Source organism: Triticum aestivum, chromosome 2A (assembly GCF_018294505.1).
Source record: "Triticum aestivum cultivar Chinese Spring chromosome 2A, IWGSC CS RefSeq v2.1, whole genome shotgun sequence".
In the NCBI taxonomy this organism is placed as follows: Eukaryota; Viridiplantae; Streptophyta; class Magnoliopsida; order Poales; family Poaceae; genus Triticum; species Triticum aestivum.
In genome coordinates this window covers 245,071,295-245,143,383 of record NC_057797.1, presented here as the reverse complement: position 1 = coordinate 245,143,383, position 72,089 = coordinate 245,071,295, and the positions used below count along the sequence as shown (strand labels likewise).

Sequence of the window (72,089 nt, the reverse complement as noted above, 5' to 3'; positions counted from 1 at the left end):
CTTTTAAGTTTTGTGTTGTGAAGTTTTCAAGTTTTGGGTAAGGATTTGATTGATTATGGAACAAGGAATGGCAAGATCCTAAGCTTGGGGATGCCCAAGGCACCCCAAGGTAAAATCCAAGGATAACCAAAATCCTAAGCTTGGGGATGCCCCAGAAGGCATCCCCTCTTTCGCCTTCGTCCATCGGTAACTTTACTTGGAGCTATATTTTTATTCGCCACATGATATGTGTTTTGCTTGGTGCGTTGTCGGTGTCAAAACCGGCGGATCTCGGGTAGGGGGTCCCGAACTGTGTGTCTAAGGTGGATGGTAACAGGAGGCAGGGGACACGATGTTTTACCCAGGTTTGGGCCCTCTTGATAGAGGTAAAACCCTACGTCCTGCTTGATTGTTCTTGATGATATGAGTATTACAAGAGTAGATCTACCACGAGATCAGAGAGGCTAAACCCTAGAAGCTAGCCTATGGTATGATTGTATCTTCCTCTACGGACTAAAACCCTCCGGTTTATATAGACACCGGAGGGGGCTAGGGTTACACAAGGTCGGTTACAAAGGAGGAGATATCCATATCCGTATTGCCTAGCTTGCCTTCCACGCCAAGTAGAGTCCCATCCGGACACGGGACGAAGTCTTCAATCTTGTATCTTCATAGTCCAATAGTCCGGCCGTCTGGAGACCCCCTAATCCAGGACTCCCTCAGTAGCCCCTGAACCAGGCTTCAATGACGATGAGTCCGGCGCGCAGTGTTGTCTTCGGCATTGCAAGGCGGGTTCCTCCTCCGAGTAGACCACAGAAGAGTGTGAATACAAGGATAGTGTCCGACCCTGCAAAATAAGTTTCACACACCACTATAGAGAGAATAATATTTCCACAAATCTAAGCTGCTGACATGTTCTGACAACATGACATCACGCCACGGCCCGGTCATTATTTGAACCGTTTTTCTTGACACATCTTGTCAAAGCAGAGATCGTGTTCCCCTTATCACGGGATTCTCATCAATACAAACGTGGGTAACCCAACCGTGCCTGTTGGTATGACTCCTAGATCTTAGGTAAGTCTCAAACGACAATGAGGGGGACGCCTGATATTCACCCTCTTTATAAAGGGACAGGGCTTTTTCTTTTTCCCCTCCCGCGCTCAATCGAATCCTTCCCCCGCGTCGAGTTCTAACACCCAAAGCTCAGGTTAGGCGCTTCAGACCTTCAATCATGTTCGGATCGAGCCTTCAAGGCTGGTGGATGCCTTCCTCCGTCACAAAGGAGGACATCAAGAAGTTGAGGGAGGCCAGATATCTGACAGCCGAAATTTCGCATAGGCTGCCTGCCCGAGGGCAGGTAGTCCCTACTCCCGAACCCAATGAGAGTGTCGTGTTCGTCTCCCACTTCCTACGAGGACTAGGCCTCACTCTGGATCCCTTTGTTAGGGGTCTTATGTTCTATTACGGGCTGGATTTTCACGATCTGGCCCCCGATTTCCTTCTTCACATCTCGTCTTTTATCGTTGTATGTGAGGCCTTCCTCCGCATTACCACTCACTTCGGCCTGTGGCTCAAGACCTTCGATGTGAAGCCGAAGATGGTCGAGGGGCAATACGCAGCGTGCGGAGGTGCTTTAATAAGCAAAATTGTTGACGCTCCATGGCCAAAGGGTTCCTTTCCAGAGGTGTCTGGATTGTGGCAGCGGGAGTGGTTCTACATCACAGCTCCCTGAAGTGCCAAATGGGTAGCTGCCCCCGCCTTTCGCTCGGGCCCCCCACCACAACTGATGTCATGGATCAACAGGGGACTGAGTTGGGGTCCAGCCAAGGACATGCCAATACTGCAGAGCCGTATCTGAGATCTCTTCGAGGGAGATTTCAGTCTGGTTATGGTTATGCAAGTTATGCTGGTTCGTCGAGTCCAGCCTTGCAAACGCCGACCCCTTCGTATGTGGGAATTCAACCCGGAAGGACCATGCGCTATTCAGCATTTCCTCAGCATGACGCACGAGGAGATGTACAAATCGTTCTTCGGACCCCAAATAGAGTGTCCAGACACCACCGAGGACGTGGGCCTAAGATGCAACCGCCCCGCTGCCCAAGTAAGTAATCCCATGACCGAACACACTGTCAATTTCCATCAGGAACAACTTATAGAATAGGTCTTACAATTTCCTCACGGAAGAATGACTAACCTTGCCAAAAGGAAACTATAACAATAGGTCCCCCGGCTAGGTGGGCTAGGCACGACATCCTGGATATAAAAGATGGTAATATTCCAAGGTAAAGAAGAACAAATGTTGGATAGCAAGGAACTCAAGGTATAACACAGAACACGAACAAGTTTGTGTTGGAGGGAAGGCAATAAAGTTGTCGATGATAACACAATTCATCGAGGGGCAAGGATGGTATTTCTCACCATGACTTTGATTGATATCCTAGAAGAGCTCAGAATGCTGATGATGATCACGACACAATTGTTGAGAGATTTCATGAAGATGTAATCCATCGGTGATGACATCAAGTCAAGAGAATGATGAAGCGAAAGGTTATTGGAACAACGGGTACGGCACAAACTTGAAACCAAGCTTGTGGTTTAAGGAGAAATGATATGATGAGGAAACTCGACGTAAGCTTAGCTCATCATCGAAAATTGTGCTCTGGGAAGAAGGACCAGGTAGCACAGTTAAAATCGGCATGACAAGGATATAGCCAAGCAGGCTAGGAATGACATGATCGAGTTCAAACTCGTAAGTCATGAAGGTTACCAAGATTTGTTTAATCGCGGTGCGGACTTCGGTCAGTTATCAGTGTCTTTGAGTGTTTAATAACTCAGAGCCCGTGAAAAATTGGAATCAGTGAGAAGGTAGCACCTGATGAAGAACTCATAAGATGCAACACAGTTCTTAGATATACTCGAGATACCAGAGGGTAATACTCGACTGTAGATAAAGGTAGAGGTTGGACTGGTGTATTGACTTGCAAAAAACAAGTGCTTTAACTTGTCTGAGAAATGGGATCAAAGAGAAAATGTGGTCGAAACCACGATTGCATAGGATCAGTTCACATATACCAGATGATATTATATCAACAAAATAGTTATTATTACAAGAAGCTTCTCTGGTAGGATCTACATCATGTCCATGGGCATGAACACAAAGTTCAAGGTCGACTCCCACTTCTTCAATGTATAACCTTCCATTCACCTCTCACTTTCGAAGAAGTTGTAGTGTTGAGATTTTATCTAGCAAAACACCAGAAGAGTATGACTCGTGAAAACTTTCGAGTTCACACATATTAAGGAAGGCATAGGTTTAACCCGTCAAGGTATCGTGGAAACATATACCACAAGCTTCAATAGTAAATACCACAAGCTCGAAAGCAGAGCATGGTTGGTCAATCAGAGGATAGGATTTACCAATGGAGAAAGAACTTCCAAAGGGATTGAATATGAAGGACGCTATCGGATAAAATCCAACAAAGGATCTGGTGGTCCTCAAAGGATCTGATGTGATCATCGGTACTCAACCAGAGGAAGAACAATGCAAGGAGATTAGACTATAGAAACAACTGACTAATTCAAAGCTTAAATGCAAAAGAATTATGATTTCCGACCAAGGGATTAGAAGCAAACACTCTAATTAAGGATGGATAAGTTGCGTAAGCTTAGGGGTACAATCAATGGCAATCCGATTGGTCGAGAACCAGCTCATGTTTAAAATGATGTCTGAGTCGGAAGGATAAATCCTGAGGATGGCAAGCATACGCAACATGTCGAATCAATATACGCTAAATGATAATGACAAAGGATGCCAATAAGATTACCAGACCTATTGGATTAATCATAATGCTAGCAAGCAAGAATTTCAAGAGCATTAGGTTGTTGAGGATTTTCAGAAGAACGAACGGTATTACGAAGACTTTTGTGAAATACCTGAATCAACTGGGGATGAGTGGATACTCGGTAAGTGCGAGAATTATCCGTAGGGGTATTCAGGTGACAAAGTACAGCAAGGCACTAAGCTCAAAGGATTCTCGGAACAACAGAGAGTATTTAGGGACATCTTGTAATAACAAGATCAATGGGGAATGATTGTATGAATGGCAAGTGTATGCATTTTTCATAGGGGTTGACGGTGGAAGGAAATCGCAAATGCGATGTCACAAAGACTCGAGAGGACATCGTAGAGTAACTTCGGATTCTTCTAGTGCATCAGGCGATCATCTGAAGTGAGGGGCTCTCCAGGAGAAATAGTTACGAGAACCTAGAGTCGGATTTAGTAAATCCGTTTAACCTGAGTAGAAGAGAGTTCAGAGTCCCAGAGTAGAGATCGAGGAGTAAAAGACCCTAATACCACCCAGATGGCGACGTGGGCTCGTAAGGCACACAACCATGTTACTAAAAGTTTTTGTAATGTCTAGACTCAACTTCGGCCAAGGAGTGTGGAAGGGGGATTCCTACAGGCAGTCGGCTCTGATACCAACTTGTGACGCCCCCGATTTAATCGTACACTAATCATACACGCAAACGTGTACGATCAAGATCAGGGACTCACGGGAAGATATCACAACACAACTCTACAAATAAAATAAGTCATACAAGCATCATATTACAAGCCAGGGGCCTCGAGGGCTCGAATACAAGAGCTCGATCATAGACGAGTCAGCGGAAGCAACAATATCTGAGTACAGACATAAGTTAAACAAGTTTGCCTTAAGAAGGCTAGCACAAACTGGGATACAGATCGAAAGAGGCGTAGGCCTCCTGCCTGGGATCCTCCTAAACTACTCCTGGTCGTCGTCAGCGGGCTGCACGTAGTAGTAGGCACCTCCCGAGTAGTAGGAGTCGTCGTCGACGGTGGTGTCTGGCTCCTGGGCTCCATCATCTGGTCGCAGCAATCGGGTACAGAAAGGGGGAAAAGAGGGAGCAAAGCAACCGTGAGTACTCATCCAAAGTACTCGCAAGCAAGGAGCTACACTACATATGTATGCAATGGTATCAAATGGAATAAGGGTATCATATGTGGACTGAACTGCAGAATGCCAGAATAAGAGGGGGATAGCTAGTCCAATCGAAGACTACGCTTCTAGTAACCTCCATCTTGCAGCAGGAGAAGAGAGTAGATGGTAAGTTCACCAAGTAGCATCGTGTAGCATAATCCTAATCGATGATCCTCCCCTCGTCGCCTGTTAGAGAGCGACCACCGGGTTGTATCTGGCACTTGGAAGGGTGTGTTTTATTAAGTATCCGGTTCTAGTTGTCATAAGGTCAAGGTACAACTCCAAGTTGTCCTATTACCGAAGATCACGGCTATTCGAATAGATTAACTTCCCTGCAGGGGTGCACCACATAACCCAACACGCTCGATCCCCTTTGTCCGGACACACTTTTCTGGGTCATGCCCGGCCTCGAAAGATCAACACGTCGCAGCCCTACCTAGGCACAACAGAGAGGTCAGCACACCGGTCTAAATCCTATGGCGCAGGGGTCTGGGCCCATCACCCATTGCACACTTGCATGTTGCGAGGGCGGCCGGAAGCAGACCTAGCCTAGCAGGCGTTCCAGTCCAATCCGGCGCGTGCTGCTCAGCCGCTGACGTCACTAAGGCTTCGGCTGATACCACGACGTCGAGTGCCCATAATTGTCCCCGCGTAGATGGTTAGTGCGTATAGGCCAGTAGCCAGACTCAGATCAAATACCAAGATCTCGTTAAACGTGTTATTTTGAAGTAACCGCAGATGCCGACCAGGGCCAGGCCCACCTCTCTCCTAGGTGGTCTCAACCTGCCCTGTCGCTCCACCACAAGGTAACAGTCGGGGGCCGTCAGGAACTCAGGCCCACCTCTACCGGGATGGAGCCACCTGTCCCTTCAACCCCCGTCTCCGAACAGTACCATAGGTAATGTAATAGTGTAAAGTATATAGTATATGCCCGTGATCACCTCCCGAAGTGATCACGGCCCAGTAGTATAGCATGGCAGACGGACAAGAGTGTAGGGCCACTGATGGAACACTAGCATCCTATACTAAGCAGTAGGATAGCAGGTAAAGGTATCAATAGTAGTAGCAAGGACAAGCTATGTAGCAGTATAGGATTAACTGAAAGCATTAACATGCTACACTAATCTAATGCAAGCAGTATAGAGAAGAATAGGCGATATCTGGTGATCAAGGGGGGGGCTTGCCTAGTTGCTCTGGCAAGAGAGAGGGGTCGTCAACATCGTAGTCGAACTGGGGGGCGCCGGCAGTCTCGATGTCTAGCGAGAAAAGAGGGGGAAGAAACAATAAACATTAAGCAAACAGATGCATGACAAGACAAATCGTGATGCTAGGTGTGCCCTAACGTGGTATGAGGTGGTACCGGTGAAAGGGGAAACATCCGGGAAAATATCCCCGGTGTTTCGCGTTTTCGGACAGATGAATCGGAGGGGGAAAGTTGCGTGTTCACTATGCTAGGGATGCGTGGCGGACGAACGGACTGCGTATCCAGATTCGTCTCGTCGTTCTGAGCAACTTTCATGTAGAAAACTTTTTCATCCGAGCTACGGTTTATTTTATATGATTTTTCAAAGTTTTATAACATTTTTGGAATTTATTTTAATTCAAAAATAATGTTAAAATGCTACGGGTACCCAGCTTTGTGTACACAGAATGTACACAGAGGCTGACATGTGGGCCAGGGGGACCCAGTTGACCAGTCAAAGTTTGACTGGTCAACAGGGGGTGGGGTCCCCTGTCATTGACTGATTAAACTAGTTAGTTTGTTAATTAGTTAACTAAGCAATATTAATTAAGTTAATTAATTTTTAATTATATTCAGTTACTTTGAGATTCCCTTTTTTTATTCTAACAGGGGACGGGCCCCACTAGTCATACTCATAGGGGGTTAGTGCTAAATTACTGGGGGTTATCCCCTCCAAGTCAACAGAGGGGCCAGCTGGGCTCGCACGGGCACAAGGCGCCGGTGGCCTCGCTCGATAGTGGTAGGAGGCGGCCCCGAACGGCGGCGGCCCTGGCGAGCGCGGCCAGGTGCCGCGGGACAGAGGCGGTGGTGGTCGGGCGCAGGCGACACGCGCGCGCGGACAGGGTGGGGCACCGACAACGACAAGCAGCGGTGGAGGCGCTAGGCGAGCATGGCGGGGCCACGAGCAGTAGGTGGTGGCGGCGGCGAACAGCAGCAAGGGGAGCTGCAGCCGGAGGCGGGCGCGGGGAACATCGACCGCGGGCGTGCGTGGCTAGCAGCGACGAGGGAGGAGGCGTGCGGCACAGACGCAAGCGGGAGGCACCAGGTGGTGCGGCAGCGGCGGACGCAGCTGCGGTGCAAGACAACAGCAGCCGCGGGAGCGAGGGGGGCTGGACGAGCAGGAGGCGGCCACAGGGGCTCGCATGCAAGCGGCAGGGGCGCGCGCGGCCATGGGTGTGGACGTGGACGGCGTGGTCGGGGCCGAGCGACTCGACGCCGGCAGCCGGAGCCGGGCGCGATGGTGAACGGCGATGCTGGGCACAGCAATGCAAGCGGTTTGCGGCGTTGGGTTGCTGTGGTTGCGTCGAGCATGATCGTGAGTTCGGACGCGAGCGGCGGCTGTTGTGGTTGCGGCTGCACCGTTACCGGCGGCAACGAGCTACTGGAGGTGGCAGGGGCTTGTTAGAGCTCAGGCTCGTGCTTAAGAAGATGTAGGGGAGGAAGTGGAGCTCACGTAGAAGTTCGTGGAGGGCTCGAGGATGCCGGAGCTGCTCGGAGACGGGCGAATCGAAGACGAGCTGTGGCGGTTGCCGACGGAGGGGATCGACGGATGCGGCGTCATCTTGGCGTTCCGGCTCGAGGCAGTCCATGTCGAGGTCGAGGATGATGGCCTACATCTTCTGGACAAGGTGGAGTGCTGAGGGGAGCACGGTGGCTATGCCAGCAGCAAATCCATGGCGACGGCTATGCTCGAATTCGCGTGGGAGAGAAGAGAAGCGGCGCGGGGAGGGAATGAATGGCGCTAGGGTTCGCCGGGGGGCTCGGGGTGCCTTGTAGATGACGGGGATGCGGCGGATTGCCGGCACGTGGCCGATCCGCGGCGTGGACGGGTGCACGTCGGCCACCCAGCCTCTAATGAACAGAGGTTGAAGAAAAAGGGGGAAGTTGGGCTGGGCCAATCGGGTGGCCGAGGCCCAGGTGTGGATTGGGGCCCTTTGTTTTCTTTTGTTTGTTTTGGTTTTTCTCTTTTTCTTATTTTTCTTATTACTTTTCTGTTTCTTTTAGCTGCTGCTTATTCTAGCGTTAACAATATACCAAAGTGGCACCTAAATTGATGTTACCAATTATTTCACTGCCACATTAACTTGTTACCCAAACTAAAATAGTTTTTGTAATTATTTGATATTTAAAAGTATTTAAATAATAGTTTTCGCTATTGTTTTATTCATCTTATAGTATTGAAATATTTTATAAAGGTGTGGTTTATCCTCCATAATTACCTGTGCAATATTTGGTTCACTCCGAACATTTTAGTTTTAATATTTGAAAACTTTTATTGTTTGCTTGATTTTGAATTTGAATTTGAATCGGTTTCGAACTAACTCGAGTTTATCAACAGTAACCGAGGTGACGTGGCACCATTAGCAGAGTTTTACTGTAGCTTGATTATCCGGGCGTCACAGTCTTGACTCTCCGGTAGAAACTTTGGGGCACTCTTTGAAGTTCTTTGTGTTGGTAGAATAGATGAATCTGAGATTGTGTGATGCATATCGTATAATCATACCCACGGATACTTGAGGTGACATTAGAGTATCTAGATGACATTAGGGTACAAACTCTAGGATAGATTGAACGGAAAGAATAACTTTGTGTTATTTTACTACGGACTCTTGAATAGATCGATTAGAAAGGATAACTTTGAGGTGGTTTCGTACCCTACAATAATCTCTCTGTTTGTTCTCCGCTATTAGTGACTTTGGAGTGACTCTTTGTTGCATGTTGAGGAATTGTTATATGATACAATTATGTTATTATTGTTGAGAGAACTTGCACTAGTGGAAGTATGAACCCTAGGCCTTGTTTCAACGCATTGCAATACCATTTGTGCTCACTTTTATCATTAGTTACCTTGCTGTTTTTATATTTTCAGATTACAAAAACCTATATCTACCATCCATATTGTACTTGTATCACCATCTCTTCGCCGAACTAGTGCACCTATACAATTTACCATTGTATTAGGTGTGTTGGGGACACAAGAGACTCTTTGTTATTTGGTTGCAGGGTTGTTTGAGAGAGACCATTTTCATCCTACGCCTCCCACGGATTGATAAACCTTAGGTCATCCACTTGAGGGAAATTTGCTACTGTCCTACAAACCTCTGCACTTGGAGGCCCAACAACGTCTACAAGAAGAAGGTTGTGTAGTAGACATCACCCGACACTCCTCTGCCTTCCCCTACGGTAATTTCATGAATAAGGCCTTCCACATCACTAGGACGTGGTTCCTCGATGCTACCTTCATAAAGTAATTTACAAACCTCACAAAAGTCATAAAGCGTCATTTCTTTGTACTCATCATATAAGTGAAAATCTACCGTGGGTGGTGATCCCCTAGCATGAAAATGAAAATTTTGCACGAAAGTATTAGTGAGTAGGAGACACTGATTACACTGGTCGCGTAGGAAGTCGGTGATGCCTGCATTCTCAGCCAAATATTAGAAACCATCATAAATCCCGGCCATTTGTAAGAATGCATCACGTGGCCATTCGCACAGCCAAATTTCCGCGGCGCGAGGAAGAATATATTTGTGCTTTTCCTTCTCCTCATTTTCTTTTTCCTTCGAACCCCGGCTCGAGGAGCCTCTCAACAATCTCCTCAACATTTTCTTCCTTTGTATTTTTTTGAAATTTTTAGTGACTCAAAATAAAGGTGAACCAAACTGAACAAAATTGATAGCAACTACTCCCTCAAGTGTCCAGAGGCTATATCACGCATCAAAACTACTTTGGACCATATAAATTTGGCATGCAAGCTCAAGAACAGGGTCACCACAACATCATTTTTTTCAATAAATAAAGCACTAGAGCAAAAACTAATTGGACTGAGGAGTCACATAACGAAGAACAACCCCCAAAGCAGTTTTGTGAATGGAGCTTTGAGCAAGGAGATCGAAAATTGTAGCAAGATGAGCAAGAACACGAGTTTGAGCAATGGAATGATTTTTTTCTGGAGGAAGAAGGAGTGGATGGGTGCTGGAATAAATGGAGGGGGCCACGTGGGGCCCATAAGGTCAGGGGGCGCGCACTGCACCCTTGTGGCCAGCTGGTGAGGCCCCCTGGTGTGTTATTTGCACCAGAAATTCTAAAGCATTCTATAAAAAATCATATCCAATTTTCAGGGCATTTGGAGAAATTTTATTTTTGGGACATTTTTTATTGCATGGTTAATTCAGAAAATAGACAGAAAATACTATTTTTGCTTTATTTAATCTAAATAATAGAAAGTAAAAGATGGGTACAGAGAGTTTGTGCTTCTAAATTCATCCATCTCATGCTCATCAAAAGGAATCCATTAACAAGGTTGATCAAGTCTTATTAACAAGCTTCTTCCGAATGACATGAAACTGGAGAACTTTCGAATAACACTAGGTTACCTCAACGGGGATATGCGTTTTCCCAACAATAAGAATATCATCTTTTTGACAGTAGGAAGAGGGAATTCAAAACCTCCGATAGTAATAGTTGATTTTTTTTCCAATAGAATTGATACTATGAACTTGAGGTTGTTTATTCGGAAAGTGTATCGTATGCTCATTACCATTAACATGAAAAGTGACATTGTCTTTGTTGCAATCAATAACAACCCATGCAGTATTTAAAAATGGTCTACCAAGAATAATCGACATACTATCGTCCTCGGGAATATCAATAATAACAATGTCCATTAAGATAGTAACATTTGCAACCACAACAGGCACATCCTCACAAATATTGATGGGTATAGCAGTTGATTTATCAGCCATTTGCAAAGAAATTTCAGTGGGTGTCAACTTATCCAATTCAAGTCTACGATATAAATAGAAAGGCATAACACTAACACCGGCTCCAAGATCACATAAAGCAGTTTTAACATAGTTTCTTTTAATGGAGCATGGTATGGTTGGTACCCCCGGATCTCCTAGTTTCTTTGGTATTCCACCCTTAAAAGTATAATTAGCAAGCATGGTGGAAATTTCAGCTTCCGACATCTTTCTTTTATTTGTAACAATATCTTTCATATACTTAGCATAAGGAGGCATTTTAAGCATATCAGTCAAATGCATACGCAAAAAGATAGGTCTAATCATTTCAGCAAAGCACTCAAAATCCTCATCATCTTTTTTCTTGGATGCCTTAGGAGGAAAGGGCATGGGCTTCTGAACCCATGGTTCTCTTTCTTTACCATGTTTTCTAGCAACAAAATCTCTCTTATCATAATGTTGATTCTTTGATTGTGGGTTATCAAGATGAACAGCAGGTTCAATCTCCACATCATTATCATTACTAGGTTGAGCATCAACATGAACATCTTTATTAACATTATCACTAGGTTCATGTTCATCACCAGATTGTGTCTCGGCATCAGAAATAGAAATATCATTGGGATTCTCATGTGTATTTGTAGCAGGTTCACTAACATGCAAAGTCCTATCAGTTTTCTTTTTCTTTTTATTAATAGGACTAGGTGCATCAGTATTAGTTCTCTAAGAATCTTGTTTAACTCTCTTAGGATGGCCCTCAGGATACAAAGGTTCCTGGGTCATTTTACCACCTCTAGTCATAACCCTAACAACATTATCATTATTTTTGCTATTCAACTCATTAAGCAAATCATCTTGAGCTTTAAGTACTTGTTCTACTTGAGTTGTAACCATGGAAGCATGTTTACTAATAAGCTTAAGATCACTAACAGTTCTACTCATATAATCACCCAAGTGGTCAAGCATGTAAGCATTACGTTTCAATTGTCTACTAACATAAGCATTGAAATTTTCTTGTTTAACAATAAAATTATGAAATTCATCCAAGCATTGACTAGCATACTTATTATGAGGAATATCACCTGCATCAAATCTATGGAGAGTTTACCTCTACTACTTGTGTCGGGTTATTAAGACCATATATTTCTTCAATAGGTGGTAGATTCTTAACATCTTCAGCTTTAATACCTTTTTCTTTCATAGATTTCTTTGCGTCTTGTATATCTTCAGGACTGAGAAATAGAATACCCCTTTTCTTCGGAGTTGGCTTCAGAGTTGGTTCAGGAAGTGTCCAATCATTTTCATTACTCAACATATTATTCAATAGCAATTCTGCTTGCTCAGCAGTTCTTTCCTTAAAAACGCAACCAACACAACTATCCAGGTGGTCTCTGGAAGCATCAGTTAGTCCATTATAAAAGATATCAAGTATTTTATTTTTCTTGAGAGGATGACTAGGCAAAGCATTAAGTAATCGGAGAAGCCTTCCCCAAGCTTGTGGGACTTCTTCAATTTGCACAAAATTAAATATTTCCTTTAAAGCAGCTTGTTTCTTATGAGTGGGGAAATATTTTGCAGAGAAGTGATAAATCATATCCTGGGAACTATGCACACAACTAGGAGCAAGAGAATTAAACCATATCTTAGTATCACCCTTTAATGAGAAAGGAAATAGTTTAAGAATATAGTAATAACGAATTTTTCCTCATGAGTAAATAGGTGGCTATATCATTCAATTTAGTAAGATGTGCCACAATAGTTTCAGATTCATAACCATAGAAATGATCAAATTCAACCAAAGTAATTAACTCAGGATCGACAGAGAATTCATAATCTTTATCAGTAACAAAGATAGGTGAAGTAGCAAAAGCGGGATCATATTTCATTCTAGCATTCAAGGATTTTTCTTTTGTCTTAGCTAAAAATTTCTTTAGACCTTCTCTGTCATTGCAAGCAAAGAAGTCTCTAACAGTTTCTTCATCCACAACATAACCCTTAGGAACAACAAGCAATTCATATCTAGGGGGAGAATCATAATCATCATTTTCAATAATATCATCACTTTTAGTAATTTCATTCTCTCTAACCCTAACAAGTTGTTCATCAAGAAATTCATCAAGTGGCACATTATTATCAAGCACAAAAGTAGTATCATCATAAGCATCATGCATAGCAGAAGTGGCATCATCAATAACATGCGACATATCAGAATCAATAGCAGGTGTAGGTGTCGCAAGTTACTCAAAATAAAAGAGAATCAAGAGCAGAGCTAGATGGCAGTTCCTTACCTCCCCTCGTAGTTGAGGGAAAAATCTTGATTCTTTGATCTTTCAAGTTCCTCATAGTGATCAACAGATATAAATCCCAAGTGACTCAAAGAATAGAGCTATGCTCCCCGGCAACAGCGCCAGAAAAAGGTCTTGATAACCCACAAGTATAGGGGATCGCAACAGTTTTCAGGGTAGAGTATTCAACCCAAATTTATTGATTTGACACAAGGGGAGTCAAAGAATATTCTCAAGCATTAGTAGTTGAGTTGTCAATTCAACCACATTTGAAAGACTTATTATCTGCAGCAAATTATTTAGTAGCAAAGTAGTATGGAAATAACGGTAACGGTGGCAAAAGTAACAGTAGTAGTTTCGTAGCAGTTGTGACAGTAGCAGCCGAAAAGTAATGCAACAAATATCAATATATGCAAAGCTCGTAGGCAATGGATTAATGATGGATAATTATGTAGAATGGCATTCATCATGCAACGGTTATAACATAGGGTGACACAGAACTAGCTTCAATTCATCAATACAATGTAGGCATGTATTCCAAATATAGTCATACATGCTTATGGAAAAATAACTTGCATGACATCTTTTGTCCTATCCTCCTGTGGCAGCGGGGTCCTATTGAAAACTAAGTGATATTAAGACCTTATTTTAATAGAGTACCAAACCAAAGCATTAGCACTTAGTGAATACACGAACTCCTCAAACTACAGTCATCACCTGGTCCCGACTATTGTCACTCCGGAGTTGCCGGATCATAACACGTAGTAGGTGACTATTGACTTGCAAGATAGGATTAAGAACACAAATATATTCATGAAAACATAATAGGTTCATATCTGAAATCATGACACTTGGGCCCTAGTGACAAGCATTAGGCATATCAAAGTCATAGCAACATCAATCCTAGAACATAGTGGATACTAGGGATCAAACCCTAACAAAACTAACTCGATTATATGGTAAATCTCATCCAACTCATCACCGTCCAGCAAGTGGCGGAGGAGGCGGCAGAGTTCTCGGAGTCAGCCTGCCGCCTGGGCGGAATGAAAATCAAGGCAGCTGGGCGGTTGGCATGCATCCGCCTGCTTTTACATCTCCTGAAGGTAAAGATGCAAATTTGCATCTCCAGTTGTTGTATTTTACATCTCTTGAAGAAGGTGGCGTAATTTTTTTTCATCTGCCTCATGTGCTCAAGATGGTTTTTTTTGAGAAATTATTCATTCAAATCATGAATAGGTTTGCCTTCACTTCAACCTTAACCATTGACGGAAGATTCATACCTATGAATATTCCCCTCCTCATTTGCTGAAAGCACTTCCTATAGCGAACCAGGCAAGGAACAGAGTAGATGATCCTTACAAGCACACTGAAATGCAAAAACAAAGGACCATGAACACTTAGAATACCCTAAGACAACCATAACACAAGAAGATCTCCGGAGCCCTGTGTCATCATCCCTGAATCTTGAGAGAAGACCCCTGCAGCAGAAGGATATGCAACCAGTCGCAAACAGGTCATCATCTTCGACCACGGTACAATTGTCGCCACGCTGCTTCCTCCTTTCTTGACACCAGCGCTGAGAGGGCATGGGCATCAATCCAACACACCTGCAACAAATGTCGCCATCTTTGGCTTTGAGTATCGCGAGAAGTGTCCCTTCCGGAAGAAAGAGAACCCGAGTCATCCGACCGGTCCAGCACCGCGGCCGGGCCATCCGCCCGGACAAAGCAGGATCTCCCACCAGCATCAGCACAGAGGAAGGAGAAGAACAGCAACAGCAAATCATACCAACAAGGAAGAAGAAGGGTCTTTGTCTCCCTGAATCCATCGCCCATCTGAGGACCCAAACGGCCAGTGCCGATGGACCTCCATCCACCAAAGCCCACGACCTCGACGAGACCCGGGGATCCCCAACTCCGCTGGCTCCTAGACGAAGGCAAAAGCCTCGCCTGACCGCGAACGAAGCCCGAAGAAACTTATTCCAACGCGACACCACCGCAACGGACTCGGCAGCGTCTTGTTGGGGAACGTAGCAATAATTCAAAATTTTCCTACGTGTCACCAAGATCAATCTATGGAGTCATCTAGCAACAAGGGAGGAGTGGATCTACATACCCTTGTAGATCGCGCGCGGAAGCGTTCAAGAGAACGGGGTTGATGGAGTCGTACTCGTCGTGATCCAAATCACCGATGATCCTAGCGCCGAACGGACGGCACCTCCGCGTTCAACACACGTACGGAGCAGCGACGTCTCCTCCTTCTTGATCCAGCAAGGGGGGAGGACAGGTTGATGGATATCCAGCAGCACGACGGCGTGGTGGTGGAAGTAGCGGGATTCCAACAGGGCTTCGCCAAGCGCTGCGGGAGGAGGGAGATGTGTCATGGGAGGGAGAGGGAGGCGCCAGGGCTTAGGTATGGTTGCCCTCCCTTCCCCCCACTATATATAGGGCCAAGGGAGGGGGGGGCGCAGCCTTGGCCCTTCCTCCAAGGAAGGGTGCGGCCAGGGAGGAGTCCCACCTCCTCAAGGCACCTAGGAGGTGCCTTCCCCCTTTAGGACTCTTCCTTCCCTCATCTCTTGGCGCATGGGCCTATTGGGGCTGGTGCCCTTGGCCCATACAGGCCAAGGTGCACCCCCTACAGCCCATGTGGCCCCCCGGGGCAGGTGGCCCCACCCGGTGGACCCCCGGGACCCTTCCGGTGGTCCCGGTACAATACCGGTGACCCCGAAACTTGTCCCGATGGCCGAAATAGCACTTCCTATATATAATTCTTTACCTCCGGACCATTCCGGAACTCCTCGTGACGTCCGGGATCTCATACGGGACTCCGAACAACTTCTGGGTTACCGCATACTTATATCTCTATAACCCTAGCGTCACCGAACCTTAAGTGTGTAGACCCTACGGGTTCGGGAGACATGCAGACATGACCGAGATGACTCTCCGGTCAATAACCAACAGCGGGATCTAGATACCCATGTTGGCTCCCACATGTTCCACGATGATCTCATCGGATGAACCACGATGTCAAGGACTTAATCAATCCCGTATACAATTCCCTTTGTCTAGCGGTACGATACTTGCCCGAGATTCGATCGTCGGTATCCCGCCTTGTTCAATCTTGTTACCGGCAAGTCTCTTTACTCGTTTCGTAACACATCATCCCGTGATCAACTCCTTGATCACATTGTGCACATTATGATGATGTCCTACCGAGTGGGCCCAGAGATACCTCTCCGTTTACACGGAGTGACAAATCCCAATCTCGATTCGTGCCAACCCAACAGACACTTTCGGAGATACCTGTAGTGTACCTTTATAGCCACCCAGTTACATTGTGACGTTTGGCACACCCAAAGCACTCCTACGGTATCCGGGAGTTGCACAATCTCATGGTCTAAGGAAATGATACTTGACATTAGAAAAGCTTTAGCATACGAACTACATGATCTTGTGCTAGGCTTAGGATTGGGTTTTTGTCCATCACATCATTCTCCTAATGATGTGATCCCGTTATCAATGACATCCAATGTCCATGGTCAGAAAACCGTAACCATCTATTGATCAACGAGCTAGTCAACTAGAGGCTTACTAGGGACATGGTGTTGTCTATGTATCCACACATGTATCTGAGTTTCCTATCAATAAATTCTAGCATGGATAATAAACGATTATCATGAACAAGGAAATATAATAATAACTAATTTATTATTGCCTCTAGGGCATATTTCCAACAGTCTCCCACTTGCACTAGAGTCAATAATCCAGTTCACATCGATATGTGATTAACACTCAAGGTCACATCCCCATGTGACTAACACCCAAAGAGTTTACTAGAGTCAATAATCTAGTTCACATTACCATGCGATTAACACTCAATGAGTTCTGGGTTTGAACATGTTATGCTTGTGAGAGATGTTATAGTCAACGGGTCTGAATCTTTCAGATCCGTATGTACTTCGCAAATCTCTATGTCATCTTGTAGATGCAGCTACTACGCTATATTTGGAGCCATTTCAAATAACTGTTCTACTCGGAGCTATACTAAATTGTTGCTCCATTATACGTATCCGGTATCTCTACACTCAGAGCTATCCAGATAGGTGTTAAGCTTGCATCGACGTAACTCTTTACGTCGAACTCTTTATCACCTCCATAACCGAGAAAATTCCTTAGTCCACTAGTTACTAAGGATAACTTTGACTGCTGTCCTGTGATCCATTCTTAGATCACTCTTGTACCCCTTGACGGACTCATGGCAAGGAACATTTCAGGTGCGATACACAGCATAGCATACTGTAGAGCCTATGTCTTAAGCATAGGGGACGACATTCGTCCTTTCTCTTTCTTCTGCCGTGGTCGAGCTTTAAGTCTTAACTTCATACCTTACAACTCAGGCAAGAACTCCTTCTTTGACTGATCCATCTTGAACACCTTCAAGATCATGTCAAGGTATGTGCTCATTTGAAAGTACCATTAAGCGTTTTGATCTATCCTTATAGATCTTGATGCTCAATGTTCAAGTAGCTTAATCCAGGCTTTCCATTGAAAAACACTTTCCAAATAACCCTATATGCTTTCTAGAAATTCTACATCATTTCTGATCCATAATATGTCAACAACATATACTCATCAGAAATTCTATAGTGCTCCCACTCACTTCTTTGGAAATACAAGTTTCTCATAAACTTTGTATACACCCAAAATCTTTGATCATCTCATCAAAGCATACATTCCAACTCCGAGATGCTTACTCCAGTCCTTAGAAGGATTGCTGGAGCTTTGCATACTTATTAGCATCTTTCAGGATTGACAAAACCTTCCGGTTGTATCACATACAACCTTTCCTCAAGAAAATTGTCGAGGAAACAATGTTTTGACATCCTATCTGCAAGATTTCATAAATAATGCAGTAATCGCTAATATAATTCCAACAGACTCTTAGCATCGCTACGAGTGAGAAAGTCTCATCGTAGTCAACTCCTTGAACTTGTCGGAAAACATCTTAACGACAAGTCGAGCTTTCTTAATGGTGATACTTACCATCATTGTCTGTCTTCCTTTTAAAATCCATATGTACCTAACAGCCTTACGACCATCAAGTAGTTCTTCCAAAGTCTACACTTTGTTTTCATACATGGATCCTATCTCGGATTTTATGGCCTCGAGCCATTTATCGGAATCCGGGCCCACCATCGCTTCTCCATGGCTCGTAGGTTCATTGTTGTCTAGTAACATGACTTCCAAGATAGGATTACGTACCAGTCTGAAGTAGTACGCATCCTTGTCATCCCACGAGGTTTGGTAGTGACTTGATCTGAAGTCTCATGATCACTATCATAAGCTTCCACTTCAATTGGTGTAGGTGCCACAGGAACAACTTCCTGTGCCCTGCCACACACTAGTTGAAGTGAAGGTTCAATAACCTCATCAAGTCTCCACCATCCTCCCACTCAATTCTTTCGAGAGAAACTTTTCCTAGAGAAAGGACCCGATTGTAGAAACAATCCCTTATTGCTTTTGGATCTGAGATAGGAGGTATACCCAACTGTTTTGGGTGTCCTATGAAGATGCATTTATCCGCTTTGGGTTCGAGCTTATCAGCCTGAAACTTTTTCACATAAGCGTCGCAGCCCCAAACTTTTAAGAAATGACAGCTTAGGTTTCTCTAAACCATAGTTCATACGGTGTCATCTCATCGGAATTACGTGGTGCCTTATTTAAAGTGAATGTGGTTGTCTTTAATGCCTAACCCATAAACTATCATGGTAATTCGATAAGAGACATCATGGCATGCATCATATCCAATAGGGTGCAGTTATGATGTTCGGACACACCATCACACTATGGTGTTCCAGGCTGTATTAGTTGTGAAACAATTTCCACAATGTCTTAATTCTGTGCTAAACTCATAATTCAGATATTCATCTCTATGATCATATCATAGATATTTTATCCTCTTGTCACGACGATCTTTCAACTTCACCCTGAAATTACTTGAACCTTTCAATAATTCAGACTCGTGATTCATCAAGTAAATATACTCAACATCTACTCAAATCATCTGTGAAGTAAGAACATAACGATATCCACTACATGCCTCAGCACTCATTGGACTGCACACATCAAAATGTATTACTTCCAACAAGTTGCTTTCTAGTTCCATTTTACTGAAAATGAGGCTTTCAGTCATCTTGCCCATGTGGTATGATTTGCATGTCCCAAATGATTCAAAATCAAGTGAGTCAAAACGGTCCATTTGCATGGAGTTTCTTCATGCATATACACCAACAGACATGGTTCGCATGTCTCAAACTTTTCAAAAACGAGTGAGCCCAAAGATCCATCAACATGGAGCTTCTTCATGCGTTTTATACCGATATGACTTACGTGGCAGTGCCACAAGTAGGTGGTACTATCATTACTATCTTTTGGCATGAACATGTGTATCACTACGATCTAGATTCAATAAACCATTCATTTTAGGTGTAAGACCATTGAAGGTATTATTCAAATAAACAGAGTAACCATTATTCTCCTTAAATGAATAACCGTATTGCGATAGACATAATCCAATCATGTCTATGCTCAATGCAAACACCAATCTCGATGGTAGAGGGAGCGTATGATATTTGATCATCCTTGGAAATACTTCCAACACATATCGTCATCTCACCTTTAGCTAGTCTCCGTTTATTCCGTAGCTTTTGTTTCGAGTTACTAACACTTAGTAACCGAACCGGTATCTAATACCCTGGTGCTATTAGGAGTACTAGTAAAGTACACATTAACATAATGTATATCCAATATACTTCTATTGACAGCCTTCTCATCTACCAAGTATCTAGGGTAATTCTGCTCCAGTGGCTGTTCCCCTTATTACAGAAGCACTTAGTCTCGGGTTTGGGTTCAACCTTGGGTTTCTTCACTAGAGCAGCAGCTGATTTGCCGTTTCATGAAGCATCCCTTTTTGCCCTTGCCCTTCACAAACCATCAACAATTGATGCTCCTTCTTGATCTCTACTTTTGTGGTGTCAATCATCGCGAATATCTCAAGGATCATCATATATGTCCCTGATATATTATAATTCATCACGAAGCTCAAGCAGCTTGGTGGTAATGACTTCGGAGAACCATCACTATTTCATTTGGAAGATCAACTCCCACTCGATTCAAGCGATTGTTGTACTCAGACAATCTGAGCACAAGCTCAACAATTGAGCTTTTCTCCCTTAGTTTGCAGGCTAAGAAAAATCGTCGGAGGTCTTATACCTCTTGACGTGGGCACGAGCCTGAAATCCCAATTTCAGTCCTTGGAACATCTCATATGTTCTGCGATGTTTCAAAAACGTCTTTGGTGCCTCAATTCTAAACCATTTAGCATTACGCACCGAACTATCATGTAGTCATCAAAACGTGTATGTCAGATGTTCGCAACATCCACAGACGACGTTCGAGGTTCAGCACACTGAGCGGTGCATTAAGGACATAAGCCTTCTATGAAGCAATGAGGACAACCTCAGTTTACGGACCTAGTCCGCATAATTGCTACTATCAACTTTCAACTAATTTTTCTCTAGGAACATATCTAAACAGTAGAACTGAAGCGCGAGCTACGACATAATTTACGAAGACCTTTTGACTATGTTTAGGATAATTAAGTTCATCTTATGAACTCCCACTCAGATAGACATCCCTCCAGTCATCTAAGTGATTACATGATCCGAGTCAACTAGGCCGTGTCCGATCATCACGTGAGACGGACTAGTCAACATCGGTGAACATCTTCATGTTGATCGTATCTACCATACGACTCATGCTCGACCTTTCGGTCTCTTGTGTTCCGAGGCCATGTCTGTACATGCTAGGCTCGTCAAGTTAACCTAAGTGTTTCGCATGTGTTCCGAGGCCATGTCTGTACATGCTAGGCTCGTCAACACCTGTTGTATTCGAACGTAAGAATCTATACACCCGATCATCATGTGGTGCTTCGAAACGACGAACTTTCACAGCGGTGCACAGTTAGGGGGAACACTTTCTTGAAATTTTAATGAGGGATCATCTTATTTACTACCGCCGTTCTAAGCAAATAAGATGTATAAACATGATAAACATCACATGCAACCAAATAGTGACATGATATGGCCAATATCATATTGCTCCTTTTGATCTCCATCTTCGGGGCTCCATGATCATCATCGTCACCGGCATGACACCATGATCTCCATCATCATGATCTCCATCATCGTGTCTTCATGAAGTTGTCTCGCCAACTATTACTTCTACTTCTACAGCTAACGGTTAGCAATAAAGTAAAGTAATTACATGGCGTTTATGTTGACACGCAGGTCATAAATAAATTAAGACAACTCATATGGCTCCTGCCGGTTGTCATACTCATCGACATGCAAGTCGTGATTCCTATTACAAGAACATGATCATCCATACATCACATATATCATTCATCACATCCTTTGGCCATATCACATCACATAGCATACCCTGCAAAAATAAGTTAGACGTCCTCTAATTGTTGTTTGCATGTTTTACGTGGCTGCTATGGGTTTCTAGCAAGAACGTTTCTTACCTACGCAAAGACCACAACGTGATATGCCAATTGTTATTTACCCTTCATAAGGACCTTTTTCATCGAATCCGATCCGACTAAAGTGGGAGAGACAGACACCCGCTAGCCACCTTATGCAACTAGTGCATGTCAGTCGGTGGAACCAGTCTCACGTAAGAGTACGTGTAAGGTCGGTCCGGGCCGCTTCATCCCACAATGCCACTGAATCAAGATTGGACTAGTAACGGTAAGCATATTGAACAAAATCAACGTCCACAACTACTTTGTGTTCTACTCGTGCATAGAAACTACGCATAAACCTGGCTCATGATGCCACTGTTGGGGAACGTAGCAATAATTCAAAATTTTCCTACGTGTCACCAAGATCAATCTATGGAGTCATCTAGCAACAAGGGAGGAGTGGATCTACATACCCTTGTAGATCGCGCGCGGAAGCGTTCAAGAGAACGGGGTTGATGGAGTCGTACTCGTCGTGATCCAAATCACCGATGATCCTAGCGCCGAACGGACGGCACCTCCGCGTTCAACACACGTACGGAGCAGCGACGTCTTCTCCTTCTTGATCCATCAAGGGGGGAGGAGAGGTTGATGAAGATCCAGCAGCACGACGGCGTGGTGGTGAAAGTAGCGGGATTCCAACAGGGCTTCGCCAAGCGCTGCGGGAGGAGGGAGATGTGTCATGGGAGGGAGAGGGAGGCGCCAGGGCTTAGGTATGGTTGCCCTCCCTTCCCCCCACTATATATAGGGCCAAGGGAGAGGGGGGGGGGGCGCAGCCTTGGCCCTTCCTCCAAGGAAGGGTGTGGCCAGGGAGGAGTCCCACCTCCCCAAGGCACCTAGGAGGTGCCTTCCCCCTTTAGGACTCTTCCTTCCCTCATCTCTTGGTGCATGGGCCTCTTGGGGCTGGTGCCCTTGGCCCATACAGGCCAAGGCGCACCCCCTACAGCCCATGTGGCCCCCCGGGGCAGGTGGCCCCACCCGGTGGACCCCCGGGACCCTTCCGGTGGTCCCGGTACAATACCGGTGACCCCGAAACTTGTCCCGATGGCCGAAATAGCACTTCCTATATATATATCTTTACCTCCGGACCATTCCGGAACTCCTCGTGACGTCCGGGATCTCATCCGGGACTCCGAACAACTTTCGGGTTACCGCATACTTATATCTCTATAACCCTAGCGTCACCGAACCTTAAGTGTGTAGACCCTACGGGTTCGGGAGACATGCAGACATGACCGAGATGACTCTCCGGTCAATAACCAATAGCGGGATCTGGATACCCATGTTGGCTCCCACATGTTCCACGATGATCTCATCGGATGAACCACGATGTCAAGGACTTAATCAATCCGTATACAATTCCCTTTGTCTAGCGGTACGATACTTGCCCGAGATTCGATCGTCGGTATCCCGATACCTTGTTCAATCTCGTTACCGGCAAGTCTCTTTACTCGTTCGTAACACATCATCCCGTGATCAACTCCTTGATCACATTGTGCACATTATGATGATGTCCTACCGAGTGGGCCCAGAGATACCTCTCCGTTTACACGGAGTGACAAATCCCAGTCTCGATTCGTGCCAACCCAACAGACACTTTCGGAGATACCTGTAGTGTACCTTTATAGCCACCCAGTTACGTTGTGACGTTTGGCACATCCAAAGCACTCCTACGGTATCCGAGAGTTGCACAATCTCATGGTCTAAGGAAATGATACTTGACATTAGAAAAGCTTTAGCATACGAACTACATGATCTTGTGCTAGGCTTAGGATTGGGTCTTTGTCCATCACATCATTCTCCTAATGATGTGATCCCGTTATCAATGACATCCAATGTCCATGGTCAGAAAACCGTAACCATCTATTGATCAACGAGCTAGTCAACTAGAGGCTTACTAGGGACATGGTGTTGTCTATGTATCCATACATGTATCTGAGTTTCCTATCAATACAATTCTAGCATGGATAATAAACAATTATCATGAACAAGGAAATATAATAATAACTAATTTATTATTGCCTCTATGTCATATTTCCAACACGTCTCCCTCAACCCTAACCCTACCACACACCCACCTAGCGAACAGACTCGAGGTTCCCCTCCCTCCCGCCGCCGGAGCGGCCGATGGAGAGAGGGGGAACCGGAGGTGTCACCGGCGGCGCGCAAGGGCCTCGTCACCTCCTGATCGCCTCGTGCGATCCGATCCTACTTTCCGGTAACTGAAACCGCAACCTCGCTGAAGATGGGTTTTTGGTCTAGAAGAGACGCAAATACAACACCTGAAATGTGCTCTAATACACTAGACTTGAAATGAGCTAAAACGCATACAGTTTCTGTCAAACAAAGCGCAAATTAATCTAATCCAAGCTAATCTATTCATTGCTTCCGACCTACCAATAATTTTGCTCCTCCCCCGCCCTCCTCCCCTTCTCATCGCCTTCCCGTCCCGGCCTCGCGTCGCTCTCGTCTGGTGGTCGTCTCCCCTCCCCTCCTCCGTCCCCGCGCGAATAAAGCCGGCGTCAGATTCTCCCCAGCCCCAAGCAAGCTCCGATTCCCCCGCGCCAAACCAAGTAGGCTCTCGCCCAGGTTAGGATTTGGCTCCACACGCCGATGCGCCAGCGCGACGCATGGCCGTGAACTGCCTATACGTCGCCGCCGCATCCACGGCGGCCAGTGCCGCCGCGCTGCAGTGGTGGGCGGCGTCCTTCCTCGACGCCCCACGGGACGGGGATGTCGGCGGCGGGGACTGGCTCGAGACCTCGTTGCGATCGCACGTGACCGTCGCGCTCTTAGCGAATCTGGCGGCGCACGTCCTCCTCGTCCTCCTCCTAGCTCTCAAGGTGATTGGTTAATCGGCTCAGCGTAGGATTGTTTATCAATTCGGGGATGGTTTTCCGGGCTCGATTAATGCCGCCACGGATACTGGGTTCCATCGCTGCGTTGTTGCAATCGACCGAGCTCATTATGGTAGGTTGCGTTTCTGGTGGCTAATTGCGTTAGCAACCTGCGTCATATTCCTGATGTTATGGTCCTCGAGCTGCAATTTTGTTGGGCGTACATTTTGTTTAGAAAGGCTTGTCACTCGTCCTCATTTCATTTACCAATGGATTGATGTTGATAGTTGGGACTGGGAAATGTGTGGTAAGTTTTTTCTCCAGTCCAAGTGCTGGTCTTGCAAGAGCTGGGTTGATGCTGTGATATGCTTAGTTGAGCCTGTCCTCAAGGTTCATTTGTTTGTGAGTTGTTTAGTCGTCATGTAAGCTGACGATACTAAATGCATTTCACTTTGTGCTATGCTCATAATACTAGTGAAATCGTTCTATTAAAATATACGGTCTTAGATGCCAAGCCCATATGTATTTTGCATTTGCTGAGTTTTAGTTATTTACATCGCTAGGTTTCTTGGCTAAACAAACAGTAGTGGCGGGCTTATGACGGTGGAATCCCAATGAAACTACTGAATAACCCAATCTTAATGATATTACTAATTATTTTTCTATGAAGTTATCCACTTGGAATTTATGTCTGCCTGACTGAGTTGTAACTGAGTTTCTTCATATTCACACTGTGCAATATGAGACATCTTAAAACAGGGTTATAATCTTGAATCTCAATCATAAAGATCAACCAAGGCATGTTCTATGCTGGGAAACTCTAGTGTACAATGTAAACAGCTTGGCTATTTCCCTTAAAGTTCAGTTTTAAAGGAGAAATCAAGTTTAGATCTATTACAGAACAAAATAAAATGATGGTACGTACTATGGCGATGGCCACCCAGTGCTCCAAGAAGTAGGAAAGATAAATGAACAGACCATCATCATTCTTTGAAAGTAGCAACTGTTGCTATCTGGCCATATCTACCTTCTCTTGGCGCCTTTAATTAATTAAGCTGAAAGCATATTAGATCTTTGTACTAAATCAGCGACAATTAATATGGATCGGAGGGAGTAGTAATCTCCAGTAATATAAAATATCCTCGGGTGCTGTAGCTCGGTTGTAAATTCAACATACTCATCTTTCTTATTTCTCTAATACAACAGTCTGAGACTTACATATATTTTCTCCTATGCAGACATTATTTTTTGTTCGGTTAACTTCTACAGAGACTAGAAAAGTGTTGGAACACATCATTAACTATGTAATCTACAAGGTAATACTCTCTCTCTCTCTCTCTCTCTCTCTCTCGTTATTACATGTCCTTCCATTGAACTATTCATGTGTTTTTACTGCTCCCAAATATTGCTGACAAATTTGGCCTGCTTAAACCTCTAGTCCTCTGAACAAGTCTATGGTTGATAAGATGAATCTTCAATCTAAGGCCCCAGTGAGCTTCAAGCATCTGGATAATGAGCTTACTTTTTTGAAATGAAATTAAATGCAATATCGCACATGTCTATGACTTGCAGCTGACATATAATACTCTTGTGCCCTCATGCATTTCCAATAATAATACACATACATCATAGGAAAGCCTGGCCCTTTCAGTTTGTTGAAGTGATTTTACTTATAAACTCGGCAGCAAGAGAATTGGCATAGATTAACAGCAATGCGAAAGGAGACCACATAAATCCTATAGAAAAACAACTAGGACCAGAAAGGCCACAAAGATTGTATAAAAAAGGACCAGAAAGGCTTTGTCGGGGAACTGCTAGACAAGGAGGACTCGAGCGAGAGGTTCCCACGGGGGCCTTAATCTGGACGTCGGCTGAGTGAGATGACATGCAGGCGGTTGGCGAGAGGTGGCAGCCCAAATGTGGCCGCATTTGAGATGTGGCCACAGGATGGATCTTGGCTACGAGATTGAAAGCGAGACCAAATGAATCAATCGGGAAGTGAGACCAGATCAATCTATCAAGGAGGAATGACGGGAAAAATCAATTAGAGTTTTCGATAGAAGTGGAGACTGATATTCGATAAGATGGAGACCGAGAGGGAGAGGACTCGATCAGGAGAGACATGGACCAGTTCCGGTGTCCAGCCCATAAACCTGGGTTCATGATACCATGCTAGAGGAGTAACTTATCTGTATTGCGTAGCCCGACGGGCGAATATATATTACAATGAACTTGGAGTACAGGTAAGGAAATCTAGACTAATACTAACATGTAAGGAGACCTAGACCAATACTTATACTCCTTAATAGTTGTGACCTCTAAGAACCTGCACTTGGGGCTGGATGGATACTAGTGGGTGTGTGGTTTGTCTTCTAGGTCTCCTGTCCCTTCTCTCATGCCCTGTCCTTTCAGATTGGCTCACTGCAGGTGGATACTCCCTTCTTAATGCCACCAAGTAGCTGTGACAGCCATGACTACTAGCAAAATACTACTCCCTCCTTCCCATAATGTAAGACGTTTTTTGACACTACACTAGTGTCAAAAAGCGTCTTACATTATGAGACGGAGGGAGTAATTCAGTGCCGCCTAGAAGCTAATACAGCCATGGCTACTTCTAGCGATACTAAGAGCATCTCCAACAGGCGCGGCAAAACGCGCGCCCGCGCGGTAAAAGCAGTTTTTCGCGCGCGCCGGTTGGTTCCGCGCGCTCCAGCGGTGGCGGGAAGTTACCGCGCGCGGGAAGCGTTTGCGCGCGCGGGAAGCGTTTGCGCGCGCGGGGGAGAAAGCGGCACGCGGTGCGGTAGATTTGGCGCGCCGCTTCACGCGCGCCTATAAAGTCCCGCGCTTCGCCACGCGCACAGAACAGCCACGCGCCCTCCTCCTCGCAACCTCGCCGCTTCGCCGCTTTCTGCGCCACCACCGCGCCACCATGCCGCCGCGCCGCCGGGGTGCTTCGGGCTTTCGCGGCGTCCGCGAGCGCCCCAACGGCTGGTACTCCGCCGAGATACGGTCCGGCGACGTCCGGCTCGGCCTCGGGACGTTCCGGAGCGCGCGCGAGGCGGCCCGCGTGTACGACGCGGCGGCGTGGCGCTTGGAGAGGCCCCGGTCGCAGATGAATTTCCGGGACGTCTTCACGCGCGAGGAGGCGCAGCGCCTCGCCCCTCCGCCGCGTCTCATCACGGACATGGACCGTGCCGACCACTCTCGGCGGCAGCGCCGTCTCCTCGTCGCCGAAGAGGACGAGCGAGCCATGGCGGAGTGGCGCCGTCGCCACCCAAAGGACGTCGACGCCGAGCGTGCCTACTGGGCGGAGAGGACGGCAAGGCGCCGCTTGGAGCGGGCGGACCGGTGTCAGCGGAAGGCAGTGGCGAACGAGCAGTGCGACATCGTCTCCGCAGGTGGGAGGTCATTCTTCACCTCGGACGATGAACGTTGGGACGACATATGGCTCTCAACGTCGGACGATGAACGTTGGGACGACATATGGCTCTCAACCTCGGACGACACCGACGAGAGTGATGATGGTGGTGATAGCGACTTGGAGTAGTTTTCTATCTATGTATGCCGTAGTAGTTTCTATCTATCTATCTATCTATGCCGTAGTAGTATCTATCTATCTATGTATGTCGAACTATCTATCTATCTATGCCGTAGTAGTTGCACCGATGTAAAATATCTTCGTATCTTTTTTATATCTATGTAATTTTAATTTAAAAAATATTGTAGAATGAGCGCGCGCTGCATTTTACCGCGCCTGCTGGAGCTGCGCGCGCGCGGCTTTTCAGCGCGGCTGCTGGAGCAAACGCTGCGCGCCGCGCCAAACCAGGCGATGGGCGCGCGCCAAATCCGTTTTTACCGCGCGGCGCCTGTTGGAGATGCTCTAATGCAGTTCTGATTCAAGATGTCAAAAAAGTACTCCCTCCGTCCCATAATATAAGAAACACTCTTATATTATGGGACAGAGGGAGTAAAAGTCAGAAAATTTACTTTCTACACATTTTTCAGTTTTACAATTGGAACGTCAATGAAGAGAAGGCCAGAGCCCTAGCTGCTGCTAAGTTGTGCGCACACACAAAGCCAAATTATGTATGTGCATGAACCAACACATGAGGTAGAAATAGAATTATCGGTCGGCTGTTTTTCTGGTAAGACAAAAGGAAATGTTTGCAAGGCCTGTACTTGAGTAATCACATGGTTGATTTAGATTGGAGGGAAGTGTATGGGATGGTGTCCAGTTTGCGTGCAACAAAAAAGTCTTTTCTGATTTGTCCCAGGAAGTCAAGAGCCACTTGAATTGTCAACTGAGTACAAGATGGATGCCACGTTGGAAGAGTTTAAAGTGAGCTTAACTCACTTGGATGGGGTAGTGAATGTACAACCCAGCCACCCAGGTTCAAGTCCTCACGGACAGGAGTTTGGGTTCTTATTGAAAAACCCGTTGTAGGGGACTCCCTTATGACTTCCCTTTCCAAAAAAAAAAGTTGGAAGAGTCTGATGAGTTCTGTTCAGTTACAATCAGAGGATAATCAATTGGCGAGTCCAAGGAGTTCTGTTCAGTTACAACCAGAGGATAATCAATACTATTGCTTCGGTAGTCCATGACCACAAGGATTTATGGAGGTTTTGCTCATGAGGATCACTAGGGCTTTGCAGCGCGCAAAGGCTTGCACGGGGATCACCAACTAGATGTAACAAAATATAACACAGCACAACAAGTAATTTCGTGCATCCGTTTACTATTTTTGGAAATAAAAGAAGTTCCAAGATGTGAAAGACTTGTCTATCAAAGAAAGGTTGTTTTCCAGATTGAGGGTATGTTTGGTTTGATCCCCAACCCCAACTACCCCCCTCAAAATTTTGGCAGTTGTTGTTGTTTGGATTGTGACCGTTATATCCTCCACAATTTTGGCAAATGAGACCGTTGTTTTGTTTGGTTTGTGACCAACCAACATGATTATTATACTAGTTCCAAAAATATTTAATTTATCTATTATCTAAAATTGAGAAGAAATACATATCAATACTTAGATGCAGTTTTTCTAAAAACTTAGATGCAGTCACTGTTGTTGTCTCAACATAGCCGGTCCCAAGCCCGGGTAAAGGAGGAGGGTTGTGATAGGCTTGGCGAGCCAACGTAAAAACTCAGCCACTCTTATGGAGATGAAACCCAAAAGATTTTCGTTGGGGCGTAACCCTCTCAGCGACGCGCCACATCGGAACCCGGGTGTGGTGGAAAATGGGCAAGGGCCGGGCCGTCACCCCCCAAGTGGCGCGCCGTATCTTGATCCGGATACGGTGGCAAGTGAGCGAGGATCGGGTCGTCGCATCCTTAGTGGCGCGCTACATCGGCGCCCGGATGTAGTGGAAAATGAGCAAGGGTCTTCGCATTTGACTGGACGAGTGCGAAGGGTAAGGAAGCTAGCCGAGCCTAGGAGGATTCGCTTAGGTAGCTGGAACGTAGGGTCTCTGACAGGGAAGCTTCGGGAGCTAGTTGATGCAGCAGTGAGGAGAGGTGTTGATATCCTTTGCGTCCAAGAAACCAAATGGAGAGGACAGAAGGCGAAGGAGGTGGAGGATACCGGCTTCAAGCTGTGGTACACGGGGACGGCTGCAAACAGAAATGGCGTAGGCATCTTGATCAACAAGAGCCTCAAGTATGGAGTGGTAGACGTCAGGAGACGTGGGGACCGGATTATCCTGGTCAAGCTGGTAGCTGAGGACTTGGTTCTCAATGTTATCAGCGCATATGCCCCGCAAGTAGGCCACAATGAGAACACCAAGAGGGAGTTCTGGGAAGGCTTGGAAGACATGGTTAGGAGTGTACCGATTGGTGAGAAGCTCTTCATAGGAGGAGACCTCAATGGCCACGTGGGTACATCTAACACAGGTTTTGAAGGGGCGCATGGGGGCTTTGGCTATGGCATCAGGAATCAAGAAGGAGAAGATGTCTTAAGCTTTGCTCTAGCCCACAACATGATTGTAGCTAACACCCTCTTTAGAAAGAGAGAATCACATCTGATGACTTTTAGTAGTGGCCAACACTCTAGCCAGATTGATTTCATCCTCTCGAGAAGAGAAGATAGGCGTGCGTGCCTAGACTGTAAGGTGATACCTGGGGAGAGTGTTGTACCCCAGCATAAGCTGGTGGTTGCTGACTTCCGCTTTCGGATTCGTGTCCAGCGGGATAAGCGTGCCAAGGTCGCTAGAACGAAGTGGTGGAAGCTCAAGGGGGAGGTAGCTCAGGTGTTCAAGGAGAGGGTATTTAAGGAGGGCCCTTGGGAGGAAGGAGGGGATGCGGACAATGTGTGGATGAAGATGGCGACTTGCATTCGTAAGGTGGCCTCGGAGGAGTTTGGAGTGTCCAGGGGAAGGAGAAGCAAAGATAAGGATACTTGGTGGTGGAATGATGATGTCCAGAAGGCGCTTAAAGAGAAGAAAGATTGCTTCAGACGCCTATACCTGGATAGGAGTGCAGACAACATAGAGAAGTACAAGATGGTGAAGAAGGCCGCAAAGCGAGCTGTTGGTGAAGCAAGGGGTCGGGCATATGAGGACCTCTACCAACGGTTAGGCACGAAGGAAGGTGAAAGGGACATCTATAAGATGGCTAAGATCCGGGAGAGGAAGACGAGGGATATTGGCCAAGTCAAATGCATCAAGGACGGAGCAGGCCAACTCTTGGTGAAGGACGAAGAGATTAAGCATAGATGGCGGGAGTACTTCGACAAGCTGTTCAATGGGGAGAATGAGAGTTCTACCATTGAACTGAATGACTCCTTTGATGAGACCAGCATGCGTTTTGTGCGGCGCATCCAGGAGTCTGAGGTGAAGGAGGCTTTAAAAAGGATGAAAGGAGGCAAGGCGATGAGCCCTGATTGTATCCCCATTGAGGTGTGGAAAGGTCTCGGGGACATAGCGATAGTATGGCTAACCAAGCTTTTCAACCTCATTTTTCGGGCAAACAAGATGCCAAAAGAATGGAGACGGAGTATATTAGTACCAATCTTCAAGAACAAGGGGGATGTTCAGAGTTGTACTAATTACCGTGGAATTAAGCTGATGAGCCATACAATGAAGCTATGGGAGAGAGTCATTGAGCACCGCTTAAGAAGAATGACAAGCGTGACCAAAAATCAGTTTGGTTTCATGCCTGGGAGGTCGACCATGGAAGCCATTTTCTTGGTACGACAACTTATGGAGAGATATAGGGAGCATAAGAAGGACTTGCATATGGTGTTCATTGACTTGGAGAAGGCCTATGATAAGATACCGCGGAATGTCATGTGGTGGGCCTTGGAGAAACACAAAGTCCCAGCAAAGTACATTACCCTCATCAAGGACATGTACAATAATGTTGTGACAAGTGTTCGAACAAGTGATGTCGACACCGATGACTTCCCGATTAAGATAGGACTGCATCAGGGTCAGCTTTGAGCCCTTATCTTTTTGCATTGGTGATGGATGAGGTCACAAGGGGTATACAAGGAGATATCCCATGGTGTATGCTCTTTGCGGATGATGTGGTGCTAGTTGACGATAGTCGGACGGGGGTAAATAGGAAGTTAGAGTTATGGAGACAAACCTTGGAATCGAAAGGGTTTAGGCTTAGTAGAACTAAAACCGAGTACATGATGTGCGGTTTCAGTACTACTAGCTGTGAGGAGGAGGAGGTTAGCCTTGATGGCCAGGTGGTACCTCGGAAGGACACCTTTCGGTATTTGGGGTCAATGTTGCAGGAGGATGGGGGTATTGATGAAGATGTGAACCATCGAATCAAAGCCGGATGGATGAAGTGGCGCCAAGCTTCTGGCATTCTCTGTGACAAGAGAGTGCCACAAAAGCTAAAAGGCAAGTTCTACAGGACGGCGGTTCGACCCGCAATGTTGTATGGCGCGGAGTGTTGGCCGACTAAAAGGCGACATGTTCAACAGTTAGGTGTGGCGGAGATGCGTATGTTGAGATGGATGTGTGGCCACACGAGGAAGGATCGAGTCCGGAATGATGATATACGAGATAGAGTTGGGGTAGCACCAATTGAGGAGAAGCTTGTCCAACATCGTTTGAGATGGTTTGGGCATATTCAGCGCAGGCCTCCAGAAGCTCCAGTGCATAGCGGACGGCTAAAGCGTGCGGAGAATGTCAAGAGAGGGCGGGGTCGACCGATTTTGACATGGGAGGAGTCCGTTAAGAGAGACCTGAAGGATTGGAGTATCGACAAAGAGCTAGCTATGGACAGGGGTGCGTGGAAGCTTGCTATCCATGTGCCAGAGCCATGAGTTGGTTGCGAGATCTTATGGGTTTCACCTCTAGCCTACCCCAACTTGTTTGGGACTAAAGGCTTTGTTGTTGTTGTTGTTGTTAGATGCAGTCACTGTGAAGAAAATCGCCAAAAGAATGACACGGCATGCTGTGTGTACTTCATGTTGGTATATCTTTGGATGGAATTCCTGTTTGTATGCAGTTGCTAATCATGCACAGGCCTGCATATCTTTGAATTAAAAGCGCCGCTGATTGGTTACAGCTAAAAATTTGACTTATCCTAACTGCATGCACGGAGCAGGCCCACCATAACAACCAGAGTCACAGCCTCCCTCGTCTTGCCCACACGTTGGTGAGAACTACACGTACGGGCGCTGGCATGCTGGGCGAGCCAATTTTTTGGCGCAGATCCAAACAGTTACCAAATTACACATGCAAGCCAATTTTTTGGTAGGGTCGACTTTGGTAGTAATCTAAACAGGCCCTGAGTCTTTCTTTCCCTTTTATTCTAGGCATGAGAAATTTGTCGGTTGATTGTACTATATAACAGAAGGGGAGCCTTGGCGCAGTAGTAAAGCTGCTGCCTTGTGATCATGAGGTCACGGGTTCAAGTCCTGGAAACAGCCTCTTGCAGAAATGTAGGAAAAGGCTGCGTACAATAGACCCAAAGTGGTCGGACCCTTCCCCGGACCCTGCGCAAGCGGGAGCTACATGCACCGGGCTGCCCTTTTATTGCACTATATAACAGCTACATATACCATTGTAATGATAAGTTGCAAGTTGATGAATTAGATTCAAGGTGTGCTTTAGGGTGGATAGCCATTATCATTTTCTCAGAGAATCTTGACAAAAATCTGCTTTTGGAGAAAACTTTATTATACCTTTGTGCCATCTGTGTGGAATTGTCCTGATACGTAAGTTGCCATCTACAGGATTGGTCTTGTATGCTGAATTGCTAGGTTCAAACCCTCTAGGCCTCTACTTTGTGTACATTGTGCGCGTGAGCGAGAGGCCTTCCCGTGTGTTGCTGCTTTTTGGACTAGTTTGCAGGACCGTGGAAAATTTGGAGCTGGGGTGCAGCGATTTTTCAGAGAAGGGCATATAGAGGTGGTGGGGCAAAGTGACTAAAGGAGGAGAATGTGGAGGGTAGAAAATGTTTGCACAGTGCCACAAGGACTTGGTGGTGAGGTGGTGTGCTGATGGGTTATGTATGGATTTGGGGTGCGATGTGGAGATGATGAAAGGAGGTAGAAGGGACAAGTGCGATGCGGGGTCTTTAGAACCCATTACACTGCCTTGTGGAACCCTCATGCGGTGAAATGGACGTGGCAACGGAGGGTAATGGAACCTAGTGCAAAGTGTAATATCGTTTGTCCCAAAATGCTGTCAAGTGTCTATTCTTCCGAAGCCTGGTGGTATAAAGAAAGGGACACAAGTGGTACTCTACTTTGTATTATGTGCAATTTACTCCGTCCTTTAGTTATTTATGTGCATGTGGCAGTCTACAATGTGAATAAAATTACAAGGACTTCTCTTGTGTTGCAGGGAACTTTTCTCCCATTGGTTGTGCCTCCTAATTCTCAACAAATAATCCTTTGGTCAACTTGGCTAGTCCTTCTTTGTTCACTGAAGGTACTGTGTGCAATTACATCTACTTGTTGAGATTCTACCCATCGTATTAACTGAAATAAATGTCATATCCAGATGTTTCAATCATTGGCCAGAGAACGTCTTGAGTGCCTCAATGCGTCACCCTCAGCAACTCCATTGAAATATCTCCGTGTATATTCTGCGCTGTTGCTGGTTCTTTCGACTGATCTACTATGGTAATATTCCCTGGTTAGTCAGCATGGATCAAGCTTCATAGCAATTTATCTAAGTATCTTTTGGGGATGAATTTACCCAATTTGTTAAGGTATTATGGTGTTGCCCTGTCGGTCTAGGGCTGTCCTTGAGTCCTTGTACTATATATTTGTACCCTTTGGCTGTTCAATACAGCAAACCCAGTTCGTAACAATGTATTAGAGCTAAACCTAGAGTGCCATTTGTCGCCACTGCAGCTCATCGTCTTCGTCTCTTCGATGAGCTGTCCCTGGAGAGCGAGCTCCACTCCAGGGGGCGAACTTGACACCCCAAACCCACTGCCATACCCATTGTAGCTGTGTAGTAGCAACTGGCTGATGTCTCCATGCCACATCCGCCTCACCGGTTTCCTTATCCCTGAGATCCCTCATTCTCAGCTTGGCGCCTGTTCAAGTCGAGCCGACCTGCGCCCACGCCGGATTTGGGAACCACCTTATCTTGTCGCCGCTGGTCCCCAGTCTGTCGCTGGTGCTGATTTTTAGCCCGCCAATCTTATCCGGCATTGCTGGCTACCAATGTGGTATTCTTGTTGTTGGCCTTGCTTTTCCAGCAAGGCCTATCCGTTGCTGATCCAATCTTCCACTTCATTAGCTCGCTGGCCAGCCTCCTCTTTTCATCTCCACTGGCTTCACCCTCAGCACTGGTCCCTCTGCTGCAGCTTGTGTTGGCCGCAGTGTGCTGCTTCTGCTACTTGTTGCAGGCTTGCAGCCATCGCTTGGATCAGCCGCTAACCAGGCTTGTACTGTAGAGCGAAAGAAAGCTGGAAAGGTGTGTTTGATGAAATCTGCATCTTCCCAAGAACCTGCACCTGGAGGAAGATTTTCCCATTGAACAAGCCATTGAACCACCGGCAGATTATCTCGTGGTATTTGCCGGGTTTCCAGTACTGCTGCTGGAGCATATTTAATTGATCCGACTTAATTGATTAAGGGAAGATCTTGACTAGGCACCACTTTTTGTCCCAAGTGCTGTTTCAGCTGACTAACATAGAAAATCGGATGAATCTGCACACCTTCAGGTAACAGGAGTTTATAGGCCAGTTTGCCCACTTGCTTGAGTATCTTAATAAGGCCATAGAACTTGCTCTGTAGTATAATGGTGCCACGCAACCCAAATGCTGCCATGCGGTAGGGTTCCATTTTAAGGTAGACCGTATCACCTTCTTTCAATTGGCGCTCAACCCTTTTTAAATTAGCATATTTCTTCATGCGATTCTGAGCTTTATGCAAGTTATCCTTAAGCTGGGCCAACGTCTCTTGTTTAGTCTGAAGGAACACAGTTGTTTCCTCATCCATAGGCCCAGGGATAGAGATTTCAGATATCAGAGGTGGGGGAACCCATACAAGGCCTGAAATGGGCAGAACTTTGTGCTGGTATGAAAACATGAGTTATACCAATACTCAGCTAATGGCAACCAAGCAGCCCACTTCTTCGGTTTATTCATAGCCATGCAACGCAAGTAGTTTTCCACACATTGGTTAACACGTTCTGTCTGACCATCAGACTCTGCATGATAAGCTGTACTGCACCTTAGTTGGATATCCATTGAGTTAAACAGGTCCTTTCAAAAAATTGCTGGTGAAGATCCTATCTTTGTCAACTTGGGAGGGCCATGTAATTTGATGATTGTATCCAGAAATGCTCGTGCAACAGTATGAGCAGTATGGGGGTGGGATAAAGGCATAAAGCAATGAAATGGGCATATTTGCTTAATCTATCCACCACCAACATTATAACCACTTTTCCTGGGATGTTGGCAGCCCCTCTACAAAATCCGTTGTACTGTAGGTCCATGCCATATCAGGAACAGGTAAGGGATCTAAAAGCCTTGGGTAGTGACGGTGCTCAGATTTTGATCTCTTAGAGACCGGGCATAAAGCAATAAGATATGTTGCTCTCGTTCCTGAATGTACCCCAACAGCAGAAGAATGGAGAGCTTGTACGAGCCTTATTTGTAGTGCTAAATCATTGCCAATGACAATTCTCCCTTTATATCTCAAAACACCAGCATTAGTATCAGTAGCAGGGGAAATGAGGAGTTGCTCTAAAAGGTGTAACAACAGAATAGAGAAAATGGAATTGCACATTCTGGACAGTGCATCAGCTACGATGTTTTTTCTTTTCCTTTTTTGTACTCCCTCTGTCCCAATATAAGTGTCTCAACATTTACAACTTTGCACTAAAGTTAGTACAAAGTTGAGACACTTATTTTGGGACGAAGGGAGTACTTCATAGTGAAGTCAAATTCCAGAAGTTTGAGCATGAGCTTGTGCTGGATACCTTACGTAATCCTTTGCTCTGTGATATACTGTAGGTTTTGTTGATCTGTCCTGATTATCAGTTTATTGCTCCACAAGTAGTGTCTCCATCTCTTTAGAGCTTCTATAGTTCCAAGAGCTTCTTTTTCACAAGCTGACATGGCAGCGTTTCTGGTAGGAACTTGTACCCTACCAGGCCTGGGGCGTAAGCAGTAGGGGAAGGAGGGAGCTGGGCGAGGCGATGAGCGGCCGCGCCGGCGGTTGAGCGCCGTCGCGGAAGAGGAGGGAGATGGCGGCGGCGGCTAGGGTTAAAGGCGGCTAGGGTTCCGGCTCCTCTGGGAGCCGGGCAATAGAGATAATAATCTTCTTATTGCTTAATTCCAAAAAGAGTCTTACAGCCTATATTTATAACCTAGATAACTTGCAGAAGAATTAACCTAAGATAACTTGTGGGCTAAGATTGCCCGGTGGGCCTAGCTAAACCGGCCATAACAGTTTCCTGGGCAGAGGGTAGAGCTATAATATGCAATTGGTTTTCCATTTTGCATGATTACTGCTCCCAGTCCTGTGCCCAAGGCATCAGTTTCAAGTACAAAAGGTTGTGCAAATTTGGTAATGCCAACACAGGTGCTGATGTCATGACCAGTTTCAGTTTTTCAAAAGCCTCTTGCTATACAACAATCCGGTTGAAGTTTCCCTTTTTTAAAAGTTCATGGAGAGGTCTACAGATAATCCCGGAGTTCTGGATAAACCTTCTATTACCAGTGAGCCCCAAAAATCTTAATTGTGTCACATTGGTAGGTGTTTGTCAGTCAATAATTGCACTGATCTTTTTAGGACATGTAGATACTGCTTCACCAGAAATGATATGCCCAAGATACTCCACTTGTGGAACAGCAAACACACAGTTACTGAGCTTTGCAGCTAAAGAGTGCTTCATGAATAGTGTTAGTACTATTTCCAAATGTTGCAAATGAAACTTCATATCATTGCTGTAAATTAAGACATCATCAAAGAAGACCAAAATAAATTTCCTTAGATAAGGGCCAAAATCCTCATTCATGAGAGCCTGGAAGGTTGTTGGTTTATCAGATAAGGCCAATGGCATGACTACAACAACAACAACAGCAACAAAGCCTTCAGTCCCAAACAAGTTGGGGTAGGCTAGAGGTGAACCCATAAGATCTCACAACCAACTCATGGTTCTGGCACATGGATAGCAAGCTTCCATGCACCCTTGTCCATGGCTAGTTCTCTGTCGATACTCCAGTCCTTCAGATCCCTCTTTACGGACTTCTCCCATGTCAAGTTCGGTCTACCTCGACCTCTCTTGACATTATCGACAAAACACTCAAAATATCCAAAATAGTTTCTGAAGGCAGTTATCTCAATGTCAGGTTCATACATTCTCACTTGATGGTACCCTGATCTGAGATCGAGTTTGGATTTTTTTTGCCCCATCATACTTTGAGAATTGACTTTTCTGTAATCTATGCATAGCCTCCAAGTTGTGTCTTTACCATTATAGCTGGCGAGGCATAAGGGCTCTGACTAGCTCTTATTAATTTGTTTGCTAGTAATTTGTGAACCTGTTGTTCCATCTCATCTTTTTGAGTGTTGGGAACTCTGTATGGCTTTGAAGGAGTAGCATCTGAGTTATCATGCCAGAGATTACCTGATCCAACCATTTGTTCAACTGTTGAGCTCCAATTAATTCCAGTTTCTCTGCTGGGGTGCAAATGTCCACTGCAATCATACCACTGTCAGGTTTGTTCAGAAGTAGTTTGTTGTTTGCAAAATCCGCAGAGATGGGACTGTACTGTGCCAGCCAATCACATCCTACAATAACATCATGATTTGGTAAGTTGAGTACCCTGAAGCTAAAAAGCCGGGGACGTCGAGGGCGGACCGCCCCGCCAAGGCACCACCGCTCCATCGCACAACGACGCAAGTCACTTATCAGTGCGGTGTCGAGCCCCCAAGTGATTAAGTGGCTGTCATTTGGCACGTGGCAGCCATTTGGGGAGAAGATTCACCCTGCATGACACCCGTCCAGAGGCGTGTCAGGCAGACAAGGCCAGAGACAGCTAAAATGACGCGGCAAGGCTTGCCAGGCTACATCCACGACGTGACACTAAGCGGTGCATTTAATGCGCCTTGTCCTGTCTGCAGAGTTAGATATGATAGCACTATTTGCTATCTAATCAGTGTATAATGACTGATTTGTCACTGTGGTAACCCCTTAGCCTATAAAAGGAGGGCCATGGCGACCTAAAATAGGATTCGGACCCTTGTACACTCTTACGCGCGTAGCTGCTCTCCCCGAGGCGACCTTGCCGGGCTGGAGCGCTGCGTGTTCGTCACGGTCCTCCATCCAATCCACCAAAGCAGGAGTAGGGTTTTACGCTTAGCAGCGGCCCGAACCTGGGTAAAAACCACCACGTCACCATTGCCGTGCTGCCTTACGGTCTCCGCTCTTTGTGCAACGTGCCCCTCCCCCTTGCCGAACCACAAGGGGCCAATTGGCCCCATAGGTGATCGTGTTCTGCCAAGACACCTCCAAGGATTAACCTAGCTCTGAATACGATTTGGCATATCCCTATTTTACTCAGATTGGTGAAATCATGAGAAATGGAACACGAAAGTGAAATTGTGTCTAGGGTTCGCCTCGGAAGAGAGAGACCCCGACTTGTATTGCTATACTGTAATTTTGTCCTTACAGGATAATGATCAATGAATGGCTAACACAGCGCACGCCCCACGCTTATATACTGCTGAGCTAGTTACTCGACAAGTGAAACGGTAACAATAACTAGTGACAACAGGTGAAACTGAATAGTTTCAGGTAAATGGGCCCTGCAATCATCTTGGCTGTCCAATAACTGACAAAACGGAAGGCAACGTTGACAGTAGTTTCAGGTTCAGGCGAGCTCTGGATCTGACATGCTGATCCTCTCTGCAGTGCAAGTCTTCATTCAGCGCCGCTGACCTCCTCTATTATTGCCTGACTACCTCTGCCATTCCATGAATGGATATGCAGCTGCAGATTCCTTGCCGCAGACTTATGCTCCGTTCAGCTTCATTCATGATGGCTTTGTGGGCGGGTGCCACATTACTTAGTCCATGGGTTACTAGTTTGGTGCTGGTTCGGTGCTGTTGTTGGACTGGTGGTGTTGGGCCGAGTGCTATTGTGCTGGCCGATGGTGTGCTGTTCTTGCTGTTTTGGCTGAGTGCTTGCTGGCTGCTGCTACTTCTAGCTAGTATCCCTTCTTGAGTCAGTCTCTTCAGTGTATTGCTTATGTTACATCCATCCATGTCCATCACTCTGTCGTGTTGGTCCATGCCATACGAGTACACAAAAGCCTTGGTCATTCAGCCTCCGTTTTTTCTGGTCCTGGTCCATTCTTTATATTGGATGAGCATGGCCTCTTTCCATTTGCTGCATGGTCCTTTATTGTAGAGGCCCTTGTGATGCCGCATTGCAGTTTTGCTTTCCTCATGTGCTATGCTCTTTGCTGCTGTGCCTCTCTCTCTGGTTTGATTTGACAGGTTTGATGGCGCTATGAAGACTTGGACTGCAGCTGTTTATCTGTCTTTAGTATCTTACTTTTCCAAATGCAATGCTACTGCATATGTTTGACATTTAAGAAGAGGGGGAGGGGGTTGGTATGTGGGTTATGGTCTTTTTCTATTGGTCTAGAGTAAGGATGTCTCCTTCAGTCCTTTTACTTATATATGTATTAGGTGCTTCGGGTTGTGCAATACAACAAGCTCTGTTCATAACAGAAGTATGGTGCTGTTTCTGTTCAGAGAACTCACTAGTTATTTTTATCTAACTTCTCCAGGATGAAGCTTTGTGTAGGGTTCTGCAGTTCATGCAATTCTACGTTATTTTGGCTTATGTTATTTGAGCCACTTAGTATTGCCTTTGAGTCACTGCAGGTAATTTGAACCAATATTGTGAGGGGTATTTGTGACTCATTGACTTCCAGTTTACTTATATTTTTTGCTGCACTGCCATTATGAATATTAAGTTGTTAACTAGAAAAAAAAATGAATGTTTACCCGTGCATAGTCATTACTTCTGAATCTCTTGATGACTTCTCTGAAATAGCTCTCCTTCTTGGCAGTCTATCATGGTGCATGGATTTCAGTTGTTTGACATTTGGCAGCGACATCTGATGGACAGTGGTGTGGGCTATCTTGATTTCCAAAAAACTTATAAACAAGCAGCAGGTGATAAGCTCCTCAGCTAAACTCATTGTTGATATATAACTCTTATGTTGTGCATGTACAGTTTTTGTGTTTACCATCTCAATGATAGTAATATTGAGGCACACAAGCAGGACATCTGGTTACAAAAGTGATATCCATGCTTACAGTCAAACTATTTAACTTTGACCAGTAACATCTTTGTGAATATTTATCTTGGCCATTAAAATAGTGTGTGTACATTTGTCTAAGAAATTAGTTCATAAACATTATAATTTCATTAGATTGTACTCCCTCCGTCTAGAAATACTTGTCGGAGAAATGGATAAAAATGGATGTATCTAGAACTAGAATACGTCTAGATACATCCATTTCTCCGACAAGTATTCTGGACGGAGGGAGTGCAAGTATGGCCAGAATGACTCTTCTTGACCAGGGAGTTACACAAACATCATCTTCAGTCACACATGTCACTACTTATTGCTTTGGTGTATCTGTAGGCTGCGCTTTATCTTCTGTTGGGACTATGTTTCAGGAGCAAGACTTACTAAGCTCCTGTGCAAACTTTTCTTGAACTCTTTTGACTTTGCTACCAGGATGTAATCATGCTTCACATCTGCAGGTTCATTTTCTGAATGGAGAGGCCAACTTATAAGGAATTTTGGTTTTGTCATTGACCTGATAAGCTTGTTGATGTCACTTGGTCATTATTCGATGATCTTTTGGCTCCGTGGTATGGCGTTTCACCTGGTCGACGCAGTCCTCCTGTTGAACTTGCGTGTAAGGCAGACATCACCTATTGGCAACTGTTGATAAACTGTGTTACTTTCATGGAAGTTATTTAATATGTACTGATGTGTCTTTTATCATATGCAGGCTCTTGTAGTTTCATTTTTGAAGAGGATTAAGACCTACATTAAGTTAAGAAAGGCACTCCGTTCGCTCGATGGAGCACTCCCAGATGCTAAATACGATGAGATCTGCACATATGATGATGAGTGTGCCATCTGCCGGGTAACAGTTTTCTAGATCTTCAGAAACTCTGTCGTCCTTGACTACTTGTGTATCTGAATTTTTTGCTGCAACTCACAGGGACCAATGGCTCGAGCTAAAAAGTTGCCTTGCGACCATCTATTTCATCTACCTTGCTTGCGATCTTGGTATGCCCTTAATTGCTTTTAGTGTGTTGCCAATTGATGCTTGATTGCTAGTAAAAAATCTTTTGAGTTAAAGGCTGTAGTTATCAGTGTACTCTTCCATATGTCCATGTCATTTAGTTACTTGAATTCCGAACTAAACTATGAGACTAGTGTCCTGAATTCCTGATTTTGCTGTCAACTGGAACTTTCTATAATGGAATCCGTAAAGGAGTTTATTTGATACTTCGTCAGCAACAACAACAAAGCCTTTAGTCCCAAACAAGTTGGGGTAGGCTAGAGCTGAAACCCATAAGATCTCGCAACCAACTCATGGTTCTGGCATATGGATAGCTAGCTTCCATGTGTTAGGAAATATGCAACTTGTATTCCCTGAGGGCCAATGGCAATATGTATACATGTACAGGTGGTAAACATGCAGGAAACCCCTCATACAACAGGGAAAATATATAGGCTACTCCCTCCGTTCCTAAATGTAAGTCTTTTTAAAGATTCCAATGAGGGACTACATACGGAGCAAGATGAGTGAATCTATACTCTAAACTATGTCTATATACATCCGTATGTAGTTTGTATTGAAATCTCTAAAAAGACTTATATTTAGAAACGGAGGGAGTAGAATATAACTCTAACACCCCCCCTCAAACTCATGGTGGATAAACAACACTCAGTTTGGAGAGATAGAAGCCATGCTGCGCTCTGGTCTGGGTCTTCATAAAGAAATCTGCCAACTGTAACTCGCAGGGCACATACTCAAGAGCAATAACTTGATCCTACGCACCAGCGCACACATAGAACCAATATGCTTGGTGAGCTCATGCTAATAGCACCTGTTAGACAAGAGCAGAGTAGGTGTAGTGACAGAAACACCAAAGTCCTGAAGTAACCACTGTAACCAAGTCACCTCTGCCGTCGAAAGAGCCATAACTCGTAACTCAACCTTTGCACAACGCGAAACTGCACTCTACTTCGTCTTCCAGGCAATGAGAGAACCACCAAGAAGAACACAGTAAGCAGAAAGTAAACGACGATCCGAGGGATCACTAGCCCACGTAGCATTCAAATAGGCCCGAAGCTGTAAGGAACCGGAGCGAGGAAAGAACAGGCGGTGAAAGATCATGCCTTGAAGATATGGAAGAACACGAAGGAGGTGACTATAGTGAACCGAAGTGGGAGCGGAGACAAACTGACTCAGAATATGGACCGGATAGGAGATATCCGGACGAGTGACAGCTAGATAGACAAGACTCCCAGCAAAATAGACAAGACTCCCAACAAGTTGACAATAACGTGACAGATCAGGTAAGGGGTCATCATTAGTATCACAGAGGTGAACATTGAGCTCCATGGGAGTCTCAACAGTGCGCTCATCAGTAAGAGCAGCATGAGCAAGAAGATCCTGGATATACTTTTCTTGGGAAATAGAAAAGCCATCAGAGGTAGAAGAGACCTTGATCCCAAGAAAGTAGCAGAGGGCCAAGATCAGACATAAGAAACTGTTCACTAAGATCCCACTTACAAATCATGGGACGAATACCGGGAGGAAGAGAAACAAGATCCCACGTGCCGGTGCGCTCAAGAGCAACAAGCTCCACTGCCATCGCAAATTGCCATTCGGCATGAATAACAACTTGACGATAAGAAGTCGGCTCAAGAACAGCAGCACCAACGCGTGGAAAACCAAGGCGATCAATAGGCGAAGCGGTGCGAGGATGCAAGCCATAAGTAGGATGAGACGAGAAAGATGACACTTCAGTAGATGTATCCACATTACGCGGACAAGTATAATACTAAGGAAAATATGGAAGAATACGAGGAGGATTCATCGAGATAGGCGAAGGTGACAGAGAAGATATCGGGGATGAAGGTGCAGAATCCGGTGACAAGCCAGGCGAGGAGACCATGGGAGATGGTGGCGTTGGATCTGCAACAATCGGAGAAGCAGGGGCAATAGGACGGACGAGCAAGGGCTCGACAGGAGTGATAGGTGTGTCAGGAAAAGTGAGGGAGGATATATCCTCTACTGAAAATGTCAAGGAAGATGGATGCGGGGGGACAACCAAAGAGACGCTCGAAAGGAACGCCACCTTGCAGAGCAGTGGACGACTGAAGGTTGACGAGATAGGTGGAAGTGGAGACAGCCTCAACCCAAAAGTGAGGCGGAAGAGAGGCGACGATCATCATCGCACGAGCCGTCTCAAGAAGGTGATGATGCCTGTGCTCAGCCATGCCATTCCAACCATGAGCACCAGGACAAGCAAACTGAGCAAGAGTACCCTACTTAGCAAGAACTCCACGCAACATCTTGGAGTATACTTTCCAACAGAATCAACACGAAACACACAAACATGCGTAGAGAACTGAGTGTGAACCATGGCAGCAAAACACATATAGATAGATAAGACCTCACTATGAGAAGACATGAAATATATCCAGGTGTGGCGAGAGAAATCATCTATAAAGATAAATATAGTAGCGACGACCCCCTTTCGAGGTAAAAGGAACTGGACCCTAGACATGAGAGTGAACAAGGTCGAAAGGATGCTGAGATACAGTGTCGCTATGACGATAAGGTAACTCGACCTGTTTACCAAGCCGACAACCCTAGCAGTCTAAAGACACACCGCTGGAGGATCCAAGAAGACCAAGTTGAACCAAGGATGAGAGACGAGAGCCACACAAGTGACCAAGGCGATGATGCCACTGCTGAAAAGAGCTGGTAGACAAGGCAACGGAGGGGGAGAGACTGTCGACAGTGGCAGCGGATGGAAGGTGAAGCCAGTCAAGCTCCCAGAGGCCCTGGGAGTCACGGTGCCGGGGGCCAGCAACAAGGAGAGCAAGCGGAGGGAAAGGTGAAGCCAGTCAAGCTCCCAGAGGCCCTGGGAGTCACGGTGCCGGGGGCCAGCAACAAGGAGAGCAAGCGGAGGGAAAGGTGAAGCCAGTCAAGCTCCCAGAGGCCCTGGGAGTCACGGTGCCGGGGGCCAACAACAAGGAGAGCATCAGTATGGCGGCCTAGAATAGAGACCGAGTCAAAGTTGAGAATGACCCGACAACCAGAGTCAACAATCTGACTACCGAACATGAGCTGCATGGTAAGTCGAGGAATACGAGCAACATCAGGAACATGAAAGGATGAAGTGCTAAGAATGCCTCGACCATTGACCGAGAGGTACCATCCGCAGTAAGAACATGAACATGAGAATTGAGAGGTCGAATAGAGGACAAAGTGGATGGATCATGAGTCATATGAAAGATGCTCCAGTATAAAAAAATCCATAGATGTTGGTCTCACAATGCTAGAAGAGTCAATAGCATAACCAGCAGAACCTGTCGATGGAGAACCAGAAGATGGAGCTAGCAGGCATTGAAGTCACACAATTTCCTGCTTAGTCAGGGGCTCAAGGAAAGAGGGGCTCAAGGAAAGAGGTCGACGTAGATGCACCCGACAATAGAGCCAGAGGCAATCAGTAGGGCGTGAAGTCGCGCAATCTCCTCAGTGAAGTACAAAACTAAAGTAGTCGACACAGTAGCACCGGGAGAGGAGCAGCCACCACCACCCGTGGCCGCTAGATGTGGCGGTGAAGCATGACTAGTACCGTCCGTAAAGTCTAAGGGCGCATGCAGACAATCCCCAAGCGTCATGGGAAGGCACGTGTGCGAGGTGTAGTTTGTGGAGTCATATGCACCAGCACAGCCAGTGAAAGTCGCAAGAGGAGTCGGTGTAGAGTGACAATCACCGGTGAAAGTCGCGAGAGGAATGGGTGTAGAGCGGCGTTCACCATGTGCGGAAGTCGCGAGAGTAGTTGTAGGAGAGCGACCAACACAAACTAAAGAAAACGCCAAAGGGAACAACGTCACAGGCGGACGAGCACCAAGCATCGAAAGACGATGCATGTGCAAGACGAGATCAATACAAGGAGCACCGTCGAAGATCATAGAAGGACAAGCCGGAGACACCATTTTTTTTCTAGAAGACAATCAGCAGAATCAGTCCCAATAGAAGAGGCCGGCGCCTTGATTCAAACTTTGGCCAAAAGGTACTTTGAACTTGGAACGAGCATGAAGAGATTAATGAGACTTCTTTCTCTCTTGAGTTTTTCTGGCGGACCTACCGCGCAAGATCTTTGGTCTTCCCCTGGAACCGATGATGAAGATGCAGTTAGCAATGCCTGTGACCGGCAGGGATGACTAGCAAGCAAATCAGCAATCAATGATTGCTGGGCACAACAGGCCAGCGAACGTGGCAGGTCACGGCTGTGACGTCATGACCGTGACCTTATCCAGCGGAAGCACCTGCAGGATGGGCGACGCAGACTCGGATGCAGCCCTGCGGAGCGTTGACCCAATCTGGAGGGCAGGACGATGACCCGATTTGTAGGGTGCGGTGAAGTGGAGCGAGCTGACGGATGGAGCAGCCGGCGGTGGGATCCAGTAGCAGTTTGGTTTGATCGGGATCAGGCAGTGGGGACCAATCGTGAGGAGCGTGGTGGCGTCATCCTTCAGCCGAGGGGCGGCCTGAGCGAAGAGTTGCAACAATGGCCTGACTTAGATGAGGTGGGCGGCTCTGCTGTGATCTGGAAGTTGGCCTGTAGATGGGCCGTTGGGTGGAGCAAGTAGCGCAGGCCTGTAGAAGCGTCGTCCGAACGCGGCAAGACCTGGTAGACGGGGCCGATGGAGGTAGATCAGCCATCGGGAAGAACGAGCAGCAGCGTCAGCAGCCAAGAGAGGATGGCGGCAGAGCGATGGGCAGGATTCAAGCATGAGTTGCGCGTGCTAAAAAAGACCTAGCTCTACTATCATGTTAGGAAATATGCAACTTGTATTCCCCGAGGGTCAATGGCCAATAGCCAATATATATACATGTATAGGTGGTAAATATACAAGAAACCCCTCATACAACGCGGAAAATATATAGGCTAGAATATAACTAACACCACGCACCCCTGCCCATGGCTAGTTCTTTGGTGATACTCCAGTCCTTCAGATATCTCTTTACAGACTCCTCCCATGTCAAGTTTGGTCTACCCTGATCTCTCTTGACATTATCAGCACGCTTTAGCCGTCCGCTATGCACTAGAGCTTTTGGAGGCCTACGCTGAATATTCCCAAACCATCTCCGACGATGTTGGACAAGCTTCTCTTCAATCGGTGCTACCCCAACTCTATCCTGTATATCATCATTCCTGACCCGATCCTTGTGTGGCCAGACATCCATCTCAACATGCACATCTCGGCTACACCTAACAATTGAACATGTCGCCTTTTAGTCGGCCAACACTCAGTGCCATACAACATTGCGGGTCGAATCTCCTATAGAACCTGCCTTTTAGCTTTTGTGCCACTCTCTTGTCACAGAGAACTCCAGAAGCTTGGCGCCACTTCATCCATCTAGTTTTGATTCGATGATTCACATCTTCATCGATATCCCCATAGCCCCAAATATCGAAAGTTGTTCTTCTGAGGTACCACCTGCCCATCAAGGCTAACCTCCTCCTTGTGCCTAGTAGTACTAGTACTACTGAAACCACACCTCATGTACTCAGTTTTAGTTTTACTAAGCATAAAACCTTTCGATTCCAAGGTTTGTCTCCATAGCTCTAACTTTCTGTTAACCCCGTCTGACTATCATCGACTAGCACCACATCATCCGCAAAGAGCATGCACCATGAGATATCTTCTTGTATATCCCTTGTGACCTCATCCATCACCAAAGCAAAAGGATAAAGGCTCAAAGCTGACCATTGGTGCAGTCCTATTTTAATCAAGAAGTCATCAGTGTCGCCACCATTTGTTCGAACACTTGTCACAACATTATCGTACATGTCCTTGATGAGGGTAATGTACTTTGTTAGGACTATGTGTTTCTCCAACGCCCACCACATGACATTCCGCGACATCTTATTGTAGGCCTTCTCCAAGTCAATGAACACCATATGCATGTCCTTATTTGATACTTCATCCGTTCATAAATATAAGATGTTTCCGATATTTCAATATGGACTACATACGGACTGAAATGAGTGAACGAACACACTAAAATGGGTCTATAAATCACCAAAAAGTTAGAACATGTTATATTTGTTAATGGACTCAGTATTACTTACCGGTGCATAGCGAACAAATCATGGACATTTCATCTTCAAGGATCAATTACTGAAGTCATGTTTGAGTGCCCCTCTGTTGATCTGCTTAGTAAATTATTAAAAGCTTAAGTGTCTTTACCATCAAATGTATGTAGGACATTTGCTCCTTGTTTTATTTTACTCATATTGTTGCTATGGGTAGGTTGGATCAAGGATTAATGGAGGGTTACTCTTGTCCAACTTGTCGAAGGCCACTCTTTCTTTCAGCTCAAGGACATTCTAGGTCAACAACAGCAGAGGTAGCAAATGTTCAGCTAATTTCGGAACAGCTAAATATGGGATTAAATCAGCAAAGGGTTCCTGAACAGCAGGATCCTTCAGATGGTGTTTGGAGGTATGCATAAAAACTTACGATGTTCTATATCTGTGGCACTTCACCAGACTCCAGATTGCTTCTCTAATTTTCGTAAGTATTAGATAGATTTCTGATATAATAACGTCATTTCGAAATTAGCCCTCAAAACTCAGTAAAGTAGTGCAATATGTGGTTCTTTAATTCCCTGCATCGACCCTCTTCAAAGTTAGCACGCACTCAAGAGTAATGGTGTTCTAGTTTCAAAATCTCAGTTTCTTAGTAACTGGCCAGTTGACACTGGTTATTGGAAGTTCTGCTGGAATCTGGTTGCTTAAAGACTTCTGATTTAGCATATGTGCAGTTGAATATAGATGTACTCCCTCCGTCCCAAAATAAGTGACTCAACTTTATACTAGCTTTAGTACAAAGTTAGTATAAACTTGAGTCACTTATTTTGGGACGGAGGGAGTACTTCGAAAATTAGAACACCAGCAGTAAGTTAACATAAGTTTTGTACTCCCTCCGATCCAAAATAAGTGTCACGCAAAACTAAAACCATGACATTTATTTTGGATCAGAGGAAGTAAATAAAATGCTCAGGTGTAGAACTCTTAGCTGTTTTATTAACATGTTAACTCAACACCCAGAAGACATGGTTCATCAATGATGGCAGAAGTGCAGTTTTCCATTCAATTTATGTGACTACAGAGTTGTTGATATTTGATTCCTTAATGTGTTTGTGTTTGTTGTCGCAGAGGTGCGGGTCTTGATTCTCGCTGGGCACCACCGTGGTCGAGCCCTGGGGTGGATGACCCCAGTTCCTCTAGTGCAGTGAGATCCGTGGGGCTTAGTGGAGTTCAGATGATGATGAGGCAGTTCGCTTCTGTGACTGATAATTATGGGCATGCAGATGCCACCTGGAATCTGTGGCCTGAGTCAATGGCAGGCCCTTCAATTGTTCCATCATCTTCCTCGAGGCCTGATGTGGCTTCTGCTAGCTTGCGGTTCCGAGGCACGGCAGGAACAATTAATGGAAGCATGTCGCGGGTTAATACCATGGTAGATAGAGTACGGGAAGTTTTACCCCATATGCCTGACGAGCTAATTATTGAAGTACGTTTCTGTTTTTGCTAGCCTCTTGTTGTAATTTCTCTAGACGCTAGTATGCACTAATGTTTTTTCCTTTTCAACCTTGTTGCAGGACCTGATGAGAACGAATAATGTGAATGCCACTGTGAATAATCTTCTGCTGATGCAATGATAGAGCAATACAACATTTAATGATGATATTTACTGGCTATAAGTTTATATATGAAAAGTTTGTATAGTTAAAGATGAGCCTGCATGTTAAAGCACTGGGTTGTTTTGGTCTATTTCGTTCCATATGGATAAAATGCGCCAGCTTTGTATAGTAGTCATAGCTGTACAACATTATGCTCAATATGCTGTAGGTTAGTGTATGTAGAAAGATGCAAGTGCTACCACCGAAATAAAATTACCATAGGTAACTTGTGTTTGTGTTGGGAAGCTCCCAAAAGATACCTTGAATGGCCTGTGTCAAGAAAATGGTGAAGCTGCTTTTTTTTTATTATCATGAATCACGAAGTTGCTTTTACCCCTGAACCATGCCTAGGTCATCGGAGCGAATTGGATGATGACTCCCTTTTTTTCTCCATTCTCCAATTTCCTTCACAACTCGTTTGGCATCCATCATTTGGGTAAGAACTTGTGGAATTCATTTACGAATTTCATCACCAATATGTTTGGCTGCCTTGGAATTGCTTGTCAGAATTCTTTCTCGAAGTAGCATAAGGTTGTGGAGGAGCAACTACACCTTGCTGCTACGAAGTGTATGGCAAAGTGTTGAAGGAACTACTTGTCGTGCTAGGTATTGCTCGAGGCAGAAATAGGCCGATGTGGTAGGAGTTCAATCCAAAATTATAGAGCTTAAGGTCTTACGCAAACACACTAAGGTCTATTAGGCCTTGTACAATGGAAGATGCTTAGAGAGATGCTTCGAAAAATAAATCGGGTTTTTCTGAAGCACCAGTGCCTATTTCTATAGGAGAAACGCTTAGTTAAGCGTCTATCCTATACAAATAAGCACCGGTGCTTTAGAAAAGCCTGGTTTATTTCTCTAAGCACCTCCCCTAAGCACCTTCCATTGTACAAGACCTTATAGGTAGTTGGTACATAGTTTGGTTATAAACTAGGGGTGAGGACCACTATTTATAAGGCTTTGAAAAGTCTTTACAATTCACTTCTGCTTATAGCTAAAATACTCTAGAAAACATTACTTAAGATTAAGGAAAAAAACTAGACTAGAGTAGAAGTATCTAGAAGTAGCTAAATAGATTTGACATATGATTTTATTTTTCTTTTCCTCATCATTCTCCCCTAATTGTTTGGAACTCGACCTCGAGTTATCTTCATAGAGCGCTTCTTTTGGGAAGTAGAGAGTCAAGTCCGCAACATTGATAATGTGTGGATATACCCATGTTGCTTAGAAGGTCTATCACATAAACATTATCATTTACTTTCCTCGTACTAGAGAAGGGCACATGCCTTCGCTGCCTAAGCTTCCCTTTAACACGTAAAGACAACCTCTTTTTTTCTGGGTAGACCATCGCCTTATCACCAACATGGAATGATTTCAGACTCCTTTTGCAGTCAACAAGTTGTTTATATTTCCGGTTTAGTGCTTCTAGAGCACCACAAATTTCTTCAAATATCTTGCTGATTTTGAGTTTCCCATTGATGGTAGCTTCACCAGGTCACCACATGTGTTGTAACTTTAGTGCAGATAATGGAAAAGGACTCCTTCATGTGGATAAATGCTTGAAGTTAATGTAGGAGAACTTTGTAAGAGATAAAGCCAAATTTCATTGTCCCTTTCTTTCTCCACAAATGCAATATATCGGTTTCCCTTTGTTCACCACTTCTGTTTGTCCATTTGTTTGTGGATGGGCGGTGCCTGATTTTTTTTAATTCAATGGTGATTTGCTTCCACAAAGTGAGCCAAAATGTAGTAATAAACTTCCTATCATGGTCTGAGATGGTGGACCTTAAAACTCCATGAAGTCTGACTACTTCTCGAAAGAGTAAGTTTGCCACATGATGATCATCCATTATCTTTATACATGGAATGGAATGAGACATTTTAGAGAATCTGTTGACCACTTCTGCCTAGTAGGAAAAGGACTCCCCAAGTTATTAAAGCTCGAAAACTTCCTACAATTCTTGCTGATATGTACTCCACTTCTGCCTTGTTTTGCTTACCTTCTCACTAAAGAAAGCAATGTGCTTCCTTTCTTGAGATAGAACAACTCCAATTCCTACTCCATCTGCATCAGGCTCCAACTCAAAAATCTTGTTGAAATCAGGTAACACCAAGACAAGAGCTTGTGAGAGGTTTTGCTTGATCTTGTTGAAACTAACTTCAGCCGCTGTTGTCCATTAGAACTTTCCTTTCTGCAAACACGATAATTGGTGCCATAATAGTGTTGAAATTCTTCACAAATTGCCTATAAAAGGTTGCAAGTCCATGAAAATTTCATACCTCATAAATGGTCTTCGGAGTTGGCCAATCTTGAATTGTTTTAACCTTGGAATCATCAACACAAATGCCCTCACATACCATGACAAATCCAAAGAAAGAAGTTGCGTTTGTAGGAAAACACATTTATTTAAGTTGATGTAGAGCTCATTTTCCTGTAGTAAGCCTAGAACCTTCCAAATGTGATCAAAGTGTTCATCCTCATTCTTGCATAGATCAAGATGTCATCATAATAAACCACAACAAAGTGGGATAAGAAGGGCCTAAGGACTTCATTCATCAATCAAGTATATGAAGGTACTTGGTGCATTTGAGAGTCCAAATGGCATAACTAGCCATTCAAACAACCCTTCCTTTGTCTTGGAAATCTATTTTCCATTCATCAGTGCTTTAATGCGAATTGATGACATCCGCTTCTTAAATCTAGCTTTATGAACACTCTTTCTCCACTAAGCTGATTCGACATGTCATCCAAGTGGGAGATAGGGAATCTATACCTTCTAGTGATCTCGTTGAAGGCCCTACTGTACACACACATGCACCAAGATCCATCTTTGTTTGGCTTGAGCAAGGTTGGTACAACCCATGGGCTAATGCTTTCTTGAATGTGTCCTTTTTCCAGCAATTCGCCCACTTTCTTCTTCAATATATCATGCTATTTTGGGCTATTTTGGTAGCGTGGAAGATTAGGAAGACATGCTCCCGAAATTAAGTCAGTTCTATGTTTAATTCCTCTCATCGGTGGAAGGCCTTGTGGCTATCCAAGAATGCTCTAAAATTCTGCTGATAAGCCATGTACCTTTGATGAAATTTCGACAGCCTGGTGTTCTTCTCCCTTTATGATAAGTACATCACACAAATCTGCCTCCTTCAAGTCTTCCATAAACTCATTAGAGGTGCGGGAGATAGTTAATATACTTCCCCCTCCTCCTTAGAGGTATTACCATTAGTTTTGTTTGGTAGAATAATGATCTTCCTCTTGTTCCAAATGAAAGATTAAGAATTTTCCTGCCCTTTATGTGCAATCTCCACATCAAATTGCCAAGGTCTCCCAAGAAGAATATGGTTGGCACTCATGTCAACGACATCACACGACATATTTGAGCGATAACGTTGGCTCAAAGAAAGTGGCATGTTGCATTGTTTGGTGACCCTCTTATTAAATCCTTTCTTGATCCACCTAATAGTGTAGGGATTTGGATGATCATGATTTTCAAGATTTAAACGGTTCACCACATCCCGAGAAATAATATTCTCGCAACCACAACTATCAATCAGTAATTTGCATACCTTGCAATTCACAGTGCATTTGCTCCTGAATATTTGCTTTCATTGTGCATCATCAAGCTGTGCTATAGAACATTGGAGATGTTGAATCACACATACCACCTCTTCACCTTCTTCTTGACAAACCTCTTATCCCTCTACATCTTCAAATTCATATTCTTCCTTGTCGACTTCATCATCATGGACAGTCGTGTTAACAAATTTCCTAAGTGGGCAACCACTAGATATGTGTCCCCCTTAACCACATTTATAGCATTCCGGGCCTTCATTTGCCTTACCCGTGCCTCTAGTTTTCTTTAGGATGTGTCGTTTTTCCTTTAGTGGAGCAGCCTTTTCTTCCACTCTATTAGTATGTCTGCTAGACGACCCTTCAGTATGAGGATATGTAGCCTTAGATACTCCTCTGTGTAATCGGAAAGAGTCCTATTTCCTTGAGCACAATTTTAAAATTGGACAAATAGCATGTGGTCATAGTCAACGGGCAAAAATCTCCCTTTCAAAATAGTCTTCATTTGCTGCCAGGTTATCACATGAGATTCTCCTCTCAGCACGCGTTCTTCTTGAAGGCGATGCCACCATGCAATGACTCCTCCTTTCAGCTTGTAGGTGACCAAAGGAACTCTATGATCTTCCGGAATCTCCATGACCTCAAAGAAAGTCTCCACTTCATAAAACCAATTAAGGCAACCCTTCACTATGAACATTTCTGTTAAAAGTTGGGACCTCAACTCTCACCTTGTATGTACCCCGCGCATATGTAGGGTGTTGGGTTCTACGGTAGGGTGAGTTGACCGCAAATTAAAATTCCTACCCGCAGAACATCTAGGAACATGCTACGAGGGATGGATCACACATCGTTACCACTAGATGCCCAATGCCGTGTAGCGGAAGAAGAGTTGGGGCAGCGCGTCTCCGGAGTCGTCTCCTCCCTGTCGTTCTCCCACGTAGACGACCAGATCCCACGAATAGGTTTGCCGGAGTGGTGCAAGGGCGCTGCCTCTCACAGCATCCACGCGTGCAGGAGGAACATCGTGCAGCGGACTGCTAGGTCCGATCACACAACCAACAACGAGTGGAGGTGGCTAGTTGTAACACATGCAAAGCCCTAGTGATGGCGCCGAAGTAATCAACCGAATAAGTGTGTCGCACCTCCACTATATATAGGCATCCATCGCGGGCTCAACACTTGGGCCTCGCATGGACCCTAAAGCCCAAAGTCAGTTTGGATGGATCCGAGTCCGAGTATGATCACATCTGACTCGTGGAGTCGGATCCAGCCTCACATGCTCCTTCCCTTAAGTGTGCGACCCCTTAGCCTCAAACCGGCTTGGTCGTAGGTCGGATCACCTCTGACCTGCTCGGTTGGTAGCGGCCTCTAGCAAGGCGTGCTGACCCCCAAGTAGACAATGAAGCCGGTTGGCGAACCTGTACAACATGTCACACTTATGTTCCCTTTGCCACACAATATATGTTGTCGGGCTCAAGATGAGTTTGTCATCCTTGTGCTAGCCTGACCACTTTCTCGTTCCAGTGATGCCAACCAATAATAGGATTATCTCATAATCCTTGTCACATGGCCATGCTTATCTTGGTCGAATCACATGAGGGCCCTAGAGTATATCTCTCCAGATCGGAGGGGCAAATCCCATCTTGCTCGACCATTTCTCGCAACATGGGTCTGGACAAGCCCGAAACCTACCTTTATAACTACCCAGTTAGAGAGTAACGTTTGGCCGTCCTAGAGCAGGTCTATCACTATCCTGAGTACATGCGCCAACTCAGGTCTTAGGACATAGAACATATGTTGTACTAGAGACTCAGAGATGACCTATCGTTGCGTCTCATAGTCGGGTCTGTCCGACTCAGACCATATCTGGACTCGGATCCGACTATGTCGAATCCGACCAGATCTTTCCAGTCCATATTATTTGACTTGCATCCAATGCAACATGGCCAGTGAGACCGAGCCATCCATCGTGTCATATGCTAGTCTAGTTAGCTGCGCATCCACACATACCTTTCACTAGTGACGTTTTAGGGAATTCATCATACAATGCATAGTCCCACAAACAAGTCACGTACTTGCTGATACACATCATTGGTAATGTCCAAGGACTATCTTTATTCATAAACACATAGGAAATATCATCATACATGATTGCCTCTAGGGCATATCTCCAACATAGGATTGCAGTACTCTCCGATATGAATATAGATCAGGTCCCTCAAGGGCATCAGCATATTCTTCACCTTCAGAAGCTCCAACATAAATTGTCCTTCTTGAAGTACGTTGAACTGCACGCTGTTATGGTAGTCTAGCTCCAAGATCACCTCTCCTTCTTCTCTGTCGAACATCTTATTCATCATTCGGTGAATTTTATTCATTGGCAGTAGGGGGAACACATTTTCTTATCATCTCAGCCAGCTGATCTAATCTACGGCTAAGATCTTCACGCAACACTTTGATTTTTTGTTCTACAACATCCGTCCACTTCTCCAATTGATCCATTTCTTATTGTAGCTCCACTCTCAAAGAGAAAATCAAGAGCAAGTGTGGATCAACAAGGCTCTGGTACCACCTAAAGCAACACAAGGCTGTGGAGGAGCAACTCCACCTTGCTCCACGAAGTGTACAACACAAAGTGTTGAATGAACTACTTCAACATGTTACACTAGATATCATTTTAGAAAAGTAAATAGGCCGATGTGGTACTATGAGTTCAATCCAAGACTCCTAGAGCACAAGATCTAGTCCAAGATCTTAGATAAGAACACAAAGTTCTACTATAGGTAGTGGGGTACATAGTATGGTTAGAAACTAGAGGTGAGGGCTTATATTTGTAGGGCTTTGGGAAGCCTTCACATCTCACTTCTACTTATAGCTATAACACTCCACTACTGCAGGATGCTGCTAACGCAACACTACGATCAAAGACCCTTCGACGAAACTATGTGCGATGCAATAATCGCAAACGGTGGTGTAAAAAACCGTCAAAATGGTGCAAAACGTTTGCGATGACGGATGCATCAAACACGGTTCGGATTTTAGTTGCGTGTGCGATGCAGGGCATACGGTTCAGTTCAATTAATTGTTTGCGATGAGGAGGAACAGAAGAAACAGGCAGCCAGATGAAGGTGTGTGCGATACACAGCATACGGTTCACTCGGATGAACTGTTTGTGATTAGGCAACACAAAAGAAACGGGCAGCCAGATGAAGGTGTGTGCGATGCACAACATACGGTTCACTCAGATGAACTATTTGTGATTAGGAAACACAAAATAAACGGGCAGCCAGATGATGGTGTGTGCAATGTACAACATACGGTTCACTCGGATGAACTCTTTGTGATTAGGCTCACAAAAGAAACGGCCAGCCAGATGAAGGTGTGTGCGATGTACAACATACGGTTCACTCGGATGAACTGTTTGTGATTAGGCAACACAAAAGAAATGGTCAGCCAGATCAAGGTGTGTGCGATATACGACATGCGGTTCACTCGGCCTTGTCGTTAGTGTGTGACCTCTGTGGCAACCGTTCGCTCTCCACTAGCCTCTTCTTGTATCGTGGCAACCGTCCACCGCTTCTCCGCCTTTCCCTCTCGATTTGGAACTGCTGTTGCACGCTCTTCCTCCCTCCATTTGCCTTCACCCTTCCTTCTGCCATTGTTCGATCATCTTCTCCATGGAGGGAACAAGCCGGAAACGACACCGTTATTCTTGCCCCGATCTGAAAGATGATGTGGCACTACCGCAGGATGCTGCTAACGCGACACTACGATCAGAGACCCTTTGAAGAAACTGTATGTGATGCATTAATCGCAAATGGTGATGTAAAAAAACTGTCAAAAAAGATGCAAAACGTTTGCGATGAATGATACATAAAACACGGTTCAGATTTTAGTTGCGTGTGTGATGAGGGGCATACGATTGATCTGTACGAACTGTTTGTGATGAGACAGAACAACAGAAATGGGCAGCCAGATCAAGGTGTGTGCGATATACGACATACAGTTCACTCCAAGGAACCGTTTGCGATGAGTGAGGTGAACACAAACGATTCGGCGTAATAAGATGTGTGTGATACCCGGCAAACAGGTCGGTAATCAGAATTGTGTGTGATCATTATAGACAGCCCATACGGTCTTTTTTTTGTGAATTGTGTGCTCGTCAAGGCACACAGTTCAACAAACCAACCTGTTGGCGATAATGTAGAAGATCTTTGTTGAATACATATTACTAACCGTCTGCGATGAGATTGACAGGATAAACAGAGATATATACAGTCTGCTTAATTTAGTCTTTCTTCTTGTTGTTCTTGTTGGATGGCCCCGCGACATCGTCTTGGCGAGGACGCTTCTTGCTGCTGACCGTTGGCTTTTCATCGCCGCCGTCGTCGTCATCGTCATCGTCATTGCTGTCGTCGTCGTCCTCCTCCTTGTTCGACCATTCCTCCTCCTCCTCATCTTCGTCCTCCGACGGCTCCTCGTCCGTCTGGTTGTCGTCTGACGACTCCGGAGGTGGCGTCCCTTCCATGAATCGAATATAATCAAGGTCTGGGCTCGACGCCGGACTCATGGAAGACGAGCAGGATGATTTTGATGTTGACCTATCATTGGGCGCCAGACTGCTGGCCGAACTGTCGTCCTCGCTGTCGCTCGACATGGCTGCAGAGTGTGTGCTAGTGTGTAGCGCGGCCTGCCGGGGACGATGAAGATGGTGGACACTTAAGCGGGGTATGCAGAGAAGAGGAACTGCCAATTGAAGCGGGGATTGAAGCGAGGGTTGACGTATTATCTAACCGCTGATATAATCAACTGCAATTATTTGTACCCAGTCGCTCCAAATTCCCGGGGTAGCGCAGGACTCCTATTGGCTATTTGGCTGGTTTCCTTTTTTAGGACAAAAACAAGGAACGAGTTTTGGGATTATGCACCGGTACCGGTACGGACGGAGTAGGAAAGTTGGCGAGCAATACATTGAGCTCTTCTTATTGATAAAGCCAGTAATAATCAAACTAGAAAGGAAAAGAAAAAGACAAAGAAAAATGTCTGCATGAATCTTCACGTAACATCAATGGCATAGGACCTAGATGTGCATTACTTAAAGCACATCTAGATGTGCTTTAGTAATACTGTCAAACAAAACCCCTAATCACCATTGCAAACAACGCATGAACATGGCTAATGAGACAACCACAACTACACATGCTAGTTCCTTCTTGTCTCTTGCTTTCATCTGTTGCCTGTGATTGATTCTTTCTTGCTTCATCGTACTGATTGTACATTCCAGACCAGCCAGTTTCTTCTTCAACTTTATGTTATCTTATGCGAGCTTGGTGATAACACTTTGAGCCCTGCCATGCCATTCTTCATCCAACCAGTTAACAAAGGCACAAGCCTCATATCCCTGCCAATGTTAAATAGTATTCTGGATGAGCGGTGGCATTAACTGAAGTAAAATGATGAACTTAATTAGCACTAACCTCTAAGGGGCAATTGAGAAACCGCCTGCCAATGTTGGATCCCTCCGTACATACACGTCGAGCGGGAGTGTGCCCGTGCAGACAACTCAGGTTTTGGTACTTCTCGGTGGCACAAAACTCGGAGTCGAACCCGTGTTGCGGGAGTCTGGAGTCAAGCTCTAGATCCGGCGGCATATCGCTTTCCTGGGGGGGGGGTCATTCAGGACTGATTCAGCAAGGATCTATACTTTGTACATGCTAAAAAGATCGGGATAGATTGGAACCTGAAAGGACGATTCAGATCCGTAGTACACCTGCCTTCTGATGACCTTAGGCAAGTGCTCGGCGACGACCGCCGTCATGGTGGTGATACGAGTAGGAGCAGCCGCACCGAAGCCATCAACACCACTCGTCCGCATTCCCCCAATGTCAGCGCCACGCGAGGGAATTTGGAGGCTATGTAGGGATTTGGGGGAAATGGGGAAACTGTGGAGATAAGCTAACGGTCGGGAACTACTAATGGAACTATATATATGTTGTATACGACACACTGTTTGTACATGTCATTTGTGTTAGGTATTACAACGTCACACACGATTTCTGCACCAAACCGTGTGAGAAGACAACGTAGGTTAGACACGATTTCCGTTACATGACCGTATGTGATGTACTACCATGTCCATATAATTGAGTTATGGTGAGATACCGTGTAAACAGCCGCTCCACGGATATCCGTAAAAAAACAGCCGCTCTGCATATAGAGATGGCGGCGGCGGCCTAGGCAGCGGCTACCGGAGAAGAGGTCAATCCTCGGTCGGTGGGCGGTGGCGGCGTCATAGGAGGTCAATCCTCGGTCTGCGGCGGGAGATAGGAGGAGCTCAACCATCAAGGTCGGCGGCAGCATGATTCGAGCACATCCATCACGGGCGATGGCAGGATAGTGGAGGTCGAACTTCAGGCGGCAGCCGCACTAAGCTTTGCTCCTTGACCCTGCTGTCTCGGCGTGCCGCCGCATCGCGCTTGTCTGTCTGCTGGGTGGAGGTCGTCGCGCGGCTAATTAATTAAGGTATTCTTTTCGTGAGTGGCTAAATTAAGGTATTCAATTCCTAAGTGTAGTGTTGTACTAGTACTCTGCGTGTAAATTGAATGGCCATTAATTTTGTCATTACACGTATGGATAACAACATGGAGCGCCCTCAGTAATTATTAAAATAAAACCTTGTGATTTATGCACGCATCTTTGGGCAGCAGTTAATCCATGTATTAATGTTGTTGTTTTGTTTTTAATTACCATTCATGTGCTGCAGATGGAAAGATCTTGATGGATGAAGAGTCGGAAAACCGTAGATTTTACCAGTGGCGTGACAGAGTTCATGAATTTGGCTGAAAGTACAAAGAGGAGACTTGGTGATGCGGATTACATCTTGTGTCGATGTACTGATTGTGCCAATACAGAGTCACATGAAGTTACAGATGTCCAGATGCACTTAGTCTCGAGGGGATTCATGGATGGATATACACGTTGGACCAGACATGGTGAAGAGGAGGTCATGGATGAAGATACCCAGGGCAGCGAGATGCCAAACCTCGATCAGTGTCACATGGATGTTGAATCTAACATCGGGGCAGAGGCGTCAAGCTACCAATGGAACACCGAAAAGCTGAAACGCCCACTGGAAAACCAAGACGTCGACGCAGATGATGACGATCTTGATATGCCAGATTTTGCTGCTATGATTGCAGATTTCGAGGGCCCAGAAAAGGATATGATTGGGTACAAGGATCTACCAACCATTGATGCGGACTCCAAGAAAGAATTGTATCCATGTTGCAAAAAGAAAATATTCCAGGTTGAGTGCCACCCTAGCGCTTCTCAGATTTAAAGCAGCAAACAGTCTATCAAACAAGGGCTTCACAGAGATGTTAGGTCTCTTGAAATAAATTCTTCTGGAAGATAATGTGCTCCGCAGAAGCAAAAATGAAGCGAAGAAAATTGTTTGCCCATTGGAACTTGAAGTACAGAAGATACATGCTTGTGTGAATGATTGTATATTGTACCATGGTGAGTACAAAGATTTTCGTGCATGTCCCACATGCAAGCATGCAAGATACAAGCGCGGGAGAGCAAAGGACAAGTACAAATTGGATGATGAGATCAAGACAAGAATCCCGTTCAAGGTTGTTTGGTACTTGCCTTTAATTCCAAGGTTGAGGCGTTTGTTTGCAAACCCTAGAGAGGCAAAGAGGTTGCGGTGGCATCATGATGAGCGAATTGCGGATAGGTTTATGAGGCACTCGAAAGATGGGGCTCAGTGGGAATTAATCGACAAAAAGTTTGAAAAATTTGCCAAGGATCCTAGAAGTATAAGGCTCGGGGAGTGTACTGACGGGATGAATCCTTTTGGCGATATGAGCACCAATCACATCACATGGCCGGTGCTTCTGTGCATATATAACCTAGCTCCTTGGTTGTGTATGAAGAAAAAATACATTATGATGTCAATGATTATCCAAGGCCCGAATCAACCTGGAAATGACATCGACATTTACTTTCAGCTACTGGTAGAAGAAATGCTGACAGTGTGGATGGATGCGCCAGCTGTAAAATGTTATGATGCTTACAGAAAGGAGATTTTCAATCTACATGCGATGATGGTGCACACCATTCAAGATATGTCGGCATTGGGCAACACATCGGGGAAGAAAACAAGGGGAGATGTAGGGTGTGTCACATGCATGGATAGGACAGCTAGTAGAAGACTTCCCAACTCGCGCAAAACAGTGTATTTGCGTCATCGTAGGTTCTTACAAAAAAATCACCCATACCAAAAGATGAAAGATGAATTTGATGGTACGATGGAGGCAGGTGCGGGCCCAAGACCCTATGAAGGGGAGGTGGTCCACAACATGGCTAAAAAAATTAATGTTGTGCTTGGCAAGAACCACCCTTTAATGGCAAAACTAACACCCAAGGATCAAGTGTTTAAGAAGAAATCTGTGTTCTGGAAATTACCTTACTGGGAGATTCTACGTGTACGTCACTGCATCGATGTCATGCACGTAGTGCATAATGTGTGTGAAAGCATCCTTGGTACTCTGCTCAAGATTAAAGGTAAAAGAAAGGATGGTGATGGTTCACGGATCGATATGCTTGCTGATCAATCACAATGCAAGAGTGAAGCAGAAGATGATGACAAATTCATCAAAGCTTGCCAGAGTTACAATTTCAGTACAAAAGAAGCAACATAGTTCTTCACCTATTTGTTGTCAGTTAAGACACCCTCTTCCTACTGCGCAAACATCAGAAGTCTCATGGATGTGAGCTCAGGTAAAATGAAGTTGGGACACATGAAGTCACATGATTTCAACGTAATGTTGACACAAATCCTCCAGGTGGCCATCAGGAATCTGATGGACAAAGATATAAGAAACACACTCATTGACCTCTGTGATTCCTTCAACCAATTATGGTAGAAAGTTGTAGATCCTGAAGAGTTGGATCATATGCAAGATGATATTGCAAGAATATTGTCCAACCTAGAGATGTTTTTCTCATCGTCATTCTTTGATGTCATGGTCCATCTCACTATGCACCTTGTCGACGAGATAAAATATTGTGGTCCTGTGTTTCTTTGCAACACGTATCCCTTCGAGCGGTTTATGGGAATACTAAAGCGCTTTTGTCGGAACCGAAATCATCCAGAGGCAAGCATCCTACAAGGTTATACCGCGGAGGAGGTGGTTGAGTTTTGCACCGAATACATGAAACAAAGATTTATAGGTTTTCCCCTCTCTCGCCACGAGGGAAGGTTGAAAGGTATGCCGGTCCTTGCTGGCACGCAAATGGCTGCACCCGGAGAATTGGCAGAGAAAGCCCATTTGATGGTACTGCTTAACAACCCAGTTCTCATCGCTTATGCCGAAGAACACTTGGCGGAGATACGCCAAAGATTCTTACCAATGGTGCCTTCATCAGAAGTGGAGATGAAGGAGCACACTAAGAACTATGCTGAATGGCTGAAGAATCATTTGGCATAAGGATCCATTGATGACATTTCTATGTGGTTGGCACAAAAGCCATCACCTACGGTGCTGACGTACCAAGCATATGACATAAATGGATACACGTTCTACACTGAGGAATGTGATAAGAAGACCTCATATCAGAAAAACTCTGTTCGAATAGAATGCATGACTGTAAATGAAGCTGATAAAAGGGTATACTATGGAACCATCAAAGAGATTTGGGAGCTTGACTATGTGAAAGTTAAGGTGGCATTATTCAGGTGCGCATGGATCCCTCTTGGTCAGGTAAGGATTGATGAGTACAGGAAGAGTTGTGTTAATAGGACAACGATGGCATATCACGCGGACCCATTCATTCTTGCGAGCGATGCTACCTAGATTTTCTTTGTGGAAGACCCCTTGCATAAGAACGACCATTTAGCGATGCATGGGAAGAGAAGGGTACTGGGTGTCGATGATGTTGCCGATCAGGACGAGTACGATGAATTTGATGAGTTGCGAGCCAAGGGATCACGCACCCATGTAACAGAGCAGTGTAAAATCATCAAAAACCCCAAGTTCATTCGGGGTCAACTTAATGATTCTAGTTCCCCCATGTACATGGGAATTAAGCTGTAAGACTAGTCTTTATGCCTACCCTGCAACTTAATTCGTTCAATTTAGAACTATCGCGTGTACTGAATTTGTGAGTTATGCCCAGTTTTCTGTTGATGTAAGAACCGCTAATATGTTGACCTTGATATGCTGTCAGCTCAGGCAATGAATATGGACTGTTTTCTGTTATTATTATTATTATTATTATTATTATTATTATTATTATTATTATTATTATTATTATTATTATTATTATAATTATTATATCATAGAGGTAGAACACTCAATTAATCTCACTACAATATGTGTGAACAGATATATGCAATCTGGTTTGCGAATAGCACACAGTTTGTTGATGAAAGCCGTGTGCCGACCAAACCCCGCCACCCCGCCCATGATCTGAGTCGTGCTTTCTAATTGGTCAGAACCCAAACCCCACGGATCGTACGTCCGCACCGTTGGATGCTCCCAGATCGAATGGTGATCCTCATCCCTTTCGACAGCACATGTAGTTCCGGTTGTAATTTTATCTTTATGCACAAAATGCACGTTAATCTCAAAAATGTCTTAAATATAGCTAAAGGTACCTCAAATGCGCCAGAAAATCAAATACATGGTATATTGGTGATTGCGTACCGTGGGGAAATTTTTATGAGCCCAAACGATGAAGTCACCGGCCATAGGAGTTTGAATTGAAATGTCTCCTTTTGGAAAACCATGATCCTTCATGTGAGATGCTCCGGTTTGGAAGGAGCGGTCATCAAAACTTGTGCCAAACTTTACCAATTTTTTTCCACGGGGTCATGAGAGCACGCCACATGCACACATCAATTTTGATTATGTCAGAACTCCATCTGAATTTCCTGTAATTAAAATACCAACTAGGCCTACGCCAGTGGCCGCACCTCGCGGCCGAAATGTTTGAAACTTCTCACCGCTTCTCGAACAAACAGATGAAAACTCACAAAGCGACGCACAAATGATCCGTACACCTTTGCTAGGCTGATAGTAAGGGGGTATCATAGCTAGTATCATGCATGCCAACTAGGCAATTTTGATGAGAGCTGTCATATAATTAATTAAATGAAGAAAGAGAGGGTTAAGTATCATACCATGAAATCGTATAATAATAAATGCTATGCTACTATGTGTCATGCATGACAATATAAATAAAGTACTACATATGATACTAGCTACTCTATGATACTATGCATTAGAGAAAGTACACAATTGAGTGACATAATTAAGACTAGCCACAATGGGTAGTAACATAGAATGTTACTAGTCTATGTTACTACCTCTATAGTGGGGAGTAACATATGTGTAGTAACATGCAACACTTCATTTATTAGGCTATAGACTCGTCTTGCCTTGAGATGTGTGATGTTACTCATACTACTAGTAAGACTAGCCATAATGGGTAGAACATAGACTAATAACATGCCCATGTTACTAGTCTATGTTACTACCTCTATAGTGGGGAGTAACATATGTGTAGTAACATGCAACACTTCATTTATTAGGCTATAGACTCGTCTTGCCTTGAGATGTGTGATGTTACTCATACTACTAGTAAGACTAGCCATAATGGGTAGAACATAGACTAATAACATGCCCATGTTACTAGTCTATGTTACTACCTCTATAGTGGGGAGTAACATATGTGTGTGGTAACATGCAACACTTCATTTATTAGGCTATAGACACATCTTCCCTTGATATATATATATATATATATATATATATATATATGTGATGTTACTCATACTAGTAGTAACTAGCTATGTTACCACTTTCATCTCTTTCTTCATTTATTGCATGCCACATCATCTATTTAACCTAGATATGTGTGATGTTACTACCTATATGTTACCACTTTCAGCTAGTTACGACTAGTATGAGTAACATCACACATATATATCAAGGGAAGATGTGTCTATAGCCTAATAAATGAAGTGTTGCATGTTACCACACACATATGTTACTCCCCACTATAGAGGTAGTAACATAGACTAGTAACATGGGCATGTTACTAGTCTATGTTCTACCCATTGTGGCCAGTCTAACTAGCTATGTTACCACTTTCCTCTCTTTCTTCATTTATTGCTTGCCACATCATCTATTTTATCTAGATACGTGTGATGTTACTACCTATGTTACTCCCACTATGAGTAGTCTAAGCAAGCTATAATGAATAGAATAATATATATCTGCTTATTAGTTGGAGGAAAGAGAAGAGAAGCGGGCTCTTGGTTAGTAGAGCCAGTTGCAACACGAGACCGAAGACACTTTGTGAGGATGTAAGGTAGGCCAACTATTGATAAACTAGTACGTATATAAAACTTATTATTGTACATGCCCGCTAAGAGGTTGGCCGTATATGACATGGCAACTACTTATAGCCGACCCTTGGTTGTATTATTAACCATGCTCTTAGTGAGGTAGCTAGTATATCACAGAAGACTAGCTAGTATCAGATCACTAGCCACAGTGGGAGTAACTTCAGCAGTAACATCGACTCCAACTCAGCAAACTTGCTTATGTGGCAATAAGTTAATGAGGAGAGAGATAGTTTGAATAACTTAGCTAGTTACTGTAACATCACATGTCCCAATGCAATATGAGTCTATAACCTAATAAATGAAGCTTTGCATGACACTACACTTATGTTACTACCCACTATGAAGGTAGTAACATATATAGTCTAGGGATATATGTATGTTACTAGTGTACTCTGCATTGTGGCTAGTCTCATACTCCCTCCTTTCCGGTTTAGGCTAGTTGTAATGGTATTATCATAAGCGGTATCATGCATGCCAACTAGACTTTCTGGATGATGTGGCACACAACTAAATGAGGAAAGAGAGGATGTGGTATCATATTATGATACCGTGTCATATTAAATGTTGTACTACTACTTTGTGTGATGCATGACAATTAGTAAGGCAACCTAAGATGCTAACTTATGATACTATGCATTACGGAAGTAGTATCCTACACTATCATATGCATGATACTAGTATATGGTACTCCCCATTACAACCAGCCTTATAGGGCTCAATTCAAAAATCTCACCAACCAAGGTAGATGGTGAGTGGTGGAATACTTTTTGTAGTTTGCAAAAACACCCAATTAATGCTTTTGTTTTCCTCAAAAAAATTATGTTTTCCAATGTATTAATTGCAATACATGCATGCATATATAAAGTACATGCATTGGTCAACTTTCTCTTAATACTTGCATGCAATGATTTAATGCACCTTGGCATCTGGACATGTGGTGGGGAACAACCAAATTGAGCTTTATAAAATGGAAAAACTAAAATTTTGAGATAAGCCTATAAACCGGAAAGGAGGGACTATATATGCATGATACTATTATATGATCGGCAATACCTCCGTAATGCGCGCATGCATAGTATCATAAGTTAGTATCTTAGGTTCCTTATTAATTGCCATGCATGACACAAAGTAGTACAACATTTAATATGATACGGTATCATGATATGATACCACACCCTATCTTTCATCATTTAACTTTGTACCACATCATCTAAAAAGTCTAGTTGGCATGCATCGTACCGCTTGATACTCCCATATTACGACCAACCTTATTAGGGCGGCCATAGTGGGGGTATCATAGCCGGTATCATGCACTCGAGAATATAAAATATGATGATGTGGCAAAGAAGTAGTAACATATGTAGATACCTAACACACACACACACACACACACACACATATATATGTATATATATATATATAATAAATGCTATACTACTTTGTGTCATGCATGGCCATAAATACGGTCATCTATGATATATACTCCCTCCATAAACTAATATAAGAGCATTTAGGTCACTATTTTAGTAATCTAAACGCTCTTATATATTAGTTTACAAAGGGAGCTAGTACTACTCTATGATACTATACTCCCTCCTTTCCAGTTTATAAGGCTTATCTCAATTTTTTCAATTTTCCGATTTATAAGGCTCATCTCCATCTTCTTTTAAGATTCCAAGGCGCATTAAATCTTTGCATGCAAGAATTAAAAAGTAATTCACCAATGCATGTAATGCTACTACTCAGCTAGTGGCCAAGCATGCATGCACTGCATTTAATCCCAATTAATGCATCAATTTAGTTTGGGTAGTTTTGTAAAGTACGAGATACATTCCTCCACTCACCATATGCCTTGGTTGATGAGATTTCAGATTTGAGCCTTATAAACCGGAAAGGAGGGAGTATATGCACTATGAAGGTACGTACGTAGTATCATACACTAGTATCATATGCATGATACTATATATATAGTATATGATACTCCCCACTATATAAGGCTGGCCATAGTGGTGGTATCATACCCGACGATGTCATGCACTCGGAAATAGCAAGTATGCCAATGTGGCAAAGAATTAAATATATATAAAGAGGGTTAGAGTAACATATAGGTAGATACCGTATCATGTTAAATGCGGTGCTAATGTAAATGTTTTAAAAGAGCACATGGTTCACTCACCAAAGCCGTGTGCCCACTAAACCGTGGCCGATGCATCTCCCCACCCCTTTGCCACACGCGCGATCCGAGTCATGCTTTTTGATTGGCCAGAACCCAAACCCCATGGATCGTACGTCTGCACCGTTGGATTCTCCTTGATCGAACGACGATCCTCATCCCTTTCGACAACACATGTGCATGTTTTGAAATAGCCCCTCCCCCAAAAATGTTTTCAAATAGCATACGGTTCACACACGAAAGCCGTGTGCCTACCAAACCGTGGCCGATGCCCCCCTCGCCGCGCGCGCGATCTGAGTCATGCATTCTGATTGGCCAGAACCCAAACCCCACGGATCGTATGTCTGCACCATTGGATGCTCCCAGATCGAACGACAATCCTCAGCCCTTTCGACAAGAAATGCAGTCCGGCTAGGAATTGATTTATATGCCAACATGCACGGTAAATGCCAAAAATGTCTTACATATAGCACACGAGACCTGAAATGCGCCAGCAAATCAAACCTGTGGTAAAATTGTGATTGGTTTACGCGGGAAAAATTTAGAGGCGAAACAATGAACTGACCTCTTCATTTCAAATGAAATTATTCTGTTTGTGCACACAAGCGCTTAGAGGCAACCGTTTGCATAGGCCTTTCCGCGCGCGCGGCGACCGGGGATATTTTTCACCCTTTTCACCTAGGCCGCCAACACCCAGAGTCCCCAACACCCCCACCATCCGCCCGCGTTTCACTCAACTAGTCCACCGAATCTCCTTCGCCAGCTCCCCCTCCCACCAGATCCATAACAGAACCCTCTCCAGCGCCGCCGTGCTCACCCCAGCTGTGTGCCCGCTCTTCGGTGTCAAGCCTACCTCCACTGGCGTTCCCAACACACGGCAGCCCGCCTCGCCATCTTCGTTTGCTCGCCAGCCACCCTCGAGCATATCGATGTAGTAACCCTCGCCTCTCCTGTGGTCTGGCCGGGTTTGCATTAAGAAGCCTGTTAGTTACTGCTCTCCATCGCGGTGAGACATATTTCCTCGCAATCCCTCTTCCAATTTTGTTCCGTATGTTCCCAAATTGGCTATAAAATAACGAAGAGCGTATATATGTTCATTATCTACCTTCCTTACTACATATAAGCTGTATTTGTTGCAATAAGTTACTGCCTATTTACAGATCACGGGCGCCCGAGTCACACAAACTTAACAAATTAGCCGTACATTTTCTAATTTATTGCATGGCATGTTTAGAAAGCTTGATACCAAGTTGTTAGTTTTATGCTTATCCTCCTTTCTTGAGTTTCACATGTGTTCTCTGTAGATGCCGAGTAGCAGTGACAACACTCATTCAGGCCATGTATCTTCATCTTATTCGGACAACCCTAGGTCTTCAGCAGATTGTGAGGGATCAAGCAGTCTTGAACGGGATAGAGCTGCAGCAATTACCCTTCCGGTCAGGACACGAAGGAACGCTCCAAGGAAGCCCACACACCAGCCTAAAGGTGTATATGAAGTAAACGAGATTGATTTAAAGTCCCGGGCTCCAACTAAACCAGATAAAGCACGCATGAGGTTCAGGAGTGTGTGTGGATTTCTTGACATGGCAAGGCTCAACATTAATTTGCCGGGGTTTTGGAAGGCTGACACAGAAACACGGCGAAGGATAGTCCGGGAGATCATGGATCACTTCAACGTTCCAGAGCAGCGGAGAATGCAGGTGGAACACGCTGCACTAAAGAAGGCCAGGGATGCTTGGAGAAACTAGAAGCACGTGCTGTACAAGAAGTACTTGAGTGAAGGCAAGGACCCAATCCCCGCATACCCCCAAATTACAAAGGCAGACTGGGCAGAATTCAAAAGGGTCAGTGCAACTCCAGAGTTTGCTGAGAAGAGTTTCAAGCAATCGGAACTTCAGAAGAACATACACCCCCACCGTATGGGTGTGGCAGGATACTAAGACATGAAACTAATACGGGAACAACAGGACAAAGAAGTAGTAGCGGCGGGTGGGAATCCGACCTTTAGTGAAATCAGGGGTGAACGTGCTAGAGACTACTTGCGGGCACATGCAAAGAGGCGTGATGACAGAACTTATTACTTTGAAAACGCACGCGACGCCAAACTGTATGAAGTGATGGTAGATGCTTCTAAGATCCCTGGAAGGTTCTACAGGAACTCAGGGCCATGTGACATTCTGTCCATTGCTCTGGACACAAAAGAGCCCCCTAGCCGTGCAAGGGGTATAGGTGTTAATGTCCCGCACAAGAGGGCTTTCACACTCAGCAAAGAAGAGAGGCTCAACATGAAAAAAGCGAGGAGTGAAATGAAGCATAATGCATTGTTTGAAAAGTTGTAGGAGATTTATCCGGTTGTTCGAAAGGATGTTGAGGAGTCAATGATGATGCAGAAGACTCTAACACTGACAGATAGCCAGGAGATGGGAGGGAAGGCATGCATGGATGATGCTGCTTATTGTGCGACAACACTACACAAGAGTAGCTGTGCATCAGCTGACCCTAGCGACACTGAGACTGGAGCTGCTCGTGATGATGCTATATCTGATCTATCTGGAATGAAAGACAGATTGAAGGGCGTGCTTACACATTATGAAGGTACATTAAAATGTGCAACAGCCTGGGTTTGCCCATCCTTCTTGGAAGATGGCCTCTTCTTGGACAATGTGCCATTGAAGCCAGGCTGTGTGAAGTGCTACGTGACTGAAGTAAAGCTTGGATTCAATGAATTTGCCCTGAAGAATGTCCTAGGAGACTTCAATGAGTAAATGACCTTGGGAGAAACACTGTTACATCACATCCAGTGGCCAAGAAAGGAAATAGAGTTCATCGATGAGATTCCTGAAGCCCCGCCAAGAGCAACCACTGTCGCCCCTCAACCGGTGATGCCCTCCTTGCCACAGCAGCTCTCGTGGGCTGATGCATCAACCTGTGATCAGCCAGACCGACTTTGTGGCGTACATGCCATGTCATTCTCCGCCCCAAAGCAGCCAGTGGCAAGGCCTACAACTGCTAATGACGCAGCACCGGTTCAGATGCCGGCCGCTGAAGCAGCAGGGGGAGACCCAACTGCAGCACATGCTTAGCTGACTAACTTGGTGGAACAGACTGCTAAGCAGTCTGATGCTTCGGAACCGCCTGCTAAGCAGTCTGTAGGTCCAGAACCGACTGCTCATCAGTCCGTCGGTCCGCAGGCGCGTGATCAGCATACCAATGCGTCAGCACTTCCTGCTCAGCAAACCAACGCGTTGGCACAGCCTCCTCAGCACACCGACAAGTTGGCACCACCTGTGTAGAAACCCGACATAGCTTCAACGCATGGTCAGCAGTCTGATGCCTCTGCTCCTATAGCCCAGCAGTCCGCCATGACAGCACCGCCAGCTCAGTGGTCCGGCCTAGATAAACCGTCTGCTAAGAAGTCCGTCCAAGCTTCACCGTCTGCTCGACAGTCTACCTTGCAGGCCACCAGACGTTCTGCCAGAAATGCTTCAAGTACCAAGAAGGAAGTGGCCAAAAAGGCTACACCCACGACCACGAGGAAGCGCAGCGGGAGAGTGAAGAGGAAAGAGAACGATTGCCTCTTACTTAAAGCACTCATCGCCCGGAACCAAATTAACAATAGCTTGTTTGAATCAGGGAGTAATATTATTTCTGACGCCATGGATGATGAAGAAGTAGAATTGTTGCTTTCTAAAAGTAAAGCAGACGTACTTGAAGCACGCAATTACGTCCATGGCCAGCCATTTCTTGTTGGCGAATACTTTGATGAGTGCAGCTCCAGTTGCCGCGAGT

The 72,089-nt window shown here is 45.0% G+C and overlaps 1 protein-coding gene across 1 annotated transcript; it reads left to right on the top strand.

The window, feature by feature from the left end:
- Positions 1 to 24,251: 24,251 nt before the first annotated feature.
- On the top strand, positions 24,252 to 50,447 carry LOC123188480 (E3 ubiquitin protein ligase RIN2). The gene is made up of 12 exons (XM_044600623.1): positions 24,252 to 24,678; positions 25,911 to 25,988; positions 34,477 to 34,563; positions 34,636 to 34,757; positions 40,898 to 40,994; positions 41,183 to 41,288; positions 41,887 to 42,044; positions 42,141 to 42,278; positions 42,357 to 42,424; positions 48,707 to 48,898; positions 49,615 to 49,972; positions 50,061 to 50,447. Exons 1-12 carry the CDS (start codon positions 24,466 to 24,468, stop codon positions 50,118 to 50,120), a joined length of 1,677 nt encoding a protein of 558 aa, XP_044456558.1. The 5' UTR covers positions 24,252 to 24,465; the 3' UTR covers positions 50,121 to 50,447.
- The last annotated feature ends 21,642 nt before the right edge of the window (positions 50,448 to 72,089 follow it).

Excerpts from the sequence above, each read along its gene's own strand:
- LOC123188480 (XM_044600623.1), top strand. The coding sequence starts at position 24,466 with ATGGCCGTGAACTGCCTATACGTCGCCGCCGCATCCACGGCGGCCAGT. Across the intron at positions 42,279-42,356 it reads ATGAGTGTGCCATCTGCCGG|GGACCAATGGCTCGAGCTAA; the intron begins GTAACAGTTTTC and ends TGCAACTCACAG. Across the intron at positions 49,973-50,060 it reads CTGACGAGCTAATTATTGAA|GACCTGATGAGAACGAATAA; the intron begins GTACGTTTCTGT and ends ACCTTGTTGCAG.